Source organism: Apteryx mantelli, chromosome 3, assembly GCF_036417845.1.
Source record: "Apteryx mantelli isolate bAptMan1 chromosome 3, bAptMan1.hap1, whole genome shotgun sequence".
Classification (NCBI taxonomy): domain Eukaryota; kingdom Metazoa; phylum Chordata; class Aves; order Apterygiformes; family Apterygidae; genus Apteryx; species Apteryx mantelli.
In genome coordinates, this window is record NC_089980.1 from 68,336,112 (window position 1) to 68,408,200 (window position 72,089).

Consider the following 72,089-nt stretch of genomic DNA (forward strand, 5'->3'; position numbering starts at 1 on the left):
GCTTCCCATATTCCTGAAAGATGCTACCATTGTTGATCTAGCACAGAATGTTAAAAGTAGAAGTGAGATTTTAGGTTATTTGTAGAAGTTACATAGGAGGATCAATAGGATAGTGTGTCAAGCTGCCAAAGATCTTAAAAGTTTGTAGACTTTTCAATATATATATATGTATATATATAAAAGAGGAGCTGGAATCCATAACAGATTATCAAAATAGTGGCTAATTGTCATAGCAGCAACTTTATGAGATTGTTCATACGTTTCAACATAAAGAATCATGGAATCTTCACAAGGGATGGAGAGATCAGTGAAGGAGAAAATATACATCAAGAATACATTTTTGATCAAGTACACAGTGCAGGAACTATAAGAATAATGTGAATAGGGAGAATAATGAGAAAGGTGTAAGTGCTGTTATGGCTTCATCGACAAGATTATATGGATAGGAATTTTCATGAATAGCTAGAAGAACCATCCCATAAAGAGTTTGTGGCAATGAGAGGGAATTTTTAGGCATACCTGTTGGGTAGGCAGAGCCAGATGCAGACTATCCAGCAAGTTCTTGGAATGTCCTTTGATACTGAGATGAAGAAAGTGAGTAGATGGGAGACTCTTCCAGACTGAATCTTAACCGTGAGGTATGGTATGAAAATGAAAGCAACATTAGCAGGACTGACTAAGAAATGACAGAGTTCCTATTCATTACAAATAAAGGGAGGCAGAACAACAAAATAAATGGCAATAAATTCAGGGAATTGCTAGGCAAGTCTAATGACAAAAGGGATTAAGGAACTCTGGCAGTTCCTTCAAGGAACAAAACCAATGACAAAAAGATGAACTATCCTAATGAAGAGAAGGAATAAGAAGTGTAATAAGTATAATCAGAAGCACATTTGGATGTCTTGTCCCTGGATTTCAATCTCATGGAAGCATATAGAAAGTGGAAAGTAGAGTGGATTATATGAAACACTTAGACAAATACTATATGCATATAGAGAGAAATCAGAAAGGTCAAGGAACAAAACGAAGCACAACTCACAAGTGACATCTAGGATATCAAGAAATAAACTAACAAAAGGTTTACCCAACAGAGAGGAAAAGCTGTCAAGAAATAATGCCAGGCAAACTGTGAGTCTTTGAAATCTTTTTAAAACAGTTCCTTAAAAAGAATTCTTTGTTTAGGGTAAGGAAACATAGGTTGGAGAGTTCAGAGGGAACCAAAATATTTCAGATTGGCTGGGCACAGTATTAGGAAAGTAAAAGGAGGCTGAATAAATCTCAAGGCTGTTCAAAGTTACCCTTGAGAAATAATAGAAGAGAGGAGAGGTAATAAGCAGCTGCCATAGGGGCTTTTCCAGTGCCCATCTTTCAAAGGGTAGGAGGGGAGAGGAGCTGACAAATTACAGATTAGTCAACTTCAACTCACGGATACAAGTAACAAAATAAACTGGATGACTAAAAATCAAGACATATGTCAAAAATAAATCACATCAAACAAATCTGATTTCCTTCATCAACAGAAAAAGTGCCTTTGTGGACAGAGGCACAGGAGTTGCCATATATTTTGTCTTTAATACCTTTGGCACAGTCATTCATAACATTCTGATAAGCAAGTTAGGCCAACATGGACTAGTTCCAATAATTACAGGAAGGAGGCAAAACAGGCTTAACAATCATGCTGAAAGAAATGTTATATATAATTCTTTAGCAAAATGGAAGGACAGATCAAGTGAATGTGTGCAGGGGTCTGTGCTGGCTCCAGTATCTTCAAGATTTTCATTAACATCCTGAAGAATGGAATAAATAGTATGCTTATTGAACTAGAAGATGACATGAACCTGGGAAGGACTAAATGTATATTAGAGCCTAATTTGTTCTTGAGAAATTGAAAAAAATAATGTAAATACAATACCATCCAACAGGTGCAAGTGATGTACCTTGCAGGTATAGTCAGCTGCATAAATAGAAGATAAAAAATAAATAAGGAAGCAGTTCTGCAGAAAAGGATGTTGGTAATATTTGACCACAAGCTAAACATGTCAATAATGACACAGTGAAAAAGGCAAATATCAGGTCAGAATGCAAACAGAAGTGTAGTTTACAATTTCTTCACTTGGTTCCGTACTGGCAAGGTCTCAGCTTGAGAACTGTGTTCGGTTTTGCCACTGCACTTTAAGAAGAACACTGATGAATTGGAGACTGTCCAGAAGAGAACAAGAGTGACTGGAAGCTTAAAAGATATGACCTTTGCGGAAAGACTGAACCAATGAATAGGTAACTCTAAATAAGAGAAGGAGACACCCTGAGTGAATACAAAATATCAGTCTTCAAAAGGGTAAAAAGCAAGTAGGAAGAAAATAACCTGTTCTCAGTGTGCAGTGTGATTATAGAAAGAAATAATAGCCTTAAGTGGTGGAAAGAGACACAAGGGAAACCGTTCTAATAGTGACATTAATGAAGAATTTGAGTAGATTACCTGTAGGTGTTGTGGAGTCTTGAGCACTGGAAATCTTTAAAACCAGCTTAAACGAATAGCTATCAGTAATAACAGGTAAAGTTAATGCTGCCTTGGGAGTGGAGAATAGAGTTGACAAAACCTCAGAGTTTCTTTGCAGATAATTATTCTATGATTTCATGACTGCATATAATACAAAATACAAGATACAGAAAGCAGACCAACTTTCATATTGGCTTATATGACATATTAGTCGTTTCAGAACTTAAAATAATTTTTTGTTAACCATTTCTTGCTTGGATCTATCCAATTTATCAAAAGGCTGTGAATTTATGATTAAAAGTGAGGGCTTGTATTCATCTTCTTCTGTTAAGTGGAACATAATATGACCCACAAAAACTATGATATTGACTCACTTTTAAATATGTACATTTAACCTTCTAATCAAACAACATTCTCACTTTCTCGTAGCTCAATATATCACATGCATAGCTGTAAATTTGTTTCTGTGCTCACCCAAACATGTAAGATTTAAACCATTTTCCAGCAGTAGAAACAAACTGAGGATATGGCAGTAACATTACTCAACAAAGATGAATTGTCACTTTGACTAAGTGGAATATTTTAATACTTGCTGAGTTAAGTTACTGATGAAAGATAGACTTGTCATGTTCTCTGTATCACAAGGCAGTATAAAAATCTAAGGGGAGGGGGTGGAAGTTTTATTTAGTCTGTAAAAGCAATGCTAAGAATGATTTGTACAGACCTAAATAACTGTAACACACTTCTTGAGCTCTTAGAGAAATAGTTCATGATTATATCCTTCCTTACACACACCTTTAAGTCGAAAAAGTTTATGTGACTTTGGCAGTTCCATGAAGGGAAAGTAAAGCTTGCTGGAAATAAGGAAAATGTTTGCTAATACACTAAGAGTTTAAAATATGACCAGCGACTTTGGCTGGCTCCATTTCTAGGGACCCAATTTAAAACCTCAGAAGAGTCACCCTGTACTGTGAAGTATGAATCATTTCCATTCAGTAAATCTAAAGACTAGAGTCTTTAGTACAGTACTCAAATTTGCTTGAACACAACACTGGATAGAAATAATTCTTGAAATAATGCAAAATTTAATGATGACCAGAGTATGACGATGCCATTTTATGTCAGCTTTAGAGATATCAAATTCGTTTTTGATATTCATCAGAAGACAAACTTTTAAACAGCTCTGACAAGATAAAATGTGTCAGAATTATCATTTTTCAGTAAAAACCCAGCATTTTAACAAAGTACTCTTTCCACTTTTTTTTTTGCCCCAGAAGCAACTGGAAAACTCCATGTGATCCTTCAGCTCTGTGTGTATGTGTCTGTCTGTCTGTCTCTCTGTCTGTGTCAGTGTCTGTGTGTATGCATGAGTGGAAAGTGTTAAACCTCCAAACTTGGAAAACTCTGTACTGAAAAATTTTGCAACTCCAACATTTTGGAGCTCCAGACTGAGATGGTTTCCTACAAAGTGATGCCTGTGTTCCTCAGCTCCTCTATCCTTCACTTGCCATTATATACCAAAATACACCAAAACTGCCACAATAAATAAATAATTAAGTAGACAGATAAATAAGTAGTTGGGAAGACAGGGAAAAAGTAATATAAATTATATTAGCTTCTATATTTATATTTCTTGTTGACCTTATCTTCCTTAGTAGAGAACAGGAAAGTACTTTTTCTTTCCGTGAGATTTTCTGACTTATTTTTATGCTTAAAAAAAAGAGAAAAATTTGATTTTTCATCAGAATAACAAATTTGCAACAAGAAAATAGATTTTGCAGCAATTTTTAGCCAATATACTCAAAGTCTTTCTGGCATTTTAATTTTTTCAGAAATATAGTTTCTTCCCTTAACTCTACTTTTTTGTTACCTTTTTTATCTTCATGCAAACAAGATTAAAACAGACAATGTTTCCTTATTATGCATTTGTATCATGTTTTGCACAAAGAGGGTTTCTACCTGAATGCACATTATCTTGTCAGTGTTGTTCAGTATAGCATTACAGATAACTATCATCACTGAAAACATTCTATAACGAAAATAATATAAATTAGAGGTAGGGATTTTTTTTTTTAATTTCCTACAAATTTGAAATCAACACAAGAAAAAGTTGAAAGTTTTCATAGAAATAATTCTCTCTTCTACAATGCACAATTGCACTGTGTACGTGAATGCATATAGCTTCTAACTGTAAATATTACATACTGCGTGGGAAAGGAAACATTGCCAGGAGCGTGTAGTCTTTTTGACAGAGCACAAGCTGGGAAACCTCGTGCGAGTATTTACTGAGAATTTCTTGATGTATGCTAACATATTATGGAATTACTTCTTTTTTTGAGGACGTAGGTTTAATTTCAGCTTTTTAAAAACATAAAAGGATTAATCCCAGTCCTGCTGTTCCTGACACTGCTGCTGTAAGTATGGACTAATTCCACTAATGCCAGTGGAACAGGGTAGATCTGAATACATAGTTGTAGAGCAGAATGTGTCCTGCAGTCTAATCAGAAGTGTTTGGATGTCATTCTTGTTAGTTTGAACAAAAATTGCATGCATGTCACAAGAGTGTGGAAGACAGACTTAATTTGCACAGCACATACAGTACCTACTTATCAGCCTTACATTAGATGTTATCTTTTTTGATGTTGGAAGTTCCATTAAAAAACAAAGGCAATGTATTGTGTATTCATCCGTTTAATGTAATACATCAAATAGTTGCCAGACCTTCTCAGGTAAAATGATATGAGAGCTGCTGTGGTGAAATCAATAAACTGAGACCATATCTTGGTTTGTCAAACATCTCTAATTCATGCTCTGTAGATGATTATGTAATTACAACGGAAGTCTATAAAACTGGCAAACTGAGATACAGATTAAAATGCACACTTTTTTAAATAAAAATATAGATTCTTATTTCCAGCATTCTGCTTCAACTTGGAGTACAAATTTTACATTGTTTTGTCTTATGATTCAAGGTTGTACCAGGAGTGTCCTATCTTCAGTTTTATCTCTTTCACTCTACTGTGTTCAAATTCCATCTCAAGCTGCAGTTCTAGCATCGCATTGAAGACAATGAAATGGCATACAAGAAAACAAAAGAGGAGAGAACTTAATTAGTAAGAAATTTTGTTGCTCAAATTGTGTTTCAAGCATGGAAATACGTTTCACAGCACAAGGAAAAAAATCATAACTAAATAACTGATCTACATGGCTTGTTTCCAAGAGTTGTTAAACATGTCCTTTGAGTTTCTTCAGTATATAATACTTTAATATATAATACAATTCAGTGTACTATATTAGATTTTCCCCCTCATGTATGAAAAGAAGGTATTCTCTGACATGCTTCCAAATACAGACAAGCTCTCGCATTCCCCTGTGACTATGTGTAGTAGTGTTTAAGCAGTCGTCCAATATTTGATACACACCCAGTCCGTACATTCCAGCCATCACACACTGTTCACATTGACTAAGGTACACCTCACTGAGGACAAAGTGAGAAACAACGTATGTCATAATGCATTTGTACTACAGTTTCATGCACATGCAAATAATGTGGCTGTCTGAAAGGACAGGATTGAGAATTCTTAATGAAAACTGATTCAAAAACTTTCACAAATAGTGAATTGTGTATGTTTAAGATATCTAATTATCAACAAATAATTCTTGTTACTGTTAGGTAGCTTCCACACACATGGATACTACTGAACTTTAGTTCTGTACTGGTTAGTATATCTCAGGCTCATAGTAAAATGAAAAAAGAAAACATGATATTCTGGGGATCATATCCATCAGTTTCTTTGCTTTCACAGAATCAGTGCTGACTTCCTAACTTCCCAGCCTGTTCAATACTTCAGCCTCGCTGAAGTTTCCTGACCTTTATATAAACAAACATTCAGTTTCTTTGTAGCATATTTAAATGTCTCTTCCTTATACTAGACTAGTACCTAAAGGAGTAGCATTGCAAAAGTGCCATGAGGTAGCATTTGCAAAAGTTGTTTCATTTTGTGTAACTATCATGTCATGGAGTTTAATGTCATGGAGATTAATGTTTGCAAAATAACCTAACTATGTTGATCTACAGCTCTAGTTAAAATTCCTTGACTTAGGGGATTTGATGAATTTGGAAATTAAACAAAAATGTACACTTAATTCACATTGCCTTTATGTTGCTATGAAAATTGATTTCTATTGAAGAGTAATTTCAGAACAACTACACATTTTTTTTCTTTTGTTCCCAAATAGACACAACATTTTAGAAATACCATAATATTACTGCAGTTGTCAAGTTATTCCATCACTATATGCAATCTTCAGCACACACCAGGACCCGACCAATTGTAGTTTCCCTGGTTGCCACCACCTAAAGAGGTCAGCTTCAATTATCTCTACCCCAAAGGGAAGCACCAAAACAAAAATATAAACCACAAAAATGTATGATACATATGCAATTGATTGTGTCAGTAGCTGTGGTATTATGATTACAGAAAGCAGTACCACTTCAGCTCTATATATCATTACAGGAAAGAAAGGAATGTATGGAGGAACAGCTGCATATTAAGTGATCCACTGTCATTCTTCACAAGGAGTGTTCTGCATATCATCAGTTTCTGGCCAGTATGGTGAACACACTGTGACCTGGCAAGAAAAGGGGTAGACAGAAATTTGTTGCAGCTTTAGTCAAAAACGATGACTGAGCACAGGCTATGAAACAGGCTGTTTCCCTCATAAAAAGAGTTTACAGAGAAGGCTTGAAAAACATGATGAATAATTTAAACCATTTTCAGAGAGGCCTCAGAATAGCACAGTATTTAATCAAGGCTGCAATTCCTCTTTATTCAGTACCCAATTAACTCTAAGCGTTTGCTTGACTCCTACTGAAATAAACAGAACATAAAGACAAGATGAAGTATATTACTGAAGAGCAAAAGACTGCTGAACTGTGCCAGAACAGATAGCCTGGATATGGGAGATACTTCAGGAAGCAGAGACAGGACATCTGCGTGCAGTTCAATGATAAGCAGAAGGCTCCTTAGAGATATCAAGGGAAAGGGATGGAGAATTATGAATCCAAGATCCTTGATTCCAGCAAATTACAGCATCACTTCAAGTAGTCTCCTCATCTTTAGCTACCTTGAGGAGGAACCAAAGTCAATCGATTGAAACTTCTGCACATAAAAAGCCTAATGCAGATAGGAATGCCTGAAAGTAGCAGCAGCAGCATTGCCTCTCTTATAAAGTTATCTTCATGCCTGCAATGCTGCAGTTCCCCCATGCATATAATCACATTTTATTTAATAATGGCATCTGGTGGATTGGATTGGGGCAATATGTAACCTGAGAGCACAAATTTATCTGCCAAATATTTTAGCTGTCTGTGTAGCATTGCAAGGAGTATAGGGAATAAACAAGCAGAAGACAACTATGATTTAATTGGCGTAGCACAGACTTGATGGGATAGGTAGCAGATTTTGAAATATTAAAAGGTTGTCCAGGAAGGACTAGCTAGCGAATGAATAAAAGAGGTGTTCCCTTACATGTTAAAGATGCCAACACTTGATTTGATGGTTGAAAGCTAGGAGCTGAACTTGCTGCATCATGAAAAATGGGGAAAGAACACTGTTCAGGTGGAGATATACAGACCACCTACCCAGAACTATCATTTTTTTCTTGAATACCTAGAGGAATCATCTAAAGCATAAGACTTGTAAGTAAAAAATTCATAGGAGAGAAAAACAGCAGACCCAGAATATCTGGCTAGTCGTCAGGATGCATTCATGATAGTTCATTGACAGAGAGATGGAGGAAGCAGTGAGGATGGAGGTTCCTGCAGGTTTTATCCCATCTGGGGAGGGTCTAGCTGAGAAAGTGCACATAGAAAGTAGCTTCAGTAGGGGTGACCATGAAATGAAAAAAACCTTAGCCCAGAGAATGGGAAAGGAGAACAGAAAAATAAAACCATTGGACTGAAAGACTTTGAGTTCAGAGATTTAGTATATAAGATCTAGTGGGAGATAAATCCATGGGGAAAAATATTTAGGGAAAGCTGGCATTTCCTCAAGGAAATGACACTATGGATACAAGCTATTTCAGTGCAGAGAAAAGCAAGACAGCCATGGCTGAATCATGAATTTGTCCATACAAAGTCAGAAAGGCTAAAATACAACCTGCAAGTGACAATAAAGAAAACAAGAAATCAGGTGTGTTAACAGTAAATTAAAAAAAAAAAAAAAAGAAATTGTCAGTCCACTGGAGAGCAAAGATGGAAGACAAACAGCAGACGATGGCAGGCCAAAGCATTAAAGGCATTTTTACATCTGCCTTTACTAAAGAGGTCAGTTACGATTCAGCAGAGTAGCACAGTTAGTATCAGTGTCAAAGGCATAACATTTCATACTACAATTAGGAAAGGACATGCTTAAGAGATTTTGAAAAAAATATACATTTTATTAAATCGATCAAGTCAGATGAATTTCTTCCTAAATAGTTGAAAAAATGTCCAAATGGCTCATGGAGGAAACAGAGCTACTAGAGAACCGAATGGGACAAGATGGTGCTCATATCTGAAATGAGGAAAAAAGAGCATCTGGAAGAAAACAAATAAATGAAAATCAGTATGAACTTATGAAAAATAAGCCATGTTAAATCAAACTAATTTGCTTCTATTATAGGGTAGCAGGTCTCTTCTCTATGTGAATAGAGAAGAAACAGTAACTGTCATGTATTTTGATTTTTGATACAGTTAGAAATGACATCCTTATAGCAGTACAGTGAACTATGGTCTAGATGAAAGGTAAGTGACAAAGTAGCTGAATAACTGTACCAAAGAGAATATTAATCAATGGTTCTCTTTCAAATAAAAAGAGGTACTGAATGGGGCTCTGCAGAGTCTGTTGTGGATTCAGTTCTGTTCAGTTCTTTCATTAAAACTGAGATAAAGGAATAGAGCACATTTATATAATTTGTAGATCACATGAAGCTGGAAAGTACTAAAGGCATGCTGGGGCATGTAATTAGAATTTAAATCAGAAAAAAAAAAATACCTGGAAAAAATATGTAATTCAATAGGAGCAAAGGAAAAGTTATTGTAGATTATTTAATTTGCAAATTGGGCAGGAAAAATAACCTGTCAAAATATAGGATGGGTTACTGAAGATTTGGTAATAAATATAAAAATACCTGATAATTGAGGTAAGTTACAGATTGTGCAGAAGTAAGAAATGTCATGCCATTGCAGAAAAGGCAAACATCATTCCAGGAAGTGTAAACAGAGTTATAGACACAAGACAAATGAAATAATTCTTCCTCCGCACAGCACTGGAAAGTCTCAGCTGCAATTTCATTATCCCGTTAAGGAATTACTGCATTCTTTAGAAAAATACAGACCAACTAAGACAGTAAGAGAGAGCAAAGGGTAAGTAGGTGCACATGAGGAAAGTTTGGATCAGCTGAGGACATTTAGCCCAAAGAAGAAAGTTTTAGAAGGATAATGTGGCACAGTACTGATATTCTAAAACATAAAGGGTTGCAAAGAAGGAAGGAATAATCTAATTTCCACTTTGAAGTCAGCTAGGAAATCATGAGCTTTAATTATAGTCAGATTAATGTGATCTTATGATAACGAATTGTGAAGCATCAGAATAGATCATGTGCGGAGACTGTGGAGGCTCCATCACTGGAGGCCTTTAAGAATAGGTCAAACAAACTTCTCTCAGGATTGACATATACGTTATTGATTCCTCCTTAGAGCCACAAGGCTTGCCAGGTGAGCTCTCAAGGTTTTTTCCAAGAATATTTATTTTTCCAAATGCCCTCTATTTTCCAAAATCTCTCTTTCTCCCCCAAAATCTGCACTTTCCAGTGACTCCTTTTTCATTCTCAATTAACAACCTTTTCGTCTCCTGTACAAAGTTATTTTTAAAGGTACCCTGTAGTAGTACTTTCCAGCTCAATTGCTGTAGAAAATGACAAAGCTCAAATCCTGGAGCAAGCAATAGTTATATTCGGAGCTCTGCAGATGCTTATATAACTCTGCCAGATAGTGCCACAAACATCCTTGTGGACCATCCAGACATCCTTATTAACAGATCTGCCTCTCAAATGTCCTCTTTGTACTCCATCAGTGCCTGAGGATACATGTGTTCAAAGCAGCTACATCACGACCACTTCACCAGTGCTGTCCTAATGTTTTTTATGTCTCAAATGCATGCTGATAGCTTTACTGCATAGACCATGTTGAATACAGTTCAGTCAATTTCCTTCTCCTTCCTTTCAGTTTCCTTCTTTTATCATTTTTTTCTTCTTTCTCATCTTCTCTCGGTCTTTGATTCCTTTACCTTCTTCACCCATGTCAGCCACTCCTCTCCCATCTATTAAGTGTAAGGGAAACAAGATATGCCACCCTTTTACTGATGCTTTTAACATTCCCCATACAGATGCTGAATGAATGAATAACCTCTGAATGAATAACCATGCTGAAAGTGCATGGCTCAAAGTTTTCTGAAGAGAAAAAATGCTTCACAGACACTGCAGGACCTTGCAGTGCTGCAGCCCATACATGCTTGGGAACCTCAAGTGAAACACTAGAGTGCTTTTGGGCACAGTTTCTGGTTTAGTTCTCTCTGGAAAGGGTCAGACTGGTTTACAAGAAAAGAGAGAACCTCTGCTGAAATCCCATATTAGATGAGTTCATGAACAGCCACTATAACAAAGTAGGAGCAAATTTTAGTTATAAATACTCTGAAATTCAGAGCTCTTAAGATAAAATCTAGTTAAAAATGAATGCTCTGGGACAGATTATGCTAATCCAAAGCAAAACTGAATGACTGTGGATACACAAAAACTGTACCTATAGATGAGTCGCTTGGCCATTGCCATTTTACTTCTTTTAAGAGACCTTCTGCATTTCTTGTGAAGGTCCTGCACTGTGGTATTTTTGTTCTTGGGAAGGGGAGAAATCCTAAGGGCCTGAGCTGTAGATACTTCAGGCAGGAAAGTTCCCACAGCAGGACAAATGTATAACTTGGTTGCCTTTCCTCCACATTCACGCCTTCTTTTCACACCCTGCTCTAAGTTTGTTTTTTCATGTCAAGCATTGGACTGCCACTGGTGCTAGGTGGGCCAGCTGGTTTTGGGGAATTCACTTTCTGTCTTTCAGCCTGGACAGTCCATCAAGAACTGAATTTTATAAATCCTGAAATTAAAAATGGAGGTAACACATTGCACCATTTTGTCTCACAAAGTGTGCAGAGGGGTGTGTTCAAAAAGCCAGTAAGTGCACAGTACAGAAATGACTGGTGGGCTCTCCTCAGCTCCCAGGGTGAAGTGGCAATGCTCTTAGCTAACCACACCAAATCCTGCAGGAAGAAATCATTGACGTCATCATTTTGAAGGAAAAGTCAAGATCAGAAAGTAAAGTCATAAGCAGTTTCATCAACAGGCTATTCCTTTTCATGGAGACTGTCTGTTTATTTTTAGAAATTTCTGTTATCACTGTGCACATCTCACTTTTCCCCCTTTTCTGTATACTGGGATAGCAGATAGGAAAATCTTACCTTCAACTGAGAGTCAAGAATGTGTGACTGTTTTCAGACAAAGAACCAAAGAGATGATATGTTTCAGGAAGAGGCCCAAAGAGTGGACATCTTCCACTTTCAACAGTGCAATCCTTACATGAACTATGAGAAGAATAAATATTTAAGACAAGATGTAGTACTCTTTCACAAAGGCATGGATATAAATAAAGCTACTGTGACCCTAAAGCCCAGTCTCAGAGTTGAAAAAGCCAGATGATTCTCCAGAGTGTTGTGCAAAGCTTCTGACAAAAATCTGAGACACACCTTCCCTCTCCCATGATATATCTTACTTTGTGTCTGATAAGAGGGAGACAACCTTCTGAGGAGCAAACTCTTAGTTTTTAAAGATGTACTCATTCTGAGAAGCCAAGATGTTCATCATCATTATTTTCCACTGCTCAAAATTCTATCTGATGAACAACAAAAAGAAGGTGTAGGATTAATCTGACTGCTGTATTTTATATATCACTTAGAGAATCAAGGAGCTTAGAAAAATTCTTTAGCTTACATAAAGCTATAAGGACTTGCAATAAGGCACTGAACCATGCCTCTGAATTTTCATTTTCTGGAGTCAAAGGTCTTCTTTCTTCTCTCCAAGTGTTTTTCTTCATCAATATATGCAGGAGATCCCACTAAGTAGTGGGACTCACAGTAGCTTCTATTAAACTTATGCATCATTCTTTTCTTGGATTTTACTTAAATTCTTTCTTCATTTTTTCCTATCATGTACTTCTAATTCAACAAATACTTGTTAGATATGTATATATGATAACTATTATATATTGATTCACAGGAGAAACTTTTTAGGTTGACAAAATTACATCACAATGCAGGAAGCACCTCAGAAGAGATCCTCTCTCAATTTTCTTTATAACTCACCCTTTTCTTTCACTTAATTGTTATGCTTTGTTTAGATTAATTATGATGGAAACACAGAAAAGAAAGCTGCATTTTTTTCCTCATACAGATTTTAAGAGTTTTTGATACAGAGCTGAACCATAAACAATTAGAAAATATGGTACTTTCTAACTCCACAGTCATTCTCCCAAAATATATTCAGTGCCAGATCTGCTGACTTTAATCATTAAAATAATGGGGTTTTCTGTATTTTATGGTTTTGTGCTATCATTGCATAAACAGCACATAAACAAGAGGAAATTGGTTAGATTCTACTGTGAAATGCCATGGTATTTTCCTGACAGTGGTTCAGTAGCATTTGCTGAATACTACTTGTTGAGGATGCATAAGTCCTGCTTGACTTCAGAATCTGAAGGACTGGAGAAAAAACAGAAACCAAAACAAAAATCCAACTTACTTGCAAAGGAGACTATCTAATAAAGAAGCTACTAAGATGAAGATATTGAACCTAGATGTTTCTTTTCTCATATCACATTAAGAATAGCATCATACTATGATAACCTATAAATCCAAATGTATAATAGTGTAAATGATTTTATTTACCATATATCATTATAATTAACTTAGAAAAAGAGTTTGGAGCTTGGTTTTCACTTCAGACAAAGACTTAAACCTGAGGAGGGAATGGAGGACATTTGCACAGATATGAATCAAGATTGTCATTGAACGAACACAGGAAAATTTCTAACAGTTTCAAAGTTGGTGGAATATTGCAAAAATATGCATCTTACACTGGTATTTTTCACACTTTCTTCAAAGCTCACCTATAGCCTGAGGTTACAGAAGGGGACAAATATGGGGTAGGATATACTGACTTAAAGTTTTAAGTCAACCTTAAGAAACAAAGGATTGAAGAAAGTGCCATTTATCTGAATTAGCTTTTCTTTTCTAGATGTGTCATCTGACTGAAACTGAAATGAAAAAAAGTGTATGGCTCTTCCATTACTTCTCTCCCTGTCTTGAAATCAGTTTTTTCTTTGCCTGATTCTGATCTCCTTCTGGATGGTTTTGCTAAAAAAATACACTCCACTAACTTACCACGTGTGAAAACACACACAGGTCAAACTGAAAAAAGACTTTCAATTTTCTGATATGTTTGTCAGGAAGTAAAATAAGATTCAAAGACACCTGAAGTAAATTACGCAGTTGACATTTACAATCTAAATTGTCTATTGAGTCATGAATTATTTTTATTATTTCTGACAGAAGCACATATTTCTTTAAATAGGACAGATGAAAGTGGATGACTTTGTGGGAATGAAAATATTACATGTGAAGAGGCTTTTGACTGGTCATTTAACAGACTTTTTTGAAATCTATTGTTTAATTTCATATGGTTACTTTTTTAATTACCACAACCACTTTGATTTATGTGAATTACATCCAGAGTTTCCGAATATATTGACATTTGAGAACCAACCTAAGATTTGAAAGGAAGCTTCTCTTTCTCATCATTTTTCATTTCCAGGTTGTGCAAAAAATATATCTCACAGCTGATCAAATGAGAGAGAATTCATCCACAGATTGAATTAAAAAGGGCATTCAGAAAAGAGGTAAATATATGTATTTAATGTGTCATTCTTGTGGAAAGAAACTATTTTTAAGAGGTTCATAAAGTTTCTACTTAAATGAAGGAAAGAGGGTTTTTTTTAAAGCACTAACAAAAGAATCCTTGTAACATCTTATCAGGCCTTTTTTATGAGTTTAATAAAGTCCAGGCTGAATGCAATGGAGAGAAACCTGTTAACCTGAGAGGGCCAAACAGCACAGTGGTAATGACTGTTATTGGATTAGAGTGTATGAAAGAGAGGAACTCAGCATCTAATGTGGGCAACAAAAACCTGTTAAGGGAAGTATTTGTTAAAACTAGGAAAAACCTCTCATGTCAGGTTTCTCCAATATATTCACATTTAAGAAAAGGCACACTGAAAAGAATTGTACAAAACCAACACAAAGACTTAGTGATCACATACTGTCTTACTAAATCTGGATGAGGGTATGGTAGAGATTTCATTTTTCACCTTTGTGTTATAAGCTGTTAGGCTGGAGAGGAACTCTGATAATTTTGTCAAATGATTTATTTTCCTGGGATTTCTTCAATGTTCAAATTATTAGTATAGCCTCCACAGGTCTTCTTTAGCAAGATAAAGAACTAATAGAATATGGATTTTCAGTACAGAGCAATAATATGGAATAAAAATATAGGTGTGATGACAGGTAGCTTTAATAGAGAAAAAGTAAAAAATATGTCATGTTTTTTGAGGACTTTGCACTTTAATGCAGACATCTTGCACAAATGTCCAGACTAATTAAACACCTCTTAAGCCCTTAACAGGTGGCTTCTGTAAGCTTTTATGCTTGTACAAATTCTTGTACAAATGTCCTATGAAATGCAACAAAGATTATACTCCCCCAACAGGAGAAAACTACTCTGGAAATCCAATGAATGTTAAAGAACTGTAACTTCTTCTGAGAATTTTTTTTTTTTAAATCAATTCATAGAATTCTGGTATGTTTTGAAAGCTGCTAGATACATTGTTATTTGGATGTGAATTTTCAGTCAGATACCGTACAAGGATGAATTTCTCCATGAACAAATGACTATAACTGTATGTTTCATGGCTTTCTTGTTTATACTTACTTATTACATATCAGCAGATACAAGCTGCAGGAGCTACAGCTATTCCAAGTTGTGCTGACACTGCTTATCTTTTGCAGAAGTATTTAATGAGTTCATTACACATGGGATGTTGAAAAACACCTAGTCAGCTCACGCAGTATTTTGTTTGGCAAAGACAACTCAAGGTGTTACAGCAAACATTCATTCAGAAAACACGGTAAGGTGAACTTAACCATGAGTCAGAGTCAACTGCAACCTGCATCAGCAAAACAGATGTGTCTTATCATTGCTCCAGTGAAACCCTGCTATATTGTAACCTTGCATAGGTACACGGACAATAAAAGCAAGCATAATGTTGAAGTCCTGTTTTAGAATGGGGAACATGACTGTCTTCTTACTACATTTAATTTTCACCAGTGTAAGAGTAGATTTTGGACCCTGATAGCATAGATTTGTTAAGTTAGTGAGTATGCCAGTTTTTTGTCTACACAAAGAGGAAGATTTTCACCTGCATGTGGTGATATACACACAGAAACTTGGATTTCATTAGAGGAATGTGTTGTCACCATTTGAGCCTGTGGTTGTTGCCTAGTCTACTGATTTTTGTAGCATATTTATTTTCTAGAGAACAGGATTATAGGACATATTTACAGCTTTTCAAAAATCCTAGCAGAACTGCAGGAGAGCAGGCTATACAAACATAACTTCCTCAAATAACACTTGTGCCATCTCCATTATCATACTCTCAAAATGGAGAAACAACTGGGATTTGCTCAGGAAAACAAGGAGATGAGGAAACTTTTGAAAAGCTATTATGGAGGCAAAAGTGGGCTTGTGGCAATGTTTGAGAAAAATCACTCCTCAATAATAGACATGCCATCCTCATTCCTGCAGAAGCCAATATAATGATGTTTACCGCATGAAGTGTCACTTGTGCACCCCATAGATTACCAAAAACAAATTGCTCTCAAAATAAGAAAAAAAGCACAGCAATCATATAACTTCCCAAACAAGCTTTTTAATTTCTGTGATGATATAATCCTGCCACCCCAGGATACACCCAGGACAGGAAAGAGAACCGACAAACAGGGAAGGGAAGAGGAAGCTATGAGGGTCAGATGGACAGAAGTATAGGAAACTGATGTGGACTGGCACTGCTGTGGACATGCATTTAGTACTGTGGAGAACTCTAAACTCTGGAATTTCCTCCCAGTGACTCTGACAGCAGTAAATAACAGGATCCCTGACCATTCACAAGCTGTTGAGACCTCAGATGCTTTATATGTCAACTCTGCTTTTGACAAAAGTCTGACTATTCATTAACAGAAATAGACACCATCTTACCACAGTGGTAAGCTGATGGATGCATTTATCATACTCCTCCTGCCTTAGCATTCATATAACAATACTATTATTGTTAAGTCTAGAAATCTGGCAGGCTGCATTTTGGATTTATTAACAAACACTTTGAAAATGTCATAAGAGCTGCCTTTTGTCTTCCTGAAATGCTGCCAAACCAAGAACTGTGGTCAGCAAATAAGTACTTTGGATGTTGCTGATTAAGGTCTTTGTAACTTCCAGAACTGATTATTACAACTATTTATTTTTGGGCTTCATTGATTGCACTATTCAAACACTGCAGTCTATCATTGATGCAACAAATCAGTTCATATGCAGAATTAAGTACTATGAAAAAAATAACCTTATATATTTAACTCATCATAAATTTTCCACTGCATTTAAAGTATTATTCCTTGTTTGAAAGATTCTGAGAAGTAATAAATTATGTCACTGAGCAGCAAGGGAGTCTGGGAGCAAGAACTGAACTTCTTAGTAGCCAATCCCAGAGAGCTCTTCAGGATTTTACTTTGTTACTGTTTAGTTATGTGCTCATAAATGTCAGTGGGAGTTGAATGAAAAAAGATTTATTAAAAATAGAGAAGACACTCCCGTAAACTGTATCTTTGTGCACAAAAAAACATAAACCAAGATAAGTCTCCTCTGCAGTACATTTTTCCATTGCTTCAGCAACATCACTGTAGACAAATCTCTAAACTCTGCTGGGTTGGCCCACCTACATGGACCAAGACTAGAGATTCAGAGACCTTTCCCTTCCACACAGACTCAAGGGACACAGCAGCTTTGTGAAGCTGTCTTGACTTTTCATCTGACACAGAAAAACTCCTGAATGGCATAGAAATGGCATAACTATCTCTTTATATAAAACTTTCTTATTGCTTTGGCATAGAGAGCTATCTGGGAAGAGAAAGGCAATAAGTTTTAGCTAAACAAGTGGCTTATGAAAGCCAGAATCAAGCTGCTTTTGATTTTGCCTCCTAGGTGTTGCACAAAATTCACCAGCAGCCTTTTCTTCTCCTAGCAATAAACACATATTCAGTAAAAATCACCTTAAATTCTGGCAAGCAGCAAAGGAGAGTTGTCATGTTTTACTGTGGGGGAGAGGGGAGGTACAAGCTGAAGGGATAAAAGCAGAGAACATGCTTGGAGACTTTAAATGCTTTTCCTTTGTTATTAAAGTTCCTGTCAAAATATCTCTGAGCTAAAACTCTACTTGGGTCCTGACTCACATTAAATTCCCATCAACAATATTATTACTGTCATTATGACAATCATATCTACATTCTGCTTCACTCAAAGCAATTCGATTTTGAGGGTCCAGAGAATGCTCTGAACTTTAATACCTTTTTCAGACTTATAAAAGATGAGAGCTGTCCATGTTTTGCCTCTATTAAAGAGGTGCCACTTATACTTTATGATTTACATTCTCAGAATTTTTAATTTATAAAGCCAGCTTTCTATTTTCTAAATAAAAGATAAATGTTGCATATTTTTACTGAAAAAGTGATAGTATGTAATACCTACATACCACTGTTCTCTTTGCCTATAAAACATGTAAAGGGATTCAGAGGAACTGAACCAGCAAACAGCCCCAAACATATACTACTTTCCCCTCCACTATCATTTACTTCCCCCATATTCTCAAGAAGCAATTACAGTGTAAAATATCAGTAATCTGCAAGTGACCATATAAATACAATGTGGACTATTATTTTAGAAATGTTTTTTTATATCAGGTAAAAAATTCCAACTGACAACTTGAAAATGAATAGAACTCTGTAAAAATAAATGCTTAGCTTGTTCCAACTCAGTTGGTACAGGACCACAGCAAAGATGGTTGATGAATCCTTAATATTTATTTGAACCAAACTGCAAATTGTTTCATAGTACCTGGCTTGCAGAAAGCTACTATTACTAAATGAGAAGCACATCTATACAAAGAGCTTTAAGTCTTTAATAACATCTCTCTTTTTTTAATGTTCACCTCACACAAACACAAACTCCATTTGTCAAAAGCTCAGTACTGAGCTTTTGATTTGACCTATTGATTTGAAGTAGGTTGAAAAGTCTGTGACTGTGGATAAGAGAAATGGAAAGAGGGGATATCATGACATATTTGTGCTGGACCAAGAATAGACAATACAAGCATAATAAAGTTAACAAGCAGGAGAGAATTGGCTATGTAGGATGCCAGGAGTCAGTCATGCTGATTTGATATGCTATCCATGATTTTTTCTTTCCCTGGAGGCTATTCTTCTGATTTTTATTTCCCAGTCATCACCAATCTCAGCAATGAATCACTTTAGCTCAAGAATGATATCAATATATAGATAGAGCCCATGAGGAACTGTCCTCATGTCCCTGAGGGGCATACAGTTTGATAACAAAAATACCACAGTATTAGTGAAGGTATGCTTTGAGCAAAACTGCCACTCACAAGTGGCATGCAGTGTGGAAGACAACCAAGGGACTATCTGGCCCATGGGCTCACATGGACTTGCATGATTCTTTCAAGCAAGGGACCTCATGCAGTCACACTCGTTATATCCACTCCTTCTGCAAAGGGTACATTTGTGGGAAATGAAGACAGCTACTTTACCACCCAATTCATTTGGTTAGCACTTCTACTGCCTCAGAAATATAAAAAAAGGAGGCATTTGTGTCTGACAGAAAAGCAGCATTACAAAGACACGACTGCCACGTCTCTACCAGTACCATGTTATCAATTGAAAATGGAGTTGAGTAGCTGTATTTACTTGCTGATGTCTTTCAAATATCTAACTCCTATTGATTTAGGTGTCTAATTTTGGATTTTCAAATATTCCTTCCTCTGTCTGGTTCAGCTTCCAGGTAAGGAAAGACCATTAAAATAAATCACTAGGTATTTTTTCATTGACTTTACAGCAGGAGACCAAATTCTTACTGATCAGTAAAGGCACACATTCTGTAAACAAACAGTAATATCAAGACGGTACCATAACTACAGATACTACCTCCATCATGGAAAAATAAGTCCTTCCCACTGAGTGTTTTCAAGGCCATTTCAGCTGTGCTGTAAGTGGCTGGAGCCTGCTAATAACAGTCTGTAGTCTCCCTCGTAGTTCTGTGTCTGGGTATATGTAGATATGACAGTCATGGCACTACCTGCATTAGGGGTTAAAGACTTAAGAGCAACTGAATGCTTTCATGCGTAAAAGACTTCAGAGGAACACTTTGTCCTTGGTGAGGTTTTTTTCTTTATAAGGAGCCAGATGTGAACCTTGCTGTTATCCCTGCCCTGAAGTTCCAGGGAAAGGTTTGCAGTGGAGAGCTCTTGACTGACATCTCACATGAGAGACCAAAGATAGAGGGATAACTAAGAAAAGGTGATCACAAAAGACAGCCTTGGACAATAATCAAAGAATGCATAGGTAAATATACAGGTAGGGCAAAATATATCAAGGTCAAGGTGTGGGAAGTATAAAAGAGAAGAAACAGTTGTGTGCAATATTGCTAGGCCTAGGAGACCATTTGCCACTTAAACTCTGTTCATAAGGGACAGTCTCAAATTGGTTGAAACAACCATATTCAAATTGCTTGCACAGTGGGATTAAGCAGCAGGGCAGACCACCTACCTGGGGAGTGAATATTTATTTGTAAGTCAAATCATACAGCAGAAAATTTAGGAGACAACATGCAGGCAAATCAAAGAGATCAAATTAAAATATTTGGGAGGCACTTCCTGAAGCTGCCAGCCACTTCTGTGGCCCATATTCAGTGAGCCAATTAGTGGTTTTAAATACTTCACATCAGCTTAGTGCCTGTGATGTAGGTCATTGTGGAGATAGTTGACTGGACAGAAAAAAGGCAAGGGGTACCCATACCTGTAGTTGCTGGTAAGATTATGCTACATGTTAAATAGAAGTGGCTTTACAATCCAAGTCCTAATAATAATTGATACAATTAAGATATTTCCCCCATATTATAATCCTTAGAGAACTTAAACAGAGAAGATACATTGCTTTCTAAAGATTAAAAAAATGAGTACTGACAGATTGAGAGGACACTATGATCAGGCTTTCGAAGCATGATGAATTCCTTTAAAAGAAATATTAACATCCTTATAATGGAATTTTCCCCATACATGCCTGCAGTTCCAGAGGAATCAACAGGTTTTCACCAAGTAAATTAATATGGCCAAAGTGTCATATTAGAGCTAGTCAGGAAAAACTGGGAAGAAGGGAAAAGTCCCAGTGTTCTGCAATATAAGCTGCAAGTATTTGGAAAAGATTGACATTCCAGGGAGATGACAAAATGTCGTGGGATGACCGACTACCTTACAGTCCTGGAACACATGGGTTGTGTGGCGCAAGGGAGGGGAGGAGGGGGAGAAGGACATTTACTGCATGACTCCACTACTTGTTTCAAAGATCAAAATCTACTGCACAAGTTACAATGGCACAAAGCAACAGTTCTTATCAACAGAAACTTAGCTCAACTAAAATACTTACTAATTACACTAAAAGTTATGCTAACAGCAACTACTCAGTAAACAGACAAAGCTAGCTAATTTATACTTACTGTAACTACCCAAATGAATGAACTAGGCAAACCAGTTCTGGTTGATCTTACCCACGCGTTGCCTCAGCAGCCAACGTACCCTCAACCCCAGGGAAGTAACTGCAGGAGTGTCCCCATCCCAAGGGGCTCTGCAAGTTGGCAGACCCACTGTGACCCACAAAGAGCCCCAGACAGCCTCCAGGGCCAACCTATTTATACCCTTCAGGAAAGGTGGAGGTGGAGTTGCGAGGCCAGTTGCAGTTCTCTTCAGGCAGTTGCAGTCCCTAGGTCTTGGCTGCTGCAGGGTTCAACTCTCCTCCATCATTGTTATGAGGATTGCACCCACAGTCATGGGGTGGGGGGCTGGCCAAACATCCCCAGTGGCAGGCTAGCTGCCTTGAGCACTCTTCAGCACTGAAGAAAGGAGTTTAAGTGACTGCGAATGACTGCTCGACTCTTGCAGTGGTGGTCCCAAGGAGAGATCCCATAGCTGGGGTAAAGAGAAGTTAATTCCAGTCTCCAAGGATTAACACTGCCCCAGCGGTGAGAGGCTTTGTTTCTCAAGGTCCTGGCGCCCAAGCAGGCCTTATCTCAAATGCTTGATATTCTCCCTTTGGGAGTGTGAGGCACAGGAATGCAGGCTGCTTGTATCTGGCATCAGATGTTGGGGGGGAAGCTGCGAGCATCCCCCCTACACCCAACAAAACTCCAGAAGGCCTATACTAAACAGATATGATAACTTGGTAAAATAAAGTAGGAAAATTTCAACTGGGAGCTAAGGTACTAACACTGTTGCAACTTTTGTCTAGGATCATCTAATGTACTTCAGAAGATAGGCCTGGTAGGTGATGAGGACCACTAGGCTGGACATAGGTGCAAAAAGTAAATAATCATTTGAATAAATTCAGCCAGAGAAAACTTATATTTCAGGAGCACACAGTGTTTGATTCAGCTGTGAAGAACAGCAAAGAAGAACTCTCAATAAAAATGGAAAATCTAATTGTCATAATACTGTGGATTAAATGTAGCTCAAAAGTTTGGAGATGTGTTCTTAAAGTAAGTGGGGTGAAACAATTATGCCTATCATCATGAAGACATAACTCAGGAGAAACTGTTAGAAGATTCAAAATCCCTCTAAAATTGTATTCCGGAAGAGCTAGACAAAACATTATAGTCAATAATAATTAGTATCATAACTGGTGGGATAGTCCCCAGATCAGATAGCTCACTGACCAGATGTAGACTTCCAAAAAACAAATACATTTCTAAATCGAAAGTGAAGAGTTAAGGGATTGTTAGCTTGAACAGGGAAAACAAAAAGCATCCTGAAGGGTAAAACGTAGTCCCTCTAGGATGCAGAGGAAAGCAAACTTATTGGGAAGATGACCCCAGGAGCTGACCAGTGTTAACTTTCAAAGATCATCATCAGGGAGGAGAGACACTAATGGCATGCACTGAACAGATGCTGGGGATCATGTTATAGATATGTAGAGTGGACATGTCTATACCTGAATCATTCACCCAAGGCTCCATTTGAATTCAGAGGAGAGAAATAGGTGCTCTAAGAAGTGAACCCCAGATGCTGTACCTAGGAATGAGTAAAGCATGGACTGATGGCTCACTATCATCTGTAGATTTGTGTGTGTGTGTACATACAACTGCTTCAGATACACTACTTTGGAAATTAATATAATAAAAACACTAGAACTATTGTACTGTTTCTCTTCATTTTAATATAAATGAACATCTGTTAATATATACAGTTCAAAAGTATTTAAAATTATTTTGTCAATTACCATTTCAATAACTGTTTCACTATAGCAACATTTGTTGCAATGAATACGAAATACTATCTTGAATTTCAGATTCCAAGTAGTAACATATCATAAAAGTGTGTGGAATGCATTCCCTCTATTTGCAGAGTGCAGACTTTCAAACCAATTTTCAAACAACTCTGATGAGCCAAAAAAGGCTAGTGGTTTAACTTTACTCCCTCAATCCCTATTTACAACAGGCCAAATCAGTTGGTTTGACAGGGACTAAAATACTTAGCTGGTGATTAAATCACCTTTTGCTGGCCCTGTTCTTTGCCAGTGTGGAATTTTATAGATTTTCCATGATTATTTATAGTAAAATTATATTAATAACACACAGCAAACTACATATTAACATTGTCTCTCTTCTGCTGCCAGGCACTGCATGGGCATATAACATTTTCCTCTAGGTTATTTTTGTTCTTGGGTAGCTACCGGGCTCTTCAGTGATTTTAGAACTTGGTAGAAAACCTGTATCAGGAACATCTGCAGCCCACAGCGACCCACAAATGGTATTACCCATCTGCAGTAAGGTATCTCAAATAGTTTAGGACAGATATACACAACTTAATATTCAAAATTCAAGCTGTGTTGGTTAATTAGGATTGGTTATGTAAGTTGGAGAGTACTGGAAGACTGAAAAATTGTGGGGAAGAAAAGGCTCAAAAAAGCTGTAGGGCTTTGAATCTTTTAGAGAAACAAATGAGAAACCCAGCAGAGTTTCAAACCTTGCCAACACTTTCTTTTCTGGGGAGACAAGTACCTTGCCGAAACAGAGCTGTTAGAAAGATGAGCCTATAAAGATTTTTTTTACCTTGGCAGGCTCTTAAATTGTTATTTCACTCAGCAAGACAACTATTGTACAAAAGCAGCCATAAATTAGTACCTTTCCACTCCATTTTCAGTAGGCAGTATTGTACCACAGATAATCCATGGTGTATTGGTCTGAATGGATGTAAGTCGCCTGCTTTGTATATTATTTCCACTTCGGTGCTGTGATTACTAGCAAAAGTAGATATCAAAATACCACACAGAATATTTCTCGTTACTTAAAGCAGTGAATGAAGCTCATTTTATTGAAGTAAATTCTTATCGCTTTTAGTCAGACCAAATTTAGGAATATCTTACAAGCTACGGATTCAAACTGCATCTGGATTTTTCAATGGACACTGCATCTACTGAAGCACACATTCAATCCATTAAATTCAAAAGTGCATACACACAGTCAGGCTGCCATTTACATATTTTTCTATCTAAACAGTCACACAGATAACTTATGAATGCCACACATTATATTCAGAACTTTTTATAAAACTTCAAAACGAATTTCAACACACAGTAAGAAATGCCTGCTCATTGTCTCTTAGAACTTTTTATCCAGTGTCACTGTTAACTTGTTAATGAAGTGGTAGTCATCTACATAAACATTACAACAACAGCATCCACTATGCTATTTCCCACAGCCCACCACAGACCCTGAGTTCAGGAAGTCTATAAAACACAACACAACAACTTTTAATAGACTTTTGATATTAGAAAGATATGTTACAGCTAAAGTCTGCCACTTCTCTGCATCACTCCAGCGTAAATCATTGTTTTTTTCCATTAAAGCCAATGAACTCACAGCAGTGCTAAGTCACTGAAACAGCAGTGAAAAAACTTGTGACAACAGCTTAAAAACAAACAAAAAACCCCCAAACATGACCCACAGAAAGTGAATAGAAAAAGACTGCCTACTGTCCTAGCACAGGCACTAGGGGACATTTAAATGGTCAAGCAGCAGTTCAAAACAATCAGAAGGAAATAGTTTTTCACATAATGGGATTGTAAATTGTAACACGTTGCTATAGGCTGTGGGGATGCCAAAAATGGTATGGTTTTAAAGTGATGAAGGTAGGAAAGAAAAACGTAGGGACTAATAAACATACAGATATCAGCTCAGAAAAAAAATGTGAATTGCAAGTCTCTTAAAACTGGAAGTTTATATTTAGGAAACAGTGATATGCTTTCTCTGGTCTTTTACCATTCCCTGAGTATCTACTATGGGCCACTGAGACAGAAGATTGGGTTAGATAAACCTTGATCTGACCAAATGAACTATTCCAATGTTCCCATGAAAATCAGGTCTGAAATACCCAGTGGGCAGGATAAAAAGCATGCAAGTAAAGTTCATTTGACCTTCAGTGAAATTTGTATTACCTGGTTCTTTGAAATTTATATTAATTGGCTATAAATGCTAATGTACCCAAACCTTATGGAAATAATAACCCCTTTCAGGAAGCCAGTCTTTCTTACTGCTTCTCCAAAGCCATGATTACACCATATGTTATCAATTTAATGGCAAGAGTACATTTGGCAGAAATATATTCAGGAGAAAAATGTGAGCAAAATGAAAGTACAGGTATTAAGCAGGGTGAGAGTAGGGAGTTAAGGCAGCATGAAATTAAGTTACACTAAGAGGTGATTTTTAAAATGGCTTATTTCCACCACAGCACTACTGTATTCATGTCAAGTATTTTGTGCTCTCAAATGTATAACAAAGAGCATGCCAGGCTCCAGAGGCAGCAAAGATTAATAAAGTGGGAAAGCTGAATATAGGCAGATGAATATAATTTGGATTAAATACCAACCAGTCTGAAAAGGTCATATCATCTAACTCTAACACATATAAAAAAGTGACCATTAACATTTAGAGCAAAAAATTAGGAGTTGATCTTGGACTCAGGAAGCAAGCAAAGAGTTCACAAAACACCACAACATTTAGAATTTCTTAGCCAAGCAAAAGATAATCCCAAGGATTTTTATTTTGAATGTTTTGTTCACCATTCCTCTTTAACCATGGGGCTTTCTGTCAGAGCCTGCATTGCCTCATGCCATCGTCTTGCAGGAGGAAGAAGAATTTGCATTAGTGGCAAAGCTGGACAACACAAATCACTGCTAGGTTTCTAGGATCATAGGACCATAGGATAATTCAGGTTGGAAGGAACCCCAGGAGGCCCAACGTCCTGCTGAATGCTTCTGCAGACACCAACCAGGACTCCCAGCAACATTGCCAGGTCTTCCCACACTCCTTTCCCTAACCCACACTACAATTTCACTGATACTATTCCCACAAAATAAGCATGACCAGTCATCTGACATAAAAAGTGTCTTTTCTAAAGCATTAGCTAGTTCTGTCTTTGCCTGCATCCTCAAGCCATGCCTGCTGTGCTGGCTCGTGGAAGCGCCTCCTGCGCTGGCTGCCTCGACACAGACACTCCTGCAGTGCTGCACCTCTTCTACAAGGGCTCCAAAAGTACGGACATAAGCAAGCAGTTTCCGCAGTGGAGAACTAACAGCTATGTCCCACAAAAGCTCTGTGTCAGCATTTGTACTATTCAATACAGTCATAAGTGATCTAGAAGGGGGAGTGGATAGCACAGTGGCAAGCTTACTGATGGTGCCAAAATTATCTAGAGTATTCAAAATGAAAGACAACTCCAAAGATTCAAAGGATCTTGTGATATGAGCATTGCAATGGCAGAATAAACTCGACACCAATAATTGAAAGCAACACAACAGGAAAAAAAACAATTTTATGTACACCTAAGCAGTGATGAGCTCTAAATTAGTTATTACGTGCAGAAAGAAATCCTGCAGGAATGAGGGCTGTTCTCCGAAACTGTCAGTGTTGTGCTAAGTGGCATTAGGCAATCAAAGTGCTAGAATTTATTAGGAAGGGAATGAAGGAAAACTGCATTTTGCCACTGTATAAATTACGACAAATTGTTTTCTGCGTCTCAAAAAACAGAGACTGCACAGATGAGAGAATCAAGACAGTTTCTACAGGCTAGGAACCTTTAGTAACTGGTGGGGAGCATGAGAGAAGGCTATAAAAATATGAATGACATGAGGAAGAGGAATAAACAAGCCACAGTTATTCACTGTTTCTCAGACCACGAAGGAAAAAGGACATCCAATAAAATTATCAGGCAGTAACTTCAAACAATTCAAATAGATTCCCCTCCCCGCCCCATATCATGTAGAGTTGAACTCCAGATTTTTTGCTGCATTTTTTAGCTACTCTTTTTGGTATCTGCCTCTCCAATGGCCACTGGCCTCTCCCATGGGATGAATAATCTGGACTGCTACTGTCATTTTAGGTGCATTGCTCATTTAATGCTGCCACTGACTGCTCCAAAGTCTCTTTCTAATCCTAGCCCTCTAATGCCATACTCCGCTTTGCCCAGCCATACAATACAACTCAACATTATCTGTCAAATCTGCTGTTCTAAAATTCATTTTTATATTTAAAAAATGTTATTACTTTATTGTAGTAAAATTACAATCTATTGATTTTATTTGCATTGATTTTTTAATTTATTTCCAGTGCACTCACTTTCTGAATAACTGAATTCTGCCAAGTGTGTTTTCATTAACATTCACTCCATATTTGAACTGGTCTGTAGATCTGATTTCCTGAAACACTAGTCAAGCACTTTCTGAGCTGAAGCCAGTGGAAAGTGGAGGTGTTCAACTCTTTGCAAAGTCCAGTGGCCAAGAGGGCTTCATCAAAACATAGGTATGGAAAGAAATAAATGTTTTACATTGAATGTGACTCTCTTCATGAATATGTGCACATATACTCACTGTATTTCAGTAAGAGGCAGAAGCTCTAAAGAAGGCTAGGTGATAGTGAAATTTTTCCTAATTTCTTTCACCATTGTATTGTCTAAGTAAATAGCCAGGTTATCCTTAACATGGTGGAAGTCATGTAAGGAGCAAGCGATTTCTCCTATCAATTGCAAATAAATCTAAATTCAAGGAGTCTGAGACAAAGAATTATTTTAGATATTGTACTACTTTGGTGCTTAAATATATTAAACTAAACTTAAAAGCATGAGAATCTCAGTCTCCAGTAAAGTTAAGGGGTATACACTCCTACTTTTCTAGGATACATTTAGTTTGCAGTTTTTATACTGACTAAAAATAATGCTATTTTGGGGGGCAGGGGGGTGTTCCTTCTTTTCCTACTGTTTGCAACTGGCAGTAAAACAAAAGGAATGAAGCATAATAAGTATCCGAGCTGTGACACAGAATGGCACAAATGGAGAATACAGAGCAAGGAATGGACTGAGCTAATGCATACACCACACCACACTGCAGTGCTGTGCAGGAACACTGGCACCAGGCTGGAAGCAGTATCATTATGTTCATGCACCATAAAAAAATCTGATTGACACTTCTGGTTCTGCCAGTGACAAGCAGCAAACCAGCAGAGGCAGTCTCATTTCACTGCACAGAGTGGACATACCTGTAAGTTTCATTGTCTGCAAGGGTAGGGCTTGATCAAGATACCCTCAGTCAGATTTGATTAACTGAGTCTTTCTTTTGGATTCAGGCTGCCCAGTTTGAATGCAGGTAATGCACTATGACCCTTAAGATCACTCTTAGTATCACACAAGGAACTGAAAGCTTTGCCATTGCAAAATGATGCTGAGTAACAACCTACTGAACCTACACACACAGAATAGAAATTCAGTGGAACTGATTTAAAATTTTCCACCCATAGCTGAATTCCCCTGTCACCATCTGTTCCAGGGTTTGCTGAAGTTTGCTGATATAAAGACCATTCATTTCTATCAGTAGCGCTGACTTTGTAAGAGTTCCATTTTCATGGTAATGGTTTGGGGTTTTTTTCATATTTTGAAATGAGCAATGGGAATCTAAATGTTATAACCATCAACAAAAGGCAACCAAGCTTTTTTTTGTTTTTTTCTTTCCACATTATTCTGATCATTGGCATTTGAATAACCTCTCCTTCACTGTGATGCTTTGTGAACCATACATAAATTTATACACAGTCTAAAGGTAATCATGAGATGGACTCTGCATTGAACTACCATGATGTAAATCCAAGGTAAATCTGTTTTGGCCCATGAATGCATAAAGCCTAAAACTCAGTCCATGATAGACCATTCCAAGTCTTTTCATGTGCTCTAGTATGTTGTTTCCACAGAAGCCTTTTTTTCTTAATGTCATTTCTATCCACAGTATTAAAACAGACATACAGAAAGAAGCTTCAGAAGTTCTAGGGAAAAAAAAGTTTAAAAAAATTTTGGTTACAAAGTAAATCAGATTTATAATGAATAGACAAAGCACTAAACAGTTAGAAGTGGCAACCTTTTGGGACTGCTGCAGTCCTTTCTACTGCTGTAGAAAGTAGCCTGGAGTTCTATAAAGAGGATTAACCAAATAAAATCTCATAGCAATTTCATCATAAAGCATTCTTAAAATATTCAGTGCCTTGCTTAAAAGCTTACTTGTCAACAAGAATATGAACATATTCTGTTACAACCAAATTAAAATTTAGCCATAGTTATCCCATGGAAGTAGGTGGGTGTGTGTTTTCTTTTTCTTTTTTTTTAGTCCTTTGTATTTGAAAATTCCCAATTTATTTTTGGGTAGTCTAGTTTAGTCAATCTAGTCTCACAACTCTCCCTATTTGACAAATCCTATCACCAGTTTAAAGATAGACATTTTTCTCATGAAACAGAGTAATTTGTGCAAGGACATATAAACAAATAATAAAACTCAAAATGCTTAATCACCTCATCTCTTTTCAAATTTATCACTTTCCACCTTCACGTGTAAGCAAGGCTATAGTCCCTGAGAAAACACTCCAGAAAATAAAGAGTAATAGGAATCTTTATAAATAACAATCAGTGTTGATCAGCAATTTTGTCAAGTAGAGGAGGACAAGCAATTAAAAGAAATAAAACAAAAGTTTCTTCAGATACAAATAAAAAGAGAATAAGAAACATGGGACAAGCCTTCACCAAGGATGGATTAAATAACGTATTACCAGCATCAACATACCAAGGCGAGATCTGACCAGGAATTCAGACATTTCAATGTTTAATAAAATGACAAGAATTAGGTACTCAGTTCCATAAATGGAATTCACACTGCTGCATTACATGTTTAAATTCTATGTACTTTGAAAGGTGGGGACCTGAATGCAATTCTGACCTCCAGTGTACCAGATCAGGGGGACACCTCTATTAATCAAGAGAAAATTTTGAGTATAAGAGTGAGCCTACCTGCAATTCATCCCTTCTATCACCTGCCCATTTAGCTGTTTATGCCCAGACATCTGTGAGACATTAGTATTCAAAACTGTTGTTTTATACACTGATATGTTTTTGTTCAGACAGCTCTTAAAAAAACAAGCAGTGGCTGCTTCCCTTTTTTCAGGGTTAGCCCAACAGTTAGGCAGTATCACAAGTTGAGTCCTAGGACCTCTGCAGGTTTAGGTATTTAAAACTATTGGTTATGCATCCCAAGAATAAGCTTATAATAAATCAACAGACCCAGAAATAAGCTATAGACTTGGAGGAGAACCTTGTTCAGTCTAGCAAAACAAAAGCATTTAATTACTCTATAAAATGTCCAGATCCAAAACAGAGAGGGAAAAAGATGCTTAAGATCAATAAGATCAATAGAAGTACAAATGCATATTTACTATATTGGCAGCTAACCGATTGGCCATAAATAATTTTAGACTGGCAATTAAAATGATAATTAGTGTAAGACAGCATTTTGTAACAGCTTCCTATTGGGAAGAATAAGGACAAGAAAACCTATCCAGCTTTAAGATGAAGCCTGAAAATTTTAGAAAGGAATTTTACAAGGTGACAGAAAGGGTCTGGAAATTTGGAATTTTCATTCTTGTCCCTATATATAACCTATGTGGCATTCTCATTATGCTGTGCTATAGAGTTTGAGGGTTAAGATTAATCCTTCCAACCACATTCCACTCCGGTAGGATTCATTTGGATAAATTTTATGGTTCTTTGCCCGTTCCCCAAAAAGCAAGACTTCCAGCTAAAAAAACCCTCTTTCATTTCAAAGTGATTAGCTCATGTTGTCAGAATACCTTTGCAAGGTAAATGGATAGAAAAGCATCTAAAACAAACAAAACGTGTTCTGGTCTATGTAAAGCATTACCTTGCACTTAAAGGTTTTGCCTGACTGAGTGCAACTACAAAAATCTCAAACCACACAATTTACTTAAACACTTTCCAAAAGCAAATGGTGCATGACAATGTTGGAAAGACTGTTAGTAGACTTGAACATTTCTAGTTTGCTGGAATTTTTCCACTATCATGGTGTAAATTTTCAGAATCGTACAGTGCTTTCCAATGTTTTAAATTTATTTACAGTAAGAGGCTGGTTTTGGCTTTTGTTATCAGAGGATTCTTAATTTTTTCTTGTTGGGGAAGAAAAAGTGTAAACTTAGCTATATTTGTGGTGATTACATTTTCATTCCACTTTTCTTTTAGCTTAGAAATATAAACTGAATGTTTAATTACATATAAAATCCTTCTTAACTCAATGGAATGCAATATTAACAACTCTGCAAAACTGGGTCGTCCCAATGTTACTCTCCATTTCTGAAATTGTCTCCAGCAGTAACCTATCACTTGAAGACTAAAACAAACCTTTACTGGAACACCCCATAAAGTTTTAATGGATTGTCCAATTTTTACAATGACTTCATTTAATATTTGCCTTTCTAGACTCTTGTAATTCTTTACCTGCCACAGAGGAATTAGAGATGGATGTGTTTTTTCTTGTTTCTAGGTGCTAGCATTAAAACCGAGTTAGCAGTGTTTCTCCTGGGTGCATGCCTCAGAGGATAAAACGGAAAACACCAAAGAAATATGCTAAGATCACAGCCAAGAGTGAAGATGTGGCGGTTTTACTGAAAACTTAGATGTGTGAACTCACACCAGCAACCACCAAGCACGTATCTGCAACACAGATTACTTTAATCATGTTTTTTTTCAGGGGGCTACTGAATTCCAGCTTGCAACAGACCTGATTTATGCCATACTCATTTAGCAAGGGTGAAGACAGTCCCCATAATCTGCAGTTCATAACATTTGCAGACTATATATCTGCTGTAAACACTGCTGACAGCCAAACTAAGGGGAATTACTGAAAATAGTAATGGATAAAATTTATTAAGTTGGTTCATCTAGCCCCAAGCTGTAGAAGTAATTTCCTTACACAGTGAATTCTGCAAGAAAAACTGTAATTATTTGCTCTGCTATTTTGCAAAATAATCACTGCTGAAGTGCCTACTGCAATGTTTTTAGGACAAACTGGAGATAAGGATGGAGTAAGAAAGTAATGAGATAATATACCCAGCAGTTTTACCCATGATGGCTTTCAGGAAGGATCAATACATTCTTTCTAACACTGTAAGAAGCAGCGTTAAGGTATTTCCTTTTTCCCCAGGGAGGTTTTTCATACAGAAAAGGCAAAATGTAAGCAGGGGGGAGATGGCAGTTGCAGAGCATCATGTTACCTAACTGAGAAAGGTCAAAATCCTGTCTGTACAGAAGTCCAACTGCGATTTCACTGCAGATCAGACAACCCTGTGTATAAACAGCCAAAAATATGATTTTAGTACTCTTACCTAATTTGTGCATGTAGATAACAGCTACATATATTACTTAGTATGGACATATACACTTTTGTACATGTAATTTTGTACATGGGTCTTGAGGCTCCATTCAAAATTTGATCAAACATCCCAGGTGGATATAAAAATCAAAATCCAATCATTACTGCTATTAAAGCCCACAAAAAGTGTGGCATAACTTAGCCAAATTCCAGCTATTACACCTTTCTGCTTACCTTTAATCTCATTTTAAGTTATTTATCGCTTAACATCCTTACAAGCTGTTGCATTGCTATATAAGTACATATTAAAACAGAAATGACCCACTGCAACTTGCAGTGTAAGCTGCAGACCAATTCTCAAGCATGCTCACTACATTCCAGTGTTAACGTAGACGCTCCTGTGCACACAAAGTATTGTTTGCTAAGCATAATACTTTGCATGTCATTCTATATTACAGCACAAATATGTAATACAAACCATTCTATAATATAGGAAGTTTATGCAAGAAATTAAAGTAATATGAAAAGTCTTTCAGAAATTTTTGAAAGTTATTCCTTGATTTTCCAAGGTTACTACTATATGACTTTTCTCCCAAAGGATGACAGATTTAACACCCTTAGTGTCTACAACCTTCTAAAAGCTATTTCCAATTTTAAAAAGTCCTGACTTAAAAACAGACTACATGAGTACACAGGAACCTTGATCTTTGATCTACAGTCTAGCCAGCATCCACCCATTCAACTGCTAAAACTGGTCTTGGTTTCAGCTACCAACCAAAGTCACGGTTGCATGTCCATGTTAAACTGAAAACTCAAACTTCGAATGTTCATTCATTCACATTAGGTAAGCAAGTTAAACTCACATCTTTATACCTCTGAAAAAAAATAAAATTTGATTTTTGCTTGAAGATTTTGGGTGCTATCATTCTGAGGTATCTGAAAAAGTCTTTTTCTGAAGGCAAATGCTCAGTATGAGAATTTTGGCTCTAACTCATCTAAATCCGAATATCTATGAATTAGCCTCTCCCTGAAGAGGAAAGCTATACAAAGACTGTAAATTACTGAAAATTACTGAGTGTGAAGCTATTGGTGATAATATCTTTATATCTGATATGAAGAAAATAATTTCTTTCTCTATTCATGATTAATATTTTTACAATGAATAAGTGGAATCAAATATTTAACCTATGGAAAAGCACTTTCAGGTATTTCTTTAATTAGTAGGCAACATACTGCCATTATAAGTTGTTTAGTGAATAAATTCAGCTACATAAATTAAAATGTTTAAAAATTCAGTTATAAAAGTCTTTATTAGCCATAAGAAAATATAATCAAGGCAATAAATCAGCTCTTAAAAACATAATTATTCTGACCTTAAGTATTCTATAATAGTTATTCATGAGTAATGGAAATGACACCCACAAAGTGAACTCCTCAGCTTCTCTAATAATTACTTTTAATCAGAGAAAAAAAACATAAGCTAATTAAAATTCACAGGCTTTCACAGTGGAAGAATGTAAGGAATACAAACAGAACATTCCATTCAATTCAATCATCAGTTAATTTCACTCACTGCATAAACTTAGAAAACCTTAAAAATATAGTTGCTTAGATTTGAAGTACTTTCTTTCATACTGTTTTTACTCTTGCATTGAGCTGAGTAAGAAAGAATGGCAAGTCTACTGAGGTCAGTAACATTGCCTGGGTGTAAAATTTTTGTAAGATAGTATCATGCCCAGATATAACACTATTATTCACATTGCAGTAGCATTTCGAGGTGTACATGAAAATCAGGGAATCATTATGTTTGGGATTATCCAATATACCAAGAATGCAGAGCCTTAGATCAAATAATTTGCTGATGCACCTTCTACATTATTGACTGATGAATTGAAAATTTTATTTGGATTCAGTTCTGCAAGCTCATTTATTGATAATTTAGAGAAACAATTTTTTTTTGCAATTCTCTGAGTAAAAAAATCTTAGTCTTCAAGATAGAATCTATGCCTTCTACACAGCTACTTCTTCACTAATATTTGCAAAACTCTATGTCGCAAGCTCTTTTCCTAAATGCTAATTCAAATCTCTCCTCAAAATCTACCTGTTTCATACTGCCTTCGGTATGTATTATCCTCTGTCTCCCCTGTGGAGGAGTTGGGTTTAACTATAGGAACCCTTCTCTTTTTGTCCTTACATTGTACATTTTTCAGGACAGACACTGTTTATTTCCCAATTGTAACAGTGAATTTGTGGCAATATATAAACAAATAACATCAACCTCCCAGTCACGTAGTTTGCTATCTATTATTACAGCCCTTGTACTACACTGATCAAGTTTGTCCAGCTCCCCTTCTCCCCAGGTCCATAGCAGAGAGCCTTTTTAGTTTGTCTGTTGTTCAAAAGAAATTGTAGTGAACATTGTGTCTGGTCTAGAAGACAGCAAGATCTGTAATTCTTATATTCTCTGGGAGTGAACTCCTAGCACAAGAGTCAGTGAAGCTATGCCCTTCCTATTCTCCTTGATCCCTAAGACAGCATTTGCGTTTTCAATAGCACAGACACAATGCAGTGCATTAATGTGTCAGAAAATAAGAAAAAAAGCCAATGATTTAAGTGACCTGGATTACTGATACCTAAAACAAAACAGTGAAAAACAGGAAACTTAAGCGTTCTTCTCACCTTCCATATACTACTTCAGGGATATTTAATCTCTCAAATCCTCATTTTGTATGGCTACAAAAGAGAAATATTCCTTCCCTTTTCAGAGAACAGTAACTGAAAACAGATTGATTCATTTTTGTAAAGCGTTTTGAAGAATCTGAGTAAAAAAGGATATCCATACAGCCAATATTTTATTCCTTTAAAAAAAAAAAATGTTAAGCAGCAGAGAGACAACAGGAATAAAAGTCAGTATAAGGGTGAATTTCTGTAGCAGTTTCTTTCCAGCTCCTCTTTGAGGAGGAGAAAAATACTAAACTAGAAAGATTAAAATACATTTTATTTCTAAAGTTATTTCTTACCAGGACAAAATAAATAACTGCCAGTTTCTTGAAATGAATGATGATGCATTAAACAGGTTGAAAGAGGTACAGGATGTTTTATGATCTGAAATAGTCTGCATGCTATCTCTAGAAATCAAACAGAGCTGTCCCTACAATGAGAACCCTTCAGACCGGGAATAAACAATTCAAAAGTTCAAGTTCAGCAGCCTAATTGCAAATGGACATTTTGTTAAATGTCAATGTAGTGTTTGGACAGTGATTATTCAGAACGCCAAAAAAAATAAAGGTGAAAATTTAGCAGACCCAGAGTCAGCTTCTGGCCTGAGCAAATTCCGCAGCCCTCAATGGCAGCAGGCTCCTGGGACCAGCAGCAGGGCCCAGAGGTTACTCTGCCTGGGGCAGCAGCGGCAAGGCAGCTGCTGGCAGAGGCCTGTGGCCGTACAAATGGAACCCATGTCCCCACTGCCGGCTCCTCAAAGCTCCCTCACCTCCCATGAGTCGCCACTGATGCACCCTCACCCCCTTTCACTGTGATCTCTCTTAGTTCCTCTATCTTCTCTCTCTACCATTGCTAGTGCTAAACTGAATATTTCCATCTAAAGCCAGAGAATGAAAGAAATTCAACCCAGAACAAGATCTTTTGGGAATGCCATTCCACCAAGAATTTTTTGTTTTTCTTCTGCAAAATGAGAAGTATTTTAGGATTTGTTTTCAATTTTGTCAGTAACAGAGTAATCAATTATTCTTAGAGGTAACATGCACATTTTTACAACTGCTTTTTCTTTTATTACAGGGCCCTTTCTTCCCCATCTGTAGGACAAATGCCTTGGCTCGTCATCATAATTGTACAAGACTTAACATAAAATTAAATAGCATATAGCAATGGAACATTACGTTTAATACAAATAGCACCATTACTTGACTACACAGGAACATTTGAATATACCTTTCAGCATTTAAATAATTCCAAGAGCACAGCTGCTCAGTGCCTTGGAGATGTATAATCTTACATCTGTTTTAATGCACTGTGAATCATTACTTGACTGAGGTTTTGTTCTTTCTTTTCACAGGTAAGAGATGTGAAGTTTCACCGTATTAAAAAGACATTACCAAATTTGCACTCCTTCCCCCATAGTAGCTCCCCTTCCTCCTTTATTCCCAGTAACCCCACTTTTTCCCATCTCACTCCCTTCCTCCTCCTTGATGTTCACTCACCATCCTGGGTGTTTAGGCATCACATCAGCAGTCCCCATACTTATTCACCTTCTTCATTCTTTAGAAGACATGCACATCTACTTCTGGGAGATATAAAATCTGATACAACAGTAGATTATGGTCAGCTGCTAGTGAGAAAATGAGGATGGAAATAGGAATTTGTTTCATGCATCTATATATTTTCAGAATTGACTTATATAGGAATTACGTAAATGCACTCTGGTCACAACTATGTTTTGAAGTCGTCCATATCAGTGGGACTATTAACAAGAGTGCTCATCAATAAGTGCATAAATTAGCGCTTCCAATAAAAGCTTGAATACACATGCAGTTTGAGATTTACATCAGACTCAGATCACTACACTAGATTACCTACAGAGTGTGGAAGAGAACAAGAACAACTTCTGCCCAATATTTGAACGTTTGGCACATTACAGGGCAATATTACCTTAAGACAGGCATATAAATCTAGAAAAATTCACGTAGCTTATAGCTTCAAGAAAAATAGGAGGCAGATAACACTTGGTTTGTTATCTTCTAGCTTTTCACATTTTTTTTCCAGCAATTTGAATTCTTAATAATCTGTTTTATAATGAAATTATGCAAGTCACTCCAGAGTAGAGGTGGCATCTGAATTTCTGATCTTTGATGAGCTTTGTCATTGTTAAATAAGATATATAAAATCCATTTTCACAGGTAAGGTCTGAAGCCAAGGATCAGTTCTTAAACTTGAAGTTGATTGTGGAAAGCAGATGGAGGAGAGGAGGTGGAGAAAGAACAAGCAGCGCACAGGCCTCCCGGCACACACTGTGTGAGGATAGACTGGACCACAGTCAAGCAACTGTTGAGATTAAGCTATCCATTAATAAATCATTGGTCAGCATGCATCCTATCCAGGTCAGACATAGGCACACAGGTACTCAGCTCTGCCAAATTACCCAGCCCACACGCTGCAATTCTGCTGCAGGAGAGCACCACAGGTGCTCTTCCTGGCATCCCAGATGTCACCGCCCCCTCCTCACCACCACCACCTCTGCAGCACTCAGGAATGCCAGCCCTGTTGCACTGTAAGAGCTTCCAGGGCAAAAAGCTCTCTGCTTTTAAGATAGCTTTTGTTTTGAAAAAGACACTAGGTCCCTGTTAAGATGCCATGAGCTTTGTACCACAGAGAGGTGGTAACATCCTCTCTGTCACTTCTTTTGCACAGTGCTGATCAAGTAGTCTGGCTTTACCAATAAATTCATCTTTTCCTCTGCTAATGAAGATATACCACGCCCTCTCTGCCCAGAACAGGAGCTCCTCCTCAATAGCAAGACCTGGACATAACAAGAAAGGACTCTGCAGTGGCCTAGCAGACTAGACTAGCAGAATGGATGACCCACATGAGTCAGCCACCAAACGCTGTGGAAAGATCTCCCATATTGACATTTCACAGCTCTGCTCTCAGTCAGGTCCCAGTTACCAGATTCTGAAGTAGGAAAACTCACATTCAAGAAGTTCTCTGCAAGTGTGAAAAATGAAGATTGGATCAGGTCTCTTTCACAGCTGCTTTGGGCCCTCATCAGGATATATGTACCCTTTCACATCCCCTGGACACCACAAGCTGTTTCAAACCTTTATGAAAAGAAGGGGCTTGCAAGATGCTCTAGATTACTACAGTAACTTTGTAATACCTTCTGTTGGATCATAAGTGTCTATCATTGGCCATCACTTTAAGAGTTTACCCTAAAGGCTCTGGCTCAACTTGGCTCCTGGGACCTGGAACTAAATGAGCCCAAGTTACTCTGTCTTGGGGAAGAAACTATATTGCATCGGTTTATATGTACTCAGTGATGGTCCCACATACAGACACTTTTGGCCCAGAATCCAGGCACATTCCTCTACCTGCTGGGGTCCTGGCACACAGGACCCAGGGCATACAGCTTCACATCCTGCAGTGCCTTTGGGTCTATTGGACCTCGCTATGACATTGAGATGTCTTCAAGTCCAGTTTGAATTAGGGTGAGCAGACACATCATGCTGTTTCTTAATTGGACAGATCCAGGTATTTTGCATCAAATCTGTAAAATCAGTGATACTGGGATGGAAGGAAAGAATTTTGTCCAAGACTGAACCTACCTCAGTGCAGGCCCAAGATGAAAAGGGTGACCATGGACCCTAGTTAAGCTCAGAGATGCTTGGGAAAGAAGAGATCTGAGTCCAGCAAGCATCCAGGAGTGTAAAAGAGGACTAAAACTGAAGCCTCTTGATGAATGCTGCTGCCCTCCTTTAAGAACTATGTCTGTGTTACACAGAAAACAGAAAAGAGGAGGAGCCTGGTGAAAAGGCCTGTGATGCCTACAAAAGGTCAAAACAACATGCTTATGGAGAACCAGGGACTGACAATTTCACACCTAGCTCAAAAAACAATTATTAAAAGAATCAGTCACTGTAAGCCATTTGCTGTTTGCCTACATATAACACAGATCTTTCTGCCTTTGTTTTGCCAATGCAGAATCTCTCTGTAAATGATAAAATAACTCCCAGCAGAAAAGGCAACAGTTTAACTACGTTCCTTTTGAAGATGTGCGGGAAAGCAGACTTTAACGTCAAGGGATCTATTATTTGCTTCATTTTCTGGGCTAAATCACTGAAGCTATCTGTCAAACAGAAATAGCATTTACTCACACACACCTAGCACATTACATGCATGCAAACTTAAGTTATATTTAATTTAGATTTTTAATAAGCCCATTCTGAAGTTCCTATACATTCAAGCTAAAGCCCATTTTTTGTAATGCAGTGATTAGTTATATGTTACACTTTCTGCTGAAAGATGCTTTGAAATATTTGAGAATTACAATACCCTAAAGAAAAAGGGTCTTTGGGCATGGCTAGAGTAAGGAAAAGAATTTAAGAAATCTATTTATTTTAAATTTATGTAGTCTAAGTTTTCCCCTGTGTTGGATGGCTGTTCATCAGTCTCTGAACAGTCACAGGGAAATACACAAAGCTACCTACACCATGAGGCACTATGCAATGTGAGAAAATGAGGCACGCTCAAGTCCTCTCTTGTTTTTTTACAGAAATACATTCCACCACTGTGCAAAAATAAATAAATCTAAACAGTGTTGCTTGACAGAAGAGAGAGTTAAAGAGATGATTACTTCTCTTATGGTCACTGTGACAGGGCTATACCTATGGGAAACAGTCCAGCTCAGCCCTGAGTGCGCAAGCAGATGTCCCTGTCAGGTTCACTTGGGTGTGCAATGCCAGATCATTGAAAAGAGTGAAAAGACTGCTTGGATCAGTTTCCTCCCTGATACAGCGGCACTGATATCTGTGGAAAAGTAATAGGACTGCATGTTTTCCACAAACCCTGCAAGGGGAAAAAAGAGTGATAGATTTTAGCAAATCTTATCTGAGGGGATTAGCAGGATATTGGGCAACAATAGTGGAAGGAGAGAGGGCTGAAAAATGATGAACAGGTGTAGGACAGAATGGATCCAAACACTAAAGCATCCTAATAAACCTTTTAAATTTTTTTTGATAATTAGGACTTCTGCTGTGGTATTTGGACTAAATAAAAAAAATAAGCCAGAGTTTTTCTAATCTTAAAGTTAAAAGGCCAAACTTACTTTTCCCAATGCACTCTCATACTTCTAATAATCATTCTCCATGCTAACCCCAGACTAAGAACATTTGAGCTATCCTAAATAGTTTGGGGAATTCTATGCCATTCAGTTCTACACATTACCTGTGAACTGAGAAACAAGAGCTAGTGCCTGAGCTTGGTTGAATAGCCTGACCTATGAATTTCTGAAACTTCAAACATTTGGCAAGTTATGCACAAACATAATAAAACCAACATGGCTGGGCTGCTGTAAAAGATGCCAGATTTTGGACTTTTATTTTAGCTGTACTTTAGAAGAAATCATCACTGTTCTGTCAACACAACCTCAGCAGAACACTTCTAAATTAACTTAGCTTTTTTTTTTTTGGTCTTTTTTTGTAAACAGAAAAACTTCAGCAAAAAGACATCAAAAAATTGTGTTGATCCTTAGCCCAGTGGAAAGTAAATGATAGCTTTGGGGACCTCTATAATTCTCACTAGTACTTGAATAAGGCCCTTGAAGGAAATGTTCTCTTATATCAGATCAGGAAAAAGTGAATTCCATGTACGTTAGACCTTAATTCTTTGTTCTGTTACAAATATTCTCTTACCCCTATTGTCCTTCTGTCTTTTATATGCTTTTATCACTGAATGTGATTGCATTGCATATTTTTAAGTATTTTAGTCATGTTGGGTAAAGGTTATTTAATCTACATAAAGGCTGAGTAAATGGGATGTGCCTGAATTAAAACAGAGTTGGCTGGGAGCTTCTCCCTTCTGGAGCTGGAATAGAAGACTAGAGCAGAATCTCTTCTCCTGTTGGTCATAAGGTCAATTATTATTTTATAGAGTTTTAAAAAGTGCTTAGCATGAAAAATGAGGCAGACATCTCTGCTTGAAAGAACTCTCAATTGAACTAGTTTGCAAAAATAGAGTTAAAAGATGATTGCTGGAGGATGTGATATATCAAAAACTAAAGCATTTAAGCCAAGAAGATTAGGATGCACCATGTTAATTCCACTGTTCTGTATTCATCCATCATCTGGGTTCCTCAGTTTTGAGGAGAAGGTTACAGCTTCATACAAACAGCATTAAAAACAGAGGCTCCTGGGAGAATACCTGATCAGGAATTTTCCAATGAAACAAACTTGCATTCAGAACATCACCAGCTTGGTAACTTTTGACAAGTACAAGAGGAGGACTAAGGAAACTCTGCCTGGACTCCTAGCAGGCAGGGCAGCAGAGTGCCTTGAAGTATTGAACACACTGGTTGGAGTGGGGACTCTGAGAATATTGAGGCTTCTTGTTCTGAAAACAGGGTACAGAGCTTAGAGCTCAGTGTTTTGCCACTAAGAGACTTGATGCAGTATGGTGACCCAGGCACCACTTACCCTGAGAACACACTTGTAGCTTATAGGGACCTTACCTATCCACTTCCCAAAAAGGAATTCCCAGTCAACCGGTGCCTCTTCCTGTGGTTCAGAGTTGTTTTTCCAGGCAATTAAAAAAGTCCCAGCTCTGCAGGGTGCTGGGACCTAGCCCAACTCGAGGTCAAACTTGCAGCCAGTGCTTGCTGGAAGGATGACTTCTGTGGTGCAGTGTGGGCACCCATACAGCAGCGGCAAAACTTATACCTGCAGCTGTTTTTATTTGTGCAATATCTGTCATTTCATCTTCAAAAAAAAGGGAAGATAAAGAAATTATAATGTAGTGGGGGCAATGCCAGTTCATTTCATGTTTTACCACTAAACAGCTATCAATTTGCAAGAAACTTCAGGCAGTATTGACCTGGACCAGATTCAAGTTAGTGACCTAGAAGTAAATGGCTGAGTATCTCATTACTGTTCCCTCATCTATTTTACTCTGTGGCACTTTCTAGCACAGCTTTTGCCAACAAAAGAAATTATATTTCCTTTTCTCCTAAGGACCATCATAACTTTTTGCTGAATGACAAAAGCACCATGAGGGCAGACTTTGCCATTATCTGCCAAAAGATGTTTTAATTGTATATCTAATCCTAAAAAAAACCCCATGATGTACAGAGAAAGGCACATATGCTTTCTATGTACTCTTCTGTTATGGAATTAACTGTATTTTTCTGTGAGAAGAAAGACTGTCAGAAAGCTCATTTCAGGAGTATCACCTGTTAGCTTATGGCAGTATAATCAATAGATTTGGCATGCCCTTCATTTACAAAGCTCATTATTACACTTTAACTGCTCATATTCCTCATCCAAGGATAAAAAGAAAAAATATGAACTGAATTGTAGTCCCAGTCCCTAAGTACAGCTGTTACAAGAGAACCGTACTTAGAAAAAATGACTCACTGTTGTAACAAATAACAGACAGAACTAAGTATAAGATTTAAGATTTAGTCCATCCATGATCACTACTCCACTGCATAAACCTAGATCAATCACTTCACCTTCCGTTGACATGATTTCCCCATCTTGTCTCCTTAGACTGTAAAGTCTCAGGGCATGAAATATCTCACACAACAACAATGCCTATTAGTGTGGGATTCAAGCCTCACTGTACTAGGTATCACACAGTACCACACACGCCCCAAGTGCACAGTGAAAACTGGAAATATAGATACAGATGGAGGGGAAGATTATCACACAGGATAAAAAGCAGAGTGAAGGAATATACAAATTCTACGGCACAAAGAATGGAGAGGAAAGGAAACAAGGATTTTGAGATACAAAAATGTTAGAAAGTCATCTTCTTTGTGGGCATACAGTAAAGCTTCATTTTATGTTTGCTTTTGATGTTGTTTTCTAAGTCTCTAGATGTATTTCTCAATCTGCTGCCTTAAATCATGACAAGTAAATTGTTTTAAAGGAAAGTTTGTCTGGTGCTGAAGAGCAAAGATGATCAGTGTGAAACCAGCACACACTGTATTCAGTGATTCCTCAGAGATGGTAGATTGTACTGGCAACATATCACTCAATAAAATATGCTTATGAAACTCATGGGCTGGGTAATACATCCTTCCAAGCTTCAGCAAATGAATACAACTGTAGTAATACTGGCAGCTGCTGGCTTATGGGAACTGTCTCCTCACATTAGCCTTTCTGTTGTTGAGTAGACTTCAATACCACCTGGCAACTTTAGTCACTGTCTTTCCCAAAATATCAGATACATGCACATATATAGGTAAAGAATAATCTAAAACATCTTAGTCTGGAATAAAGACTACAGAGAGGAAAAAGAGATCTGTAAAAACCAGCCATAAATGAAATTATCAGAAAATGCATGCAAAACAGACAAAAGGCGGTGATTCTTCACACAATATTCAGTCCAGCTGTGAACTTCTAAACTTTGGAAACCAAATGCTAAAATTTTACATGGGCTCAAAAAGTGATTGAACAAATGTAAGAAAGAAAACAAAAGAAAACTTAGACACTGCTTAAACTATGAGCAGATGATACCCTCCCAGTCTCCAACAAGTGCTTGTCCTGTTCCTATATTCTTCAGATTTATCAATTTTAGCATGAGGATACAGAGCTAGACAGACTTGGAGTGGAATTGTTACCATGAATCCTAGGTTCTTTAGCTAGAAGAAAAAAAATGTTTTAATTACTGCTCCCTGGCACAGAGAACTTTGTCATTTCACTAATAGGACAACATCCATTAAAAAAATAGAAGTATGGGTAAATCTACATCAGTCCTTACACCTGTCAGTGTCTTACCTGGAGGAATCAATATTATTATGCATACACTTTATTATGGTTTACTTCTTTTACAAATAGTTAAGAGCCACCAGAAATCTTCAGTTCTAATGTTAATGTTATTTATTAAGAGGAAGAAATATTAAGAGGACAGGCTTCTCAGTGAATCTAGATTACTAACTTCAAAATAGGCAAAACAGACTCAATACACAGATCCAGTCCACAGGCTAGAACCAGTTGCACAGTATTAAAAAGAGTACAGTCTGCAGAGACATGAGCCAGGTGTACAGTACTTCTACTTATCTGCTCAGTTATCTGCGCATGTACAAGTGTTAAATAACATCTCTATCCCTCCAAAATAGTGTAGATTATCTAGGAAAAGAGATTATGATCCAGTCCTAGGAATTCCCTAAATTATATTTTATTCCTGAATATCAGTCAGCTTTAAGTGCCCAGTAATGGAGGATTTATTACAACTCTTAATAAAAATGTACAGGGTTAACTAGCTGCACTGTTAGAAATATACACCTTATTTTCCATCAGAATTATTTGCTTCCAAACAGTGCACCTTGTTATACAGTTTCCTAAACTGAAGATACTTTATCATCAAATTATTCTTTTCAGTGCACTATTTATCCCTCCAGTCAGAAGTCTAGTCAACTGCTCGCTTCTAAAATTGTCTCCCTTTCCTTCCTTTAGAGAGCAGTGGGAGTCTCAGGGACTACTTAGATGATATTTCCCCATCCTTTCTTTCTCTATGGGAAGAACTATGATCTCTAAGATATCCCCCAAAGTTCTCTCATCACTATTGATACTCCCCATTGCCAGGAGCTCTTTTCTGACAGGTCTCAGAAGCCAAATTTTATACACGTTTCATCCCTTTTCTTTGGTATTGCAGAACACCTGCTTGTTTTCTGCATGCCCCTTGATTTTTCCATTCTTATTGGTGCAGAATTCCACATTAGGAGCATCTGTCTCCCTCAGACACTTGGAGATTTTGGTGAGATTGCTTTATACCTCTTCAGTTTTGTATTTCTTTATCTTGTTTGTGGAAGCAGATTTTTTGGCGTGACTCAGCACCCCCATGAACGCAGGTATCTTCTGATCAGCATGATGAAGTGTTGTTATATATTGTTTGCTCATTAGTATTTCAGCTTTGCTCAGATGCAAGGTAAAAGTGCAAAAGGACATTTTCCATTCTTTCCAAAAAATTAGGTTTTCCCAGAACTGATTTTTAAATAGTTATTTATAGCTGTGATTATAGCTACAATTTAAAGACAGGATAAATTGCTGAGGCTCAAAAAAACTGTCAGCATGAATGGATGTTGCAAACAAACCTATGTTTTCCTCCCTCCTCTTTCCCATAACCTTTTGCTAGTGGCATAATAAAAATAGCTTCCACAGCTTAGTCTGATTTCTTTTGTTTACTATTTCTTCCTCCTCCCAAAATTTGTTTTCAAAGTGCAGCTCGTACTTGTACCCTGACAAAGAAAGTACAAAGTGAGAAGACCTAGATGAAAACAAATATTCTGAGCCACTGAGGGTAACACAAAGCACAGGGCCTAAGCTGCAGTTACTTAAGTTTCTGCCTTCCGCTGAAAGACAGAGAAGGATGCCAGTCACCAAGTGCAACAAGCTTTACAACAAGCAGACAAGCTTAGACATGCATAGTATTTCAAGGGAAGAGAAGCTAACTGCATGTAAGGGTCAGAGCAAAGTGTTTTGCAAATCCAAGAGAAGAATGGCACATGGTTTGCCTGTAGATGGGAATCATGCATAGCTTCTGTTAACATGGTAAACAGATTTATGGAACACTTACCGCTGTTGACTTGGATCTGAAAATATTTGTAAGCCTTCATGTTTCCAACAACTGCACTCAAAAACAATAGCAGGTGACAGAATTCATCACAGAGCTATATGCCTGACAGTGATACAGAAAAGTCATCAGTTGTGGGACTAACGAGGCCTTTTACTCAACAGAGCCTCAGGCTCAACTTTTTGATCTTGCCACTGTCCTGCTGTAGTGCGAGAGAAAATCCCTGCCAACACTGTCAAACCTCAGCTGCTTGACTGCCTGTGACACAAGCTTATTGAAAGCCCCAGAAGAAAGGGCCTCCATTGAGTGCTCAACTGTGTACATATTTACAGCACAGTCTATAGAAGAGAAACATACAGCAGGCAGGGAACACAACATCACAGGAACAAAACAACAGCTTTGAACACCAACATGAAAATATAAGTGGGGCCTGTGTGCCAGAACGGACCAGAACAAGTTGTATATCACTTCAGACAACTGTCTTTACATGACTTTAAATGGGAAATGGAACATTTCAATGTGCTGGATTTAAATTGCATTTAAAAATAGAATTTCAAATTGAATGCCTCATGTGTCAGCTATAACCCTCTGCCCCCATCTTTCATTTCTAGCTATGGCAACCAAGCGCTTCCTGCCTTCTGGATCTGCCTGGCTAGATTTTAACTGCACACTAGAGGAAAACCATGAGACACACTAATTCTCCCTAACCCTGGTTTCCACACAAAGTGGCCCAGGAGAGAAATACAGCTGTGGAGCTACATAGTTGCACACATCTGCAGTCTGGACAGTCAGAGGACCATGAAGTACGTGCAAGCCTCAGGCTAACCACTTTCTCAGAAATATTAAGTGTTCAGTCTTTGGCGTGCAAGGGCCTAATCCTACAGTTCTACTCTTACTCTGCTTGCTACATTATGGCACTCTGTGCCAAAGTATTCATTGATTTCACTGGAATCAAGTACTTGAAATTTCTCCCCTCAAGTGCTGTAGCTGATAGAGACTGATTAAAAAATTCCATGTAGCAACATTTAGCCGTAACAGTAAATAACAAAAGAAACAAAACCAGAGGCTTTTAACAAAAGACTGAGAAAGGGAGTTTCTGGTTTCTGCTGTCTCTTCTCAGTCACTGGAAAAAAGATAGAAATTGTAGTAAGAGCAGGGACTAACACTCAGGAATTCCTTTTCACAAAGAAGGGTGTAATGCAGACAGTCTTCCTTTACCTTGTTCTCTCTGATCCTAGCAACACCATGTTCACAGAAGAGCTTTAAAAGGAAAAACAGATTCTACCCCCTCATCCATGCCAGCAGATGGGCTGCAGGAGAGATGAGTTTGGACTTTTTCAGACAAAGACAGACATTTTACTCTGGTCCTCTGCCTCCTGGGTGATTTTTTGACTCTTAAGGCACTCTGTAGAAAATAGGTATAGGAATCACTATTTCCTTCTTTAAAGGAAGGCTGCTGACAGGGTTCAGATATCTACCTTCAGAGGATTACCCAGATTCTGCATCCCATGCAGACAGAGACATACTGAGACTGCAGGAGGCCAGGATCCTCAAATGCACATGCAAGGGAACTCTTCCATGCAAGCTCAGAAAGAGCAGACACATTGTGCACGTATCACACAGGTACTCTGTACCCATGCAACAAATCAGAAGAATATGCCAGTACAAAGACTTGCTACGTACAGGCAGAGCAAGGACTCAGGATGTGGGCCTAAGCTGTAAGGTAGCACTGCCCCTCCATAGCCCTGAATCAGTCACACGTATCTGGGACAAAAGGTTTCAAGCAAACTGCTTCATTTAATGTTTTTTACAGTTTTCTGGTTCCTATAGACTGCCATATTTCATATTCCATCATACAGGACTATTGTTGAAGGCCTCAGTTGAGCAGAGACTTCTTCTTCAAAAAAAATCCCAGAGTAGGAGGTCAGGAGTACATTCATTTAGAGTAGAGAGAAATATTCAAGAAATGTCAAAGATAGATAGCAAAAGTGGTCTGGATTTTTTGGTTAAGAACTAGCCACTGGAATCATCAGATAATAGAAAATGGGAGGTGAGTGGAGATAAGGCAGAAAGAGCCAGTCATAACAAGAAACAAAAGCAAATGAATTTTAGGGATAAATGAAAAATGCAAAGCAAGAAAGGCCCCAAGGTCAGCAACACAATGTTGGGAAGGGGAAGAGGTGGCTTGGGGCAAGAGAAAAGGATTTTTGCAGAGGGAAAATAAGGTTAATTTTGAATAATGGCTTTGATGAGCAGAGGGAAACAGAGGAGGGAGACACCTGGTAACAATTTATTTAGGAAAGATTGGGAAAGACAGGACAGCAAAACAGCTTTCCACAAAACAGATTGTCCATATAAGAGAACAAGCCTTCTCATCATGAAGTAATCATAGCCATATAAAACCAAACATGATTAAATTACAGCAGTCTTCAATTGATACATACACACTTTAGTCTTCAAAACCCTTTAGAAGAAAGCAAGGACAATTTTTCAAATTAAAAGCTCTACAAAGTGTATACACATCCTGGAACCTATTGTTAAAGTGTCCTATATGGCTGTAAACTCACCCAATTAAGAACATAGGGAAACTGAGACACCTGTCATATGTTTCTGGTTTTCCTGGCACATGCTCCAACACTGACATTCAACATAAATAGGAACATCAGTTTTGATTAATAACTTCAGACACTGGGACAACCCATCAGAATAAATTCTCTGATGTAACTGTACTCTGCATCCATCATGAATCCTTTCTTACCCAAGGTATTTTCACCACTTCTCAATAAAACTCAGAGGGTTTTGTTTCTTTATTTTTTCAGATAAGCAGATGGTGTTCCTTGCCTCCATGTCTGGCTTTGCTAGATCTCATTATAAAATATTTGGAAGTGACACAATGAAAATATTCTCTGCACTGTCATGCACACAAAAAAATGCACACACAGACTTCAAAACAGTTGATTACCATCCTTGAGTTACTGGAACTAAAAGTTAAAGTTATCTTTCCTTGACTGTTAAAAAAGGAGTAGCTCAGTGGTGTTGAACTTCAGCTGAGCTGGAAACAGACCTAATCCCTCAAAACAAAGATGATTAACCATGAACAGCAGTATTTGGATATGATACTAGGGTGCTTATAGTCATTGGTGCAGGAAAAACTGAGATACTAAATATCACAGACCCTAGTGACTTCAATGAGGTCCGCAAGTACCCCTCACCTGTGCTAACCAGCTGTGAATTCTGTTGTCAGACATAGGTTTACAGCATCATGCATAAGCATGTTTTGTGTGGAGGGATAGCTCCTGACAAAAGGAGTAGAATTCTGAAGATTTTAGACCATCTGCTTCCTTGCTTTTGACATGTGCTTTGAAAAAAATACAAGACCTGGAAAAAGTGCACAAGCCTGAGTACACAGGCATTATTAATTCCCATTTTTCCGTCACAAGCCTCTGTGTGTTATTTTTGGCTGTATGTCCACTTGAAGCATTTCCACTATCCATGTCCACTTGGAGGATTTTGTTCTCTCAACCAGAGCCCATTGCCCTTTATTTCAGATAGGAAATGGGCTGTTCCTTTAGCACCTCCAGTGAAGTACATTACTGGCCAGCTCTTCAAGGTAACTGAGGACAAGCTCATCATGTAGCTCGTGCCTTCATCATCACATTGCCCATACTTTTCTTGTACAAACTGATCCTCATGATGCAGATAGAGATGTTTAAGATGGAATTCTGGCCAGAGAGCATGAAAGGGAAACAACTGTACTGGGAAGGTGTTCCTGCTCTCCCCTCTCAGTCACGCACCTACATTGTTCTTCACAAGAAATAAATATGTAACAGACATAGGTATAGAGCAATATTTCTGGGTAAAAGAAAACATTTGTGTAGGGGGAGATAGAGGATGATTTTGAAAGATTTGCAAAAGATAAGTGTCATACAAGCCACAGATTTGTGAGCAGTAGGCAGAAAGAACAAGGAAGATGCCTTGTGACTGATCAATATACCTGTGGCAACAAAGGAAAGTTAACGAAAAGTCTGTTTCAAATAAGACTATTTCATTTCTGAGATTTTGCACACTTTTTCTCAGTGCCTTAGGTTGGAAACATAACTTATCTTCCATTGCATGGCAGTCAAGAAGGTAATTTCCATTGCATAATAAAGTTAGAAGAGGCACCGATCTCAGAATACATAAATAACACCATCAGGGTCCAAAAGCAAACGAGAAACACTAAAAGAAACCCAGCATATGTTTAATGGTCAGCTCCTGGAAGACCATAATATTTTCAAGATGTAAGACTTAATCTTCAATTAATTGCTTATTAGGAATGTCTCACTCCAGGGATAAGGAGGTTTATTTACAAACACACATGGCAAAGTTTATCAGAATCCCCCACATAATTGTGAATGAACAGGGAAATGGTTATTTTTGTACTAAATGTCAGATCTGCACAGTTCTGAATAAGTACAAGCTGATCAACAGGACAGCTATTGCAGTATTTTTGGCTTTGCTCTTTCAAGGTTGCAGAGCTACTGGTGTGGTTTCACCACAGCATTTTATACAGGAATATTTATACTGCTACTCTCTTCATGATCTACCTGGTTGTTAAAACCCTGGTTGTCAAAAAAGCCCAAAACTTTATTTTTGCATTATTATTTATTTTTGAAGTGCTGTTAATGTGAAATAGAATCTGGTCTGAATCATTTCAGCCTCCATAGAGGGATTTAAACCTCTTCTCATTTTAGTGAAATGGCTTGTGGTTTCCAGCTGAAAGAGTCAGTCAACTGATTACAAATATAGGATCTGTCAGTTAAACAGAAGAGCAGGCAGAACCAAAAGCACTTCTTTCAATTAAAGAGAAAATGCATCCTCCCAGTGAAGGCAAAATAGTCTAAATCCCAAAGCAGAGAGCTCTTTGGTTCCTTATCTAGAGAGGCAAAAGACTCTGGTGAAAGTCAGACTATAGGCAAATAGCAGCTACAAGCATATAGAGGGTACAGTGTTTTCAAAGACTAGGAACCTTCTCACAGAATAGATCTTGCTGTTTTTGCTAGTAAAGGAGTCATACCTTATAGCCCAAGCTTGCACAGGTATAGTGCTGTTCCTGGCTTTGCCTTTAAAGCACCATGGGAAGTCTAAGCTCCAGCACTGATACCTGGGAACTCATGGCATGACACCATGGATTTATAGATTACCACCTCAGAGATATGCAGGAAGTAAAGCATGTCACACAAATATGCTTTGCCTGGAATTTACAAAAATACTTGTTCTTTCCTTAAAGCAGAAGCAAAGAGTAAATAGTGAAACAGAAACTAAAGACATCTGTATCCATTTTGCCTGCCTCAATCTTCCACTCACCCGTCAGGAAACTTCTCCAGGTGAAGGCTACCTGCAGCCTCCCCACCAGCTCTGCCTTTCTCCTCCTTCTCCACCAGATCAGAAGTAACCAAAAAAGAACAGGGAAGGTCTTTTATAACCTTTACAGATGATTGTCTAATCAGCTTCATCAGGTGATCAAGGCCATGTGATCTTTTGGTGGGTTACCATGCCTCTAACAGTCAGACCTTTTACCTGTTTTGCCCCGGCTAACTGCTACCTTTAGTTAAGGATGTTCTGCTTACTTGTCAAAGCTGATAACCTATAGTATAATCCTGTCTATTCTGTCAGCTTTCAAATGTCTGAATACTTGCTGTCTCTTGTCTGTGTATACTTGGAAGTTGCTAGCTGTATATCCATTCAGGGATAAGCTTCCTCATTAAACCCTACTGATCTCTGCAGACAAATGTGTCAAGAAATAATACTTAGCTGGGACCAGTGTATCTGGTTCTGGGAGAACTTAGATTCCACTTTGTGCAGGTGAAAAGAACTATGCAGACATGAAGCCCTGGCCAATCCATCTCAGCCTCTCACTCAAGAGACTTTTCAGAGTTTGAGGAAAGAGATAAAGTCTGTAAGCTCATGTAAAATTTCCTGCAGAATCTTCAGTGACTTGGGATTTTAGGAGTAGTCACTGTTAGAATTAACCCAGTGAAATCCAGAGGGCCTTAACAGGGATCATTTGTCATATGCCATTATTTTTCAAACTACTCTTCCTTCTCTCCCCTCTCCAAGATGGGTTCTACCATCTCTCTTTGTCACAGCTGCAAATTGTATATTGCAAACTGCCCACTGCTTACTCTGAGCTATGATATCATACTGCCAACAGAAATGTTCTACTCATCCAAAAATGACTTTCCTTCTCCCTATTAGTGCAATTTTTATCTCATCCACCCTTATTTCATATTTCAGAGGAAATAGACGACTTGTCTGCACTTTGGAAATGGCAGTGAGTTGGAACTAATTTGTTTTTATACTAAATCTGCTGGAAATCACTTTCTCTAGTATCTAAAAGGTATGCCAGGTCTACTTACTTATATGCTACAACACTAGCTGTGTGAGTATCACATGCAGACTATGGCCAATTTCCATTCCAAGCTGATTTTGACGTGTTTAACATGAAGTAATAAAAAGACCCCTATTTCACTTTATGAGTCATTATAGTGCAGCTGTTTTACTGGGCACGCTGTAAACATCACATGGATCCTTCCATTTTAAAGAGAATGAGAAATTATGTTAACAGTGTTTTTTATGAAAATTTGTTATAAAAGAATAGTTTATGTAGCTTATACTCTGGTAGTGCTTGTTTGCGAGGCATAGCTCTATTCACTCCCTCTCTACGTAACACGTACTTGGTTCCTTCAACTGCACATACAATTATATTCTATAATTGCTAATAAGATTCACTAGAGAGAATCTGACTTTGCAGATAAGCTGTACCAGGTAGCAGGATTCTTGTATTTACAGTCTCCCTCTGTATTTGTTGTTGTCATCCCCTTACACTTCTTCCTCTACAACAACAACAAAAAAAAACACAAATAAAAATGAATAGAAAACTAATAGAAGCATCAGTAGACTTTCCCTTTAAAATGATATTTTAAAACATTAACAGACTTTGATGCAAATGTTGAAAAGAAAAGGAAGAAAAGCTGTAAACTTCTTTTGCTTTCTGTTTATCTTACAGCAGAAGTTAAGAGTAGCCTTAAGTTTGCCTTTCTTATGCCAGTGAGAATGGTTTGGGAATGAGCAGGTACTTTGTGCTCCAAATGACTTTCCTCCAGCTCTTGTAGTAGCTAAAACCAACCCATACAACTATTTTTCCCTACTGCAAGTGGGAGAAGATTGGCAGCACTGCGTGGAGAGCCCAGCTGGCCCATACCCTTCCAACACTAGCTTTGGAACACCCATTTCTCTGATTCTGTCACCACATTGTCTTTTTAGGGAGGATGGACTAGGATAGGTCCCATATTCACCTGGCAGGGTAAGGCACCTAAGATTACTGTCATGTAAGTCCAAGAAATAACAAAACACCTTTTTTACCCTCTCAAGACATGGATACCTCTGTCAGAGAGGTTTCCATGCACAAGTTCCATACTCCTCTTTATTCTGTCCTGAAAGATGTCCTGTGCAAAAGGATGCTTAATCCATAGTTTCATTTTCATGGGTATTGCTTCTTTTGCTTCTCGGCTCACAAACCTGAGCAATTTCCCATCCTTACTCTGCCATGAAATACAGTTGAAAGATAGGCTCTGGTTCCTCTATAAATGGAATGTATGACAAGCGAGTTATAAAAATAATCTTGCTACAAAAACCCACTTCTTTACAACAAAACCATATTTAAGCTAAGGATATCTTTCAAAAAGAAGAAAGAGGGTAGTGGTGGCTATCAGGATGTGAACACATGTTGACTTTACAGGATAACAGTTTATTTAATCTACTTAACTGGGTATTAATTTAAATTAGAACCATTAGAGCCTAGTAACTGCAGAGAATCCACAAGAAAAAATAGAAAAGACGAAATCTATGGCATACAGGGCTAAAGACAATAATAAGAGATTTATGTTTCAGAGAATTAAAGGAAATCCTATCAATGTTAATGGCCCACAAGTAGATAGAAATTATAGAACTGTCAGTTAAATGAAAGAAAGAAGACAGAAATATTCCATATTTATGTTCTGCATTTAACAAAAACCCTAGAAGATAAAATAATTTAATAGTAACTAAGATTCAAAAGTAATGATGACTAAAGTTGGACATTTTTATATCAGTAGGTATGAGAGCCAATAAGAAGAGATTTGAAGTGACAGTCAGTGAGCTGAGCTGGGAACAGGGACCTCCAGTATGTCTCAGAACCTCCTGGAAAATCCAGAGGATTTTCTGGAGAATGCTAAATTTGAGGCATCCTTTTTAAAATCCAGCTGGGATGACCAGATAATTATACACCTTTCAGACTGATATTAGTCAATTCTGGATAAACTAAATGGAAGAAAGAAAATTGAAGAAAGACGAGGTTAATATATGCAAGGAAGTCAAGAGTTAAAGATTTGCAACAGTTTATGGAAATAAAAAGTCATGATCAAACTAATTTGATTAATTTATTCTGAGATTCAAAGTTTGTTGACAAAGAGAATAGCATCAATGTAGTACAGTGCTGTAAATTACTTGATAGCCTGACACCAACCAAAAGGAACACCTAAATGAAAAAACATCTATTCAGGAATAAAGCCTGGATGCCATACTTCTAGGACAAGCATTCTTACTTCAAAATGAATGTTTTGGTAAAAGATTTGGGAAGATGGGGCTATATATAGAAGTCTATGTAAATGAAAATGAATGGCTTTTCCCTCAAATTTCTCTGTCAATAAGAACACCTAGAACCATCACCACAGTCACTCAGGCTTGCAACCCAAATCCTAGCCTCAGTTCTATCTCCAAGAGCATTTAGGTCACACCTAAATCCTTGGCCAAAAAGTTAGTGCTGTCTTAAAATATATAAACTGGGGAATGCTGTATAGAAGCCTTGAGAGACTGGAGACTGTCATCTCTGCCCACTACTGGAATACTATGTCCATTTGAAGAAAGATATTAAAAATTGAGGGAGAGTGAGAGGGAGGGCAAGAGGGGAGTCATGAAATAGGTTTAAAAATTTGAAAACATGCCTTATAATGAGACTCAGAAAACTTCATCCATTTTACTTATCAAAGAAATGATTTCATCTAAGTACCTCATAAGGATCAAAATTAGACAGAGAGCTCTTCAATTTATTTGATAGGGCTTTGAGCTAGAAGTTGAAGTTAGATCAATTTAGACTGAAATAGCTGTAAAAACGAGTGTAATAAACCTCTGCAACAACTTACCAAGAGTTTTGTTGGATCTTCTACTAGAAAAAGTTTTAAATCAAGATATTTGGCTGCTTTTCCTTAAAAGTATTCAGCTGGGAATTCATTTAGGAAAATACTAAAACTTTTATTAAAGTGGGCATATTAGATGATCAAACCTGCCCTTCTGGCTGTAGAAGCCTCTCAGTTGAATTTCCGTAAAATGTTACTGTTTATTCAAGCTTGCATACAGAAGTTGGTTTAAGCAAATTCTTTGGTAATTTTCTGTCCTTTTGTCTCTTTCTTGCTTCTCCTGAACTTTCTCATTTCATTCCACCAACTCTATCCAGATCATTTTTTCTTCCTCTCTTATTAAGGAGTTCTGTCTGCCTACCTCTTTCTCTTCATCAGTTCTAGCTTCCCCTCTCCCCTTCTAAGGTTGTGCCTCATCTGATCTCTCCTTTGTTTTTCCCTCACATTCTCAACTTTCCTCTTACGTCTCTTTTTTCCCTGTGCATTTTTTTCAACCATATTATTTCATGTAACCACATATGGAACAAGTCTTTCAGGGAACATAAAAAGAAATTAATAATAACTCTTGAATAACAAACAAAATGTATGTGTTAGTCTAGAGCTGCAGGGTTTAAAAAATGGGGCACAATATCAACATCCTGCAAAGAATACTGAAATGGTTTGTGAGCCTGCTGAAATGCAGAAAATCAACTGATTGCTTTTGATTCTGACTTTGATAGCTTCACTCATGGGGAATTTTCTAATATGTAAAGGCAGATATGTTGAAATCTATACACTTTACTGTATTTAAAGAGTCAGCAGAAAACATACATATATCTTTTTTCCATAAAAAGCATATGGCCAGGGACCATCTTCCTATTCTAGAAACTCTGATAAGTGTATCTGAAAGATGTTATCTTCCTATGGATTATCCTATCTGAAATTAATTGATGCTTTCAATTAAATTCCTAGTATGCAGCCCTAGATTATAACAGTTATTTATTCTCCTACAGATCCAGCAGGGTTTCAAGCCCTTCTGTCTCATCCCTTCAGGAACTTACAGTCCAAGATTTGTAAAACTAACTCCGTGTCTAGCCATTGGAACTAATCACAGGAGCAAAATGCTGCAATTTAGCTCCCAGATGGAAAAAAAAGTTTTTGGTTTCTGACTAAGAACTTCTACACAGAAGTCTGACAAGCATTACTTTATTCACACGATTTCCCCACCTTCCAATGAATTCCCTGAACCCTCTTACATTGCCCTATGTAAACAAGGTATCTGGATTAAATGGTCAAAATGAAAAAAGTTCTCATTGCAGCCAAGTTTTTCCTGAACATGTCCAGAACACTTTGTTTTCACTTGGTTATCAGTCCTGTATTTTTATTTTTCACGCCATGCTGTTTCTTTTAATAAATTCCTTTCCCCAAGGCTGATGTGCATCCAGGATTCTTTTTTACTTTAAGACACAAGATTTTCTTCTGTTAAATATTATCTTCCCATTTCAAACTCTGCTATCCCATCAAAAGCAATCTATTTAAATTGAGTTATGATGAAATGAACACACTACGGCTCCTGGGGAGCAGGAATTTGGCTTTGATGACAGTGAGAAAAGAAACTCAGCTGTTCAGACATTAAGTCTACAAGTTAAACTTATTGCATTCTTCTTGTATGTCAGTGTCCAGTTCAAAAGTACAATAGTACCTAGGCAATGCTAAGGAAAACACTTGAAAAATTGAAATAAATAAACAATTCACAGGTATTCATAACGAGATTGTTCCAAGAAAATGTTGCCGGTACAGGGTATATCCCAGAATCTTTATCAGAGGCATGTTTCTTATTTCTTTTTTTTTAATAAATGTATTTATGTATTTATGTAGCTTACAACAGCAGTTTTCTTCAAAAAAAGAAGAGGAGAGGTAAGGCAGAAAGAATGCATGGAAAATTAAGCAGTTTAGATAAAGACTTAAAAGACAGGATTAGAGACCACATTAGGGCAGTGAGAAGATCACAAATCAACATGCAGATGGTAGCAGGTAGAAGTGAGTTTGTAGAGAAGACAGAATACTACTAAGGTGTCAGGGAATCCACCACCAAAGTTAATGGTGTTCATGGGTTTTGGCAAGAGCAAAACATTGTGTTGGGGGTAATCAAAGCCAGTGGGCATGGGGAGCCAGGGGCCAGGGACTTTCCTCCTGTCTCAGCCCCACTGATGCAGGGAAACCGTGGTACCCTGTCCCTGGGTGCAGCCAGCAGCAATGCTGAGCATGAACTCCTGATGGGTGCATGTGCGCACATGCACAACACACACCTCCGACCACAAAGATAGAAACCGATAGAAAGCACTGCCTTTGCCAGTACCCACCTGCACACACACAGCACTCACATGAACATGAGCAGCAGACATGGCCCCATCCTGTCCCTCTTCTCCTACTGATCGGCACTGAGGTCTGCTAGCCCAATGTGTACATACAACACATGGGTCCCTCCAGCTGCTGGCCGTAGACCCTCAGGCTACCCAGGAGCAGCCCCCAGGCCCCCTGCCCTGCTCCAGCTGCTGGCACCTGGACTGATGAGCCCCTGCAGTTCATGGTGTCACTCTAGTTGCTGGCACACAGGTCTCTCTTCCTACTCAAAAGCTAACCTGCCTTGAAGTTTGCTAGTGGTCACACTTAGACACCCAGAGCAGAGAGCACACTCGCACAGAAGGTAGTCAGAAATCAAATTTAATGAGAATATAGGACAGACTGCAGTGATCAAGTGCACGGCCCAGTCAGACAAGCTACTGACAAGCCAACTTTATACTTTGCCAGTACCTTTTATCTTCTTTTCCCTCTATTTTTCCATTCTTTGTCCTCTCTGATCCACCTTGATCCTTCCGTTTCCACACATCTGATCATTCCTCTGAGCACCCATACATGCTTTGGGAAGATTCTTGTGCTCACGCCTACACTAACACCTTAGCCAGTGCCAGCAAATATTCCAGGGCACTAGATCTCGATCATCTCTGCTGTTAAACTGTTAGACCCTGACATGTTTTTAGCCTTGGTTAAATAACTCTCACCCAAGCAATTCTTACACATGCCCAGGTCATAAACACTGGACAAGGACAGGACCAACAATTCCCTAAAAAATTTTTCATATGATTACCCAGTTTGGGGAGATAACAGAGTTTAGCAATATGCACACAGCCCATCCTGTGCCAGTTGCCTTCACCCAGAGAACAGTCTGAGGATCATTTAATTTGCTAGTCTAAAAGTAACCGCAGCTGTTGTGGATGGCCAGTGTGGGATACAGGAGCTGCACTAAACTGCTACTGCTCAGGATTCAGCTGAGTTCTCAGGAATTGTGCTATTTCTGCAGGATTCCTGATGATATAAGGAGCTATTCAGCACGACAAAATGCTTGCAGAAACTGGCTTGAAGCAGAGAGTTCACTGAAGGGGGGAAAAAACTCCATTGATTTTTTATTATGTTATTTTTTGAGCATAGAGCCCAGCACAAATGGGATCAAGAGCTGAGAGAGACAGGAGACAACCTGTAATTCTCATCATCTTTTTGCACCTTTTCAAGAGATGTGTAACTTAAAACAGCAGGTATTCAGAGTAAGATTTCCACAATACTGAATTGGAAGTAATGTTTATTATTTTTTCATGAGAATTTCAACTCAATACACTTTCACTACAGTTTCAAATATAGCAAACAAATACAGCAACATGTTTCATCTTTCCCCATATTTTAATTGTTTGGCATTTTAAAATGTTGCTACTGTGGTATCTGTGTTTGCCTCAGATAAGGGACAAGATTTACAGAATGCCAAATGCCATACAAATTAGGAGCAGAAAATCACATAATTGCCACATTAAAGAAAAAAATAAGGACCTTAATGTTTGTTTTTAACCAAAGATCAGATGAAAAGTTTTGGTGCATTCAGATCAGTTTTGTAATTTAAGTGTTTGATTTCCATCATAAACATTTTAACTGTCTTAAAATAGAAAGTATGTTATTCAGAGAGTTAAAATTGCGATTCAGCTTTTGTTTACAATCTCAGAAGAAACATTTCCATCATTTCAAAAGTTTTCTAAGTATTTCTCAAATGAGAAATGCATTGAAACAGAATCTCTTCCCTGAAAAGGCTGGGGTTCAATATGTATTTTCCTATGGGGTGAGAGTGAGGAGAGAAAACAATCTCATCATATTCTCAACCATACAAATCTTTGCAGGTATTTGCAAGCCCACCAAAGCCACAAGAGAGAGGTAGATGAAGAAAGTTTAGATTCCTCTTCCATATGTGTGAGAGTTTATTGACCAGAAGTATAATTAACTATGTAAGGGAATTTGCTGAACATTCACCAGCTAAGTGATTCTTGCCCAAGCTGTTTTATTTTATGGAGTATGAAACATTTACTTGGAAGAGGGAGCATGAAGACAAACAAAGGTCACAAAACATTTCTACAGGATACATCTGGAAACAGGCAGATGTTCTTTTTGTCCTTTTTTCCAGAATTTAAGTGAGTTCAAAAGGTAAGAATGCTCTCTAAACAGTTCCCATCTCTGAAAACTTTTAACTTGAAAAACTGAAATTCCATCTTGTTCAAGCCTCATGCAATAGGAATGACCTCATGACACTATCTGCTAATGATGCAGCAATTATTTCAGAGAAAAAAAACATAATGGATACAGAGGCGAATACTTCCCGGTTTCCAGTCACGCTGGAGATGTTACAGTCCTTAAATTGCTACAGCAAATCTTATGGTTTTGCTGAACAGGCAGCAACAACTTTAACTTGCTTTCTTTTCAGATGTTGCTCTGCATTTTATTGTGCATAGCAAGTATGAACACAGGGCAACATTGTCACTGGTAAAACAGTCTGTTAAAATAAATTTGAATGTCTTTAAAGTCAAAGAAAGTGTGTCATATTGTACCTAGAAAATAGCCCAAGAGGCAGAAAAGTGAAAAACCTCCTTCTCTAGATGGCCTTTTTATAGGCCCATAGCTTCCCAGACAAGACATTTCTGCTTCAGTGTCTGTGAGAACAATCTTAAAGTTTTGTGGGATGTTTTTTGTTTTTGTTTGTCTGTTTGTTTTTACCTTGGACACATTTGCCAGAAGGGCTACTGTCCTCTTGGTTGCTTCATTTCAAAAAAAATGGGAAGTCATCCCCCAGGTGACTCCTGAATTGCAAAATGGAGAGGAACCAGGCAGCAGCATTACCAGGACCCACAACCTTGGAGCAGTGGAGGAAGCTTCATAAGCCAGGACAGCTGGACCACAGAACAGCTACTTGTGCCCCATTGCAGCTGCCAAGTATAGACCTAAATATCCTGAAGACAGAAGCAAAAAATGCTAAGTACTTAAAATCTGCAATTTATGGTGTAGGTCCAGACTATTGACAGTCCTGTAAATAACCTGTCTTGAGAAGCAGGAAGCTTGTGCTGGTAACTGGAAACGAGCGGTTGCCTGCATCTTGTACGTCTACCATCATATGTGGTAGCCTGCCCCGCTAGGTCAAGTAGTGGATATAGCACAGAGAAGGATGCAGGAGACATTCCAAGCTGTGATGTTGCCATGATGGAGGTGCCTGTTGGGGTGCTTAGTGACTGTCTGTGGACCAGCACAAGCTTCTGCATGGCTATGGAGCAGTATGCTGTGTACCTGGGGCATGCTTACCTGTCCTAAGACACTGCGGTGTGGGCAGAGATAGTGTGCTCCACCCTACGGTGTCACCACAGAGATTAGCCCCGGGGAGTGTCCTCAGAGATCTCAGAGAAAACTGAAATGAGGAAACAATGCAGATTATATGTTTTAACAACAGTATCACCTAGCTCAATAGCAAGCTTAGAGTATCACCAGCATAGAGCAGTAAGCTGGGGAGACATTTTCTGTTTACACTGTCTTTCCCCCAGAAAAGAGGGAACAGAGACTGGATGTTACTACAGACAGCAGGAGCAGAGGTGATTGGAGACAAAAGGTATTATCTAGAGGAAATATCTGGTCATTTTAGTGCCTTCTTTTTCCCTCCTCCAAACTCCTTCTTCCTAGCCATTATTTGCTACAGTGGTACATCACCAAAAGCAAGATGGAAGAAGAGTGTGAGATATACTGTCTGAAAGTCCCTTTTATAAAATGACTGATGGGGTCAGACGTTGGCCACAGTTGCGTGTGCAATCTGGATAGGGTTTCCAGAACAGAAATTCATCTCATTTGTCTGCATAGTTTTCTGAAGACAAACACAACCTATTTTGTGTGAAAATGTTCCAGTCTGCACTTGGCCAAAATACACTGCTCTGCATGGCATTGTCCTTGGGGTGAAGTCAAATCTTTCTCACTGCCTTGTCACAAAATCAGAGACTTAAACACCTTTCAAGTGATCTCCTTATCTATTGTAATGCAGCACTGCACACTAGGAAGAAGAACCCTTGCTGATTCCTGCCTGCTCAGGACCTGGCTCTTTTCATTTGTATTGAACTTGACAGCAGAATCTCGAAGATGGATATGACAGTTCTAGGCATTGAATTCAGCTCTGCTCCGCGCTTCGTTTTGTTTTTTTTTTCTGAAAGGATAACCCTGAACTGGTGAGCTATCATGTTTAGATGTAAGTTTTCATTATAAATGAATGGTTCCATGACTTTAGGGCTTCATGACTATCCTCATGAAGTTTTGAGTTTATTCTGATGCTTTTTACCATTCTCTATGAATGTTGCAGCTAGCTGGAAAATTCTGACTGGAAGATGGAAGTCAGAATTTGTGAAATTCTGGGGAAATCAGAAGTTGGGAAATTCTGACTGGAAATTCTGACTGGAAGTAGAAATGAGAAATTCCCTGAGGGATGGGAACAAAGAGGGAGGATATTTTGCTGAACTTGCTTTTATCTGGAAATAAAATGTTCTTGTAAACGTCCAGTCAAATGGGTCTGTCTGTACTTTCAAGATGAGGGTTTTTCTTAACATACTTTCTCCTTTTCAGTATATGCCACTGTAATGAAATCACTACTCCATCACCACAGGCCACATCTGCTTATTTTAAGCTTATTTTGGTTATACAGTAGGAAAGCATGAGTGTATATGTATATGAAAGTATATTTATACCAGTTCAGACTCCAGTGAGAATAAATTATACTTGCAAGTCCACAGGTTCTTATTTCAACATAGTTATTTCATTCCTATGCAAGCATAAGAATAATGATGTAACAGAAGCAGGGTTTGTAATAAATGCCTTATTAGGCATATTAATACAACTGAAAAAAATTATTAAGCTTTCAAGAATGCAAATCTTCAAGGTTTGAAACACAAGCAACAAATTTATGTTTTGCTTGAGTGCATTTTTACCACAGACACGCCTGAGAAGCAGATCATTTGGTCATTTTGATACATGATTTACAAGGAAAATTTTGAGGGGCTGGGCTCCTTAGCTATTTCTTATGCAAGGGCAATGTAAAATCAGAAGTCATGCCCCTTTCAATATAAAAACTGACGTGCCGTCAGTTTTGTTTCAAGAAAATACTGAAAAGACTTGTTTTATTCCCTCAGTGTGAAACAAACATGCATTGAAACCTCAGTAGGTTAAAAAAGAGATCTACTATCTGCTGGCCAGGTCTTCATTTGGTCTGGGTATTAAGAATCAAACAGATGCTGTCAAAACATGATCCCAGTTTAGTGTCTTGTGGATGCAATTTGAAATGTGATACTACATTAGGTTAAATTCCGCTTAGGGACAAAGTGCCCTATAAATTAGTGCTTAGAAACATTCTGTCCCTTGTAGGATGTACAGATATATTTTGTGCAGAGCTCTCACACAGAATTTCTTCAGTAAGTTCTCTCAGATCCAGTCAATAGTCACTTAAAAATGATCATGACTAATTGAGATAAGGAACTTGTACCTCCCTGGTCTTTTTCTTTAGGATATCATCTAGATGATCTGATATGCCTATATGAGACACTGACATATATGTATGCTTGAGAGTATCACATTGTAAACTCCTGCCTATTACTGTAACTTTCTTCTCAAGTGTTTGAGCTGTTAAGATTTTCTCCAGCTTCATTTGATGTGTATTTGAAAGGCACTATACAGTACTTATTTACAGAATAATGTTCTAGAACGATATTTGCATTACAGTGCACTCAGTGTCTACTACTACAGTGCCCCATATACTTTCATTAAGGTTACATAATGATGGCCATTAGACTTCAAATAGATGAGTCTTAGAAGTGTCATGGGACAAAGCTGATAAATGCCAACTGATTTTTTAATAAAGTAATTTTATGAGATAGGAAGAAAACTGGAAAACTGAAGACTCTTCAGATCTGGTTTCCAGGAATAATAGGAGCTCTTGAGCATTTTATCACCTTAAGAGGTAATTGCTCAACTTATTTTACAATGGGTATTTTCAAAGCAAGTAATGAGAATATTCACAGATGTCTTCCACAGGCTGCATAATAAATAGATGTTTTGCCAGTGATTAAGTGGCTTCCTTCCATTGTGTAAATTGTTCACATCAAGAACAAGCTCTTTGCTGCAAACTAAGAAAAGGAGAGGTCAGCACTGGCAGAGTTTTATTCAGTGTCATCTTGCTGAGAGAAGACCTGTAACTGTCCTACTTTAAGATTTGCAAGACAGCCACTTTCCCCAAACAAGCTGTTTTTCTATAAAGCCAGCATTTGTAAATAAATGTTAGCTAAGGGTGCTTAATAATTTGTCCAGTAATCAGTGTTGCTGTTTTGTTTTGGTTTTTTTTTTCCTATTCTAGAGCAAGAAACACAGTTCTTGGGTCCCAAATCCAGTGACTATGTGAAACACTACAAAATACCTTTCCTATCAATTGCCCCAACTTGTAGGATTTTTGGCATGGGCCTGGCCAAAACTCTCAAAAACAGGGAAATTGGCATTGGTGTGACATCTGACACTACCTTTATAGGACTGTGCACACTGTGGGGCATTGTATAGTCTTCCTGCTGGACAATTACACTTCTTAGCAAACTGAGTCCATGATGAACTGCCCGTGAGCTCAAGCACTGAGGAAGATTTCTGAATGTGCTCAGTATAAACCCTACTGTCAGTCAAGTCAGTGGTGACACAGAGGATGGCCAGGGGTGTTGAGATATGCTCTCTCCTACGTCCATGCAAATGTGAGAGCACTTTCCCAGAATAACCACCCAAGCCCAAGGAGCTCGCAGGATAGTCTGTCCATTTTGTATAGCTCTTATTGGAGACACTTGGAACGCTTGCAGGCTTTACTGAGAGGCTTTACTATCACTGCTTAGCAACCAAACCATGGCTTCTTAGTACGATGGCACAATGAGTAATAGGAGTTGCTGTGACTTCTCCACTCTTAGGCAGCTGATCATCTTAATTTGATTCTGAGTATCTTGGTTTGTGTAAAACTACCAGAGGGAAAAGTAATAAATGATTTACTGTTAACTAATATACGGATTTAAAAATGGCTAAACCTCTGATCTGCAGAAGGTCTCCAGCTAGGTAACACCTTTTTTTCATCATTGTTAGATGAGCTTCTGTTATCAACCAACAATCTCCGATATGAAGATAGCATAGCAAAAGTTACTACTGAAGTCATAATGATTTCTTCTACCACATTCTGCAAAGTTCAGATTTGGACTGTACAAGGGCAATATGCTTTATTGGTTACAGTTTATTCATAATAAAATACAAGGTAGTCACTATTATTTGGTTGGTTCAGAAACTAGCGTGACCAAATTATTATGGCTAAAGAAGCAGTTTGCGTCAAAGGATAATATTTCATTAAGCAGTTTAGACTCTGAGAAGTTTGTTTATACTTCAAGTCATTATGGCTTAGGAAGTATGTATGCTAACTTTTCTGGTAGTTATTTTCCTTTTGCTAATCTTATTTATTGTGCTTGAAGTTGTTCTCCAGCTATCTTACAGCTTTCTTCAAAAACTGTTTTGTATACCAACATCTTATACACACATACACACGCTCACACGCTCACACACGCACACACACACACCAGGGTTCATTATTTCAGATAAACTCACATGAAAGTTACAAGGCCTTAAAAATTATTCCAGTTAGTCTGTGTTGAGCCCAACAATTTTCATTCTACTGAAGTGTATCTTCCAGAAAAACAGAGACTTGAAAACATCTAGAGATGAAGAATTCAGTGTTCCTCTCAGTAGTTTGCTTTAGCTGCTGAACATTGTTACAGTCAAAAATACGTTTCTCATTTCTACTTTGAGTTGCTCAGGCAAACTCCAACCATTGGTTCGTGACATGCCTTTCTAGGCCATAGTAAGCAGCATTTTAGTACCTCATATTTTATCTTAGCAAAAACAGTTACAGACCCCAAGGAAGGCATTGCAATCCACTACCCTTAGCAAACTGACAGCTCTTTACTGTGAGAGGCATTTTATCTAGCTCTCAGAACTACATGGCGATTTTTTAGCTTCCCTCTAAATTTTCCAAGCCTTTTTAACAGTGATGACAGTAGAGCTGTATTTGTTATTCTGGTCTCTGTATTGATATATGTTGACATAAAAGTCACGTACCTGCGCACCTATTTAGACATCCTAGGATCACATTAACATTTTTATGACAGACTGCACTGACTGCTCATACTAAATTGCTAGTCTTCTTAAGGCTTAAGTATTTTTCAGAGGCAGGATATTCTATGACAGAGTATCTAAAAAACAGATTGTGACCTGCTTTTATTAAAGGCACCCTCTGGATAAGAGGCAAATAAGGAATTTCTGACAGGCTAGAGAGGGTCTCAAATTATGATTACATGGTCATGCAATATCATAAGATATTATATATCTTATGGTATAATTCAATGCAGAAAAGTGTATAGTATCACTTTTTGTCATAGTCCCCACAAAATCTGTTTGCATCCCATGTGCCTCTACATGTATAATTTGACAGTCAGCATTTGCATTTACAACTGGCAATTAAAATGCCTGTTCTGAACTGCTGTTTAATAAAGATCCATTTCAGTCACTCCAATCGGCTATACTTCTTTCATTTTTTTCTTGCTCTGAAAGTGTTTTGTATGTTTTCATGTTTAAAGATCACTAAAGGGAAAGTTTTCAAAGTAATTTCAGTATGCTGCACTGTAGAGTGATATCGAAATAAATACATATGATAAACAAAGAAACATGTAGTGTAGTGTTTGCTTGTGTCTGTAAAATGGACAAATAAATTGATGTTCAGTTTGACTGTGACTATATTGATTTTCCATTAACTTTCTAGATAAACATTTGTTAGTAAAATCAATGATTTCCCAATTAGTGACTACTGAGGAACTATTGCAAAGTATACAATGAAAGCAAGCTCTGAGATGTTCAGGTTAGTTCATAATAGTTCAGATCATAGTTCATAAATGTTCAGGTTAGTTTTGTCTTTGAACAGGCCAAGCAATAAAAATATACTTTAAGACCTAAATTAATAACATAATAACTCATTTAATCAGCACAGCTTAGATGATGAATAGCAAGTGATCAAAATAAATTCTTCAGGAATGACCTACTGACAAAATCTAGAAAATAATTTGACAGGGTTATTTTTTCAACAGACTGCAAACAGAAGTGTTGAGTTTGGGAAGAATTTACCTAACTAGACTTCTGAAAATGTTTTGGCATTTCAGATCTATCAAAATAAGTGTTAACCTAGTCAATTAGGTTAACATTAGCTTGAGAGAGGCATTAATTTAGTTCAGTGGTTCCATGTTTGTCTATGTTCATGGTTTATTCAAGATTTACATATAGACAACAGCTGTGATGATCCCACATTTATATACTGCCTCTTGGCCCAACAGATCTGTTAGTGGTTTATGTACTAAGTTCTATGGCTGCCTTATGAACAGAGCTCCCAGTGAAGTCCATAAATAAAATGGCCAATGAATGAGACCCCAACTCTCCCACGTTCTTTTCATTAATCAAAGAAATACCTCAAGCACAACCTACCCATTGTGTTACATCCAGCAACACCATACAACTTTTTGATAGACAATAATAAATATACCATGCACATGAAAACACAAGACATTAGGCACATAGATGAGAATTCTCTACTTCAAAATTTGGACAGAACAGTGGAAACAACACTCCTTTTTTCTTGTAAAAAATTGCCAGGGGTTCTGTAACCACAAGTGGTTATGGCCTCCATTTTAACAGCCACACTGGGAGCCCGAGTCTCCCCTCAGACAAACAAATCCAATTAGCATGAATATTCATTGGTATAGTGCTACTGCACACTTTTGAACAGCCTCTGTTTTCTACCCCAATAAGTGAGCATCAGAGGCCAGAGCTCTCTACTCTGTTCTGCTGCACAGTACAGGCTGCAATATTTCATTAGTGTTTGCAGAAAGCTTTGATCAGCAGACACGCAACATATGTTTATTATATTCTGCAAAATTTGGCTTGCAATTTGCAGCAGGCTCGACCTTAGAGTCACATAAACCCAAAGAGGAAAAGTTTGAAATCATAAAACTTGACAGCTTAATAAAATTAGAATTGCCAGGCTTTGGGAAGAATAAGTCATCCGTATGACAGGCTCTCTAGTCATCTGTTCAAGCCTTGCTTATTTTCCTTAAAGAAAGCTATCGATTCTCTGAAAGAGAAAGCACTTAGCTCTGGTGGTTCCAGGGAGAGAACTGCAGGAAAACTCAAAGCGAATATTAGTCTGAAGCCTAATGTGGTCTTCTGAAATAGGACATGTCATCACCACTAGGAATTTTTGCTAAGTCTTACTGTGACAAGTTGGCCTTTTCCTGTGGATGTTCGTTATTACGGGTCTGAGACAAGACAGCTAATAGCATCAAATACTGAGAGCTTGTTGGAAGCTTATATGAAAGTAGATACAGCAATTGCAGGCTCTAGTGACTCAGACTCCTCTGCTCCTTCTTATGGGGCACTTATGCATAAGTCATGATCTAGAACTACTCCTAATAATTATTTCGTAACCCAAGTGATATATCCAGATTTTCATGTTAATTAAATTCATATAATGAACCTTACTGATTCTACTGATAGTAAACACTTGAACAGAAAACATTTCACAAAATATGAGAATTCATTCTCCTTCCCAGTAATGTAAACTGAGATTTACATGCATATGCAATTTACTTCTGCCTGCAGAGATCCCTGTATTATGTGCTGCAGAGACAATCCTAGAAACTAGGCTTATACATGGAAATTGCATCAGGGTGCTCTTTATATCTGATGCCTTAAACTGCCATTTCTGAGCACAGACTCACTGCTGGACAGGTTAGTTAACTTCATCACTTCTCACTTCATACTACTGTTGAAATCCGCACCATTTACATGTCAAAAGTCACAAATCTAACAGAAAAAAACCACAGTGGTTTAAGAATCTCACATTCTTCCCTACTTTCAGGGTGTGAGTGATTTCACACTACTTACCCCAAAGCCTTTATAGACACCCCTGAACTTCTCTCTTTCCTGTGCCCTGGACCATGATACTGCAATAATCAGCATTTCAATAAATCACTTCCAGCCCTACCCAGCCTCCAGGACTAGGTCTTAACATCTGCCACAGCTCCCTGCCACCTGAACTGAACAAGCTCCACCTTAAGGGAGGCCTTAACATCCACAACTTGGAGAAGCAGTTAAGGAGACACAGTTACAGCTGAGCCCTAAAAGGTCAGCCCACACTGTGATAGTGTAACATTCATATAGCGAATAAACTACAGTCAGCTACTATTGTTCTCCCATGCTCATTTCCTCCATTTTCCCTCTCTCCAGTTCCTTCTGATTTCTGGTCATCTCATTGCAATGTTATCAAGAGATTTTTTCTTACCAGTCTGGCAAGCATTCATTCTTCTCTCCACAGTCTCCTGATTTTGCAGCTTTTCCTAAGCATGGTAAGCTAGTATCTGAACCCGAGTCAGACTTACAAAGGCAAAATGTTTGCAAGTAGCTGTAATGGGTGAAGGACATTCATTTGTATCTGATGGAACTGAGGGAAAAAAAATGATACAGCTAATGCAAAAATATCTGTTCTTCCATAGGTTTCCAAATTAGGTTTTAGTGGCTATGTTGAACCCTTGTGAGAAAGACCAGTATCCAGAACGGCGGAGAGCACTGCTCACTGCCCCCACCCTCCTGCCAGGCAGTCTGTGGGGGTCTCAGCTGCACTGGCAATAGGAGATGGCCCTTTGAGGCAAGCCCCCACATAGGAGCAAGGACACCAGAGGCACCCTGACTGCTGCTGCACGGTAAGAAACCATGTGGACAGCTGATATCTGAGGCTGGAAGAAAAGCCTGGCAGTTCAAAAGAGGCAGAGGCTGAGCGAAAGCAAGTGGTAGATGATACAAGTCTAGGAAAAGGGGACACCTTTCCTGTGGCACCAAAATGCCTTACAGCAGGTTTTGACTGATACATTGATTGAGCATGTATATGATATGAGCATGGGTATTTGGGTGCCTCATTCTCTGGCTCAGTGCTGCACACTTGATCTCCTCCAGGTCCTCTGCTTTGGTCTTCACAGCTGGTAATTCTGTTTTTGAGAGTGGACCTCAAAGCAGCAATCAAAAGGCATAACAGAAGAGGCTCTTAAGAAGTTTAACTTAGATATAATTGATGATTTTTGGCTTGGATTTTGCCTTCATTGTTCACCTGAACATTTCAATATGCAATGCAAGATCAGACCTTAAAATTATTGCTTTTTCTTTATTTATTTCATTTTTTCTTTTTTAAAGAAATGTCAGAGCAATACATCAAAAACTCCCACAATACATATGTCTTTAAGTAAGTTACATTGCTGAAATAGCTTTCCTGAGAACAAAGCAGAGATTATTAATGCACAGAAAAGCTAGACTACTTTGAAGACTGTTGGATTAGATGATCTCCAGAGGTCCCTTCCAACCTCAACGATTATGTGAAGACAAAAGAATTTTGATGAAAAAGTGAAATTTTGAGAAAAAGAGACTGCAAAAGTGATAAACAAGAAAATATGCCTGAGGATATTGTTCATGTAGCAAAAATATTGCTAAAATTATGAGAATATGTAATTTAGAAAGATATTTTGTTATCAGAATAACAAAAGCAATTTATTTTAAAAAAGAGGTTATTGTTCTTTTTAGAAGAAAATCTTAAATATCAACAAAAATCAATGCTGAATATTCTATGACAAGTAGACACCAGATTTCTATGAAGCTGGAAAAGTGTGCTTTGCTGGTTTTTCCTAGATTATGCTTTGTTTCAAGAAAATTTTCTTAAATTTCATCAAGTCCTATTTCCAAATCAGACATAGCCTCTCAATTTGAATCTGCGAGGTGCTGGCATGCAGCTACTGCCTGTCCTCCTGTGCTATTCTGAAATGGTCCCCATTAGACACACTTTTGCATTCATTTACTCCCTTCCAAAGTAGCAAGCTGTGTTTTTGGAAATGGCAATGCAAGTTAGACAACTAAGTGAAATGCTTGGCCAGCATATGCATGCGTTTCCGTAGCGACTGCAGCCAGACGTCCTCCACCTCCTCCAGCTCCATCTTCGTCCAGAAAGACAGCAACATGTATAGCTTGATTTACACAGATGAACCCCAAGCAATGGGATCCACAGGGCTATATTTATGCCCTGGCAATTCACTTGAATTTGCCAACATGACCTGAGTGAGGGAACTAACTAATTAACTTCCTTCCTTCCTTCCGTCCTTCCTCCCTCCCTCCCTCCCTTCTTTCTTTCCTTCCCTCCTTCCCTTCTTCCTTCCTCCCTCCTTTCTTTCCTTCCTTCCTTCCCTCCTTCCTTCCTTCTTCCCTCTCTTATTTCCTCCCTCCCTTCTTTCTTTCCTTCCTTCCTTCCTTCCTTCCTTCCTTCCTTCCTTCCTTCCACAAGGTTTTACTTGGCAGGATGTAGCACCCTGCAGCACGGCACTGTCACTCTCACAGGGCACCAGCAATCTTCACCCATAGGCAGGTTGGGGGCCTCCATCCCACTTGCATAACCCAGATAAGAAATAGCTCTTGAAAAATCAAGTCAACTAATTATAATTGCAGTAATTATGCAGTAATATGAAGCTTAAAGTTGACTGCAGAGTGTAGACAATATGTGTCCTTGTTCACCTCACCCTTCTTATTCTAAAAAGCATATTGGACAACACAGAGCCAGGCTTTCTTTCTTAAGATACATTCTTGTCTCAGATGACTGGACATTCATCTGGTAGCTTATACTTGTATGCTGCTAAATAAATGCATTTATCCAAGAGGGAATAGGAAAGGATTCAGATTAGTTTTGAATACTAAAACAGGAAGGAATTTGGACTGTTATACTGAGCATAATAAAAAGAAAAACAATTTTCTCCACAAAAAGTTTAAATATTTAAAGTGACACAAAGTTTGTGAAAAGAGATATCTTTTCTTAGACCAGCTGTTATTGTTGGAAGAAACAGACAAGCTGTCAGGCACACAAGCTCTATTTTAGAACTGAATCAGAAGCAGAAACCTTCCAATATAAATGCCCATATAAGAATAAATGCTCCATATTTAACATGATAATTTTAATCAATTGGACAATCTCTGAGAAAATGTGACTCTTAGAGCAGAAAAGGGTGCTGGGAAGGGAGAGGTGATAAAGTCACTAGTTCTAATGGAAAATAGAGAAACAGACAATTATTATCTAATTCATCAGTAATGACTCAGCTTTTCCTTGCTTTTCTTATTTTAATCTCTTGATTTCACAATATAACATAAGAGATAGTTCAATGAGTTTTCTTAGAGCTGGCTCTTGGGCAGAAGAAAATAAAATGTTTCTGATTCCTTTCTTATTTTCCACCTAATTGTACTTCAATTCTACTGATAAACAAAAATTATTTTGAATTTAAACAGAAAACATATTTTTTC